The sequence below is a fragment of the Plectropomus leopardus genome, chromosome 24 (genome assembly GCF_026936395.1).
Source record: "Plectropomus leopardus strain MGB_pleo_1.0 chromosome 24, ASM2693639v1, whole genome shotgun sequence".
In the NCBI taxonomy this organism is placed as follows: Eukaryota; Metazoa; Chordata; class Actinopteri; order Perciformes; family Serranidae; genus Plectropomus; species Plectropomus leopardus.
Genome location: NC_142199.1, coordinates 6,214,625 through 6,286,713, shown reverse-complemented (window position 1 = coordinate 6,286,713; position 72,089 = coordinate 6,214,625). Strand labels below are relative to the sequence as shown.

The 72,089-nt window shown below is 38.5% G+C and overlaps 1 protein-coding gene across 1 annotated transcript; it reads left to right on the top strand.

Moving 5' to 3' along the window:
* The first annotated feature begins 32,243 nt into the window (after positions 1-32,243).
* LOC121938543 (uncharacterized) lies at positions 32,244-51,056 on the top strand. Its single transcript, XM_088074911.1, has 8 exons — positions 32,244-32,714; positions 41,242-41,339; positions 46,937-47,048; positions 48,917-48,969; positions 49,715-49,817; positions 49,936-50,043; positions 50,183-50,284; positions 50,621-51,056. The coding sequence occupies exons 5-8, from the start codon at positions 49,797-49,799 to the stop codon at positions 50,777-50,779; spliced, it is 390 nt and encodes a 129-aa protein (XP_087931037.1). The 5' UTR covers positions 32,244-32,714; positions 41,242-41,339; positions 46,937-47,048; positions 48,917-48,969; positions 49,715-49,796; the 3' UTR covers positions 50,780-51,056.
* Positions 51,057-72,089: the final 21,033 nt, after the last annotated feature.

The following is a 72,089-nucleotide window of genomic DNA, read 5'->3' as shown; positions in this document are numbered from 1 at the left end:
GTTGCCTAAACCTAAACACACCATAGAGGTGGCATATTGGAAAACAAATACACTTTAATGGACATTTTTACATCCAGTATTTTGACACATCTGTCCCCGAACACATGACCTTGTTGGTGCATTATCCATGCCCAGCAGGTGTTTTGTGATTATTGCTTCGTGATTTGTTAAGTTATAACGCCTCAACACTGGCAACAGGCATGGTTGGAGGCAATGGGGTTGTCAATCTTTACCATTCATGTAAACGTAATGTCTCAGGAGTGTCTTGAGGGAATCGTCAAATTTGGCACAAGTGTCCGCTTGGACTCAACCATGAAGTGATATGATTTTGGAGGTCAAAGGTCACTGTGACCTCACAAAACATGTTTTTGAACATAATTTAAAAATTCAGATGCTAATTTTGACCAAATATCACACAAATGTCTAATAGGATAAAATGATGACATGATAACATCCAAATGATTTTAGATTTAGATTAGATTAGATTTTAGAGATAATTTTAACTTCACTGTGACATCATAATGTTCTGCAAAAACAGTTTTCTGGCCATAATTTAACGCCATTACTTAGGAACGGGAGGGGAGACATTTGGACAGATACTGAATCAGAGACATTAATCTTGAAACTTGTCACATAGATCTGTGCTGCTGTTTTAAAGATGTGTGAAGCATCCACATTATAGAGCTTCTGTGTAGAAACATACATATTTGAAGCATTGTCTACCGTCATGACTACAACCTTGTGTTGTGTCCTGTTCCTCTCGTAGTCCACCACAAGCTCATTGGTTTTGCTGATATTGAGCTTCAGGTGATTGCTGTTGCACCCTGAGATCGAGCTTAATCTCAGTCCTCTGCACTCTGTAGAAACAGTCTCTAACTGAAGACGGCATGTGTCTCACTCAAAATCATTTACTGGAATCACACCTGTCACTAAGGGTTTCCCACTCATTCATTGATTTGTGGCAGCCCACCATGACTAAATCATCCACTGCCACAGCTAGGTATTTTGAAGCTGGACTGCTGTTAGAATATACAGTATATTTCGTTCAGTTATTTGTAGCACACTTGCAGCAATGACGACGCAAAACATGAGGCGCATTGAAAGGGAAACTTAACCGCTCATTCTGCTGGGTCTCAAGCTTGACTTTTACGTGCAACAATCTGCACACAGCTGAACAGCATGACATAATTACATGATAATGTTTTAAGAAACAAGAAATAAATAAGGAAACACTGCATGTCAATGTAGTGATAACTTCTGTGTATATGTGTGCCAAATTCATGAACTTCCTATGAGGACGTTATGTTGATCTTTCCCTGGGGATATGTTGTGTTTTTTTCTGGCATGAAGCTGAGCTTACCATTCCCTATCACAGAGGCTAATTTTAAATACATCCACTGTTGAAAAGATCATTTTTCTATCGTTAACAAAGTGATGTCTTAGTGAGGATGGAAGACTAAAAGAAAAATGTGTCTCTTCAATGGACTTGCTCTGATTAATCTGTAATCTTTGGCATGAAAAGTCAAATATAAAGATTTTATAATGATTTGGCATAAAATAGCAATTAAAAAATATTGATGCCAGCCCATAAGCCCAAATTGTATGTCATTGATATCAGCTGATATCTATTAATTTATTTAAATGATGAAATTAACCTCTAACACATTTCAGGAATTAGCCTTTGACTGAAATGTTACATTTGGTGGTTTAGTATATTGTGCTTCTTCAGTCCTCACATGAATAGTTAAACGAACCAAATGATGTACTGTGTGTGTGTGTGTGTGTGTGTGAGAGAGAGAGAGAGAGCGACAGAGGGAGACTGTCGCTCTGTAAAGGAGGATAAAAGGTCCAGCCAAAAAACCATGAGTGTTGCACACATCTCCACACACACACACACACACACACACTCAGTAATCCCCATGTTGGTAGCTGATGTTTATTGCCGTGTAATAGGATCAGGATGAGGCAGCGTCAATATCAGAGCAAACATCTCACACACACTCACACACAGACACACACACACACAATCACTGATCAAACATAGCCCAGGAAACATTGTGATCCAGGAGAGATGAGAGGACTAATCCTTTTAGCCTTCTAAGAAGACTCTCCTCCTCCTCCTCCTCTTCTCTCTTTCTCTTCCAGGCTCGCTTCCTCAATCATTCTTCTTCTTTGACTCCCTGCCTTTCTCTTTCTTTCTCTCTTTCGCTTGACAACATTGTTTTCGCTCTCTCCTTCTTCCACTTTACTGACAAGGACAAGGCAAAAGAGAGAGTCACCGAGCTAAATATACATCCCCTGTGAGTGTGTGTGTTTATCTATGTGTTAAGAGTAGATTGATCTGCTTGGTTTGCGGAGAGATTAGACCTGATAAATCCTCTTTTTTAAACCAACCTCCCTCTTCAGCCTCCTCCCACCTACATCCGTCTGTGTGTGTGCACTCCTTCAGGTTTGCACAATGATTCCCATCACATGTTAAAATTTTAGTTCAAGCTATTCAAGTGTTGAAGGGAAACCAATATTTGAAACCATAGCTGATATGTAGGGCTCGTTCATTGCCAGACGACGGGGTTGGGGATGTCTCCTGGTTGGTCTGTCCAACATTTCGAGTTAAGATATCTCTACCACTTGCCATGAAATTTAAGGAAATATTTGTGGATTTACTCAGAGTGCAGCCATGAATTTATACTGTATAAGTTTAAAAATGATACAGTATTATTAGTGCATATCACATTCACAGGTTCATGTAAATGCTCACTGCTGCATATAGTACATGCCTGTGAATATATGTGTGTGTGTGTGTGTGTGTGTGTGTGTGTGTGTGTGTGTGTGTGTGTCTTCAAACAGAGCTGTGAGTGTTTAATGAATTTACTTTGCTCTGATTGGAAATTAATTAAAACAGCCTCAAACAGACAGCCGCCCACAGGGAGCCACTGGCAACACACTGACAGACAGATTACTGCTCTGTGGAGGGAGGGGAGGAGGTACAGAGGGAGGGGGGAAGGAAGGGAGTTCACAACTATCTGATGCACTCCCTTCGACCCCACATGACATGGATTATAGCAACCATAGCCTCGATATTAGTGTAATTTTTGTCTTATCTGCAGTATCAGTTAAACAGCAGCAGTGTCGATCATGGACAGGTGAGCAGGTGGCTTTCCCCTCAGTGAGCTTTTGACAGACGTGTTTTTAACTGATGCCAGAAAATTCAGGTTTTGACTACAGTAAACAATGCGAGAAGAAGATTTGCATGATTACGATTCTTCGAGAAAGGTGAGGTAGTTTATGTAAAGTTACGTAGATTAGGTTTTGGCAATTAAAGTTATGTATGTTTAAGAAAAGAAACATGATTGGGAGTTGTCACATGATGTACACAACATACAGTTACATAATAAACGTACTTGAATTTATGTAGGCTTGGAAGGTTTTGGTAAATTTTTGAAGGTTAGATTTACACAAAGAAACATGCTTGTACGTTGTCCCGTTATACACTTAGCGTTAAGTTACATATTTTGCCTGAAATTGCTTAAGTTATGTAGGTTAGATTTGGGGAAAAAACAGGGTTGAGCATTGTCGTGTTACGTACATAATATAAGTTACGCAGGTTTAATTTATGAAAGTCAAGTCATGTAGGTTAGGGTTAGGAAAAGAAACATGGTATTTGACGTAAATTTACGTAGGTTAGATTTAGAAAAGAAAAGTTACAGTAATAATTATAGGAGTTCTGTAAGTTAGGTTTAGACAATTAAAGTTATGTTAGTTTGGTTTAGGAGCAGAACCATGGTGACAACCTACCTTTAAATAAATCGAACAAACTTCACTTGGTTTCACACAGGACATGAACACTGTTTTTTTCTGTAAGAAAGTCCTGTGTTTGTTTGATCCATCTAACTGCCTGTTTAGGCAGACTTTCACTCATTATACTACTTCCTTTTTTAGCGCATCGGTCATGTGATAGCAGCCTTACCTGAATTATGTACAAATTGAGGTACACTACTATTTGTAAGTAATACATGTATGAACAGTGTGTGAAAACAGCGTGCCTAGCTTTTAGCAATTATTGATTGCTAATAAAATAAACTTCATAGACCAAATTTAATGAAAAACAATATCAATAACTTTTTCTTTTGGCTTTGTATTTTAATATTATAAAAGCTTTTGTACGAGTATTTCATCTTACTGTCTTTTTATATGACTTTTAAAAATGGATTAAACAGCAAATAAATGAACATAGTTCCTTCAAGTAAAAAACATTTGTTGGTTTTCCTCAACAAACAGAAGTAATACTGGTAGTGGTATAAACTAGTTAATAGTTTGGGGAGTTGGTCATTTAAAGGATGACAGTATAAGAGGGTGTTAATACAGTTTATTAATCTGTAAACTCGAAAGAATTGAACAAAAGTATTTGATTTATGTGTGAGACAGCTGGAGACTGAGCACATGTCAGTGAACGATTCCCCCTCAGGGAATGTGTCAAACACAAAAGACATAGAGGAGTGAGACAAACAACAGGCACATCAATAATGACAAGTTACAGTATGGCGGTGAAAGACTTCATCAAGAGCGACCACATGTCAGCCTCTGAGTGATTTCCTACCTCCACTCAAACCAAACAGGCCTTTCAAAATCAAAATCTGGCTTTCTACTGCATATCATTGTTTAGAATTGTCATGTGAAAATTGAAAAGCGCAGAGTTTTTTAGAAAATAGGGAGCAGAGCCTTGATCTCATGTTCAGCCATGTGTTTTGGGTAACTGACTTTAAAAGGTTTCCACAAACCAAATATTCTCAGTGTTATCATTCAGTCCGTGCCATTGCTACTATTAACATGTTGCTCCAGTGATTTAGTGTCATAGTTTCTTTTTAAAGTTAAGGGACTTGTAGGAGACAGATTAAAATAACGGTGGTTAGAACTGATCCTGCAGAGGCCAAAATTTCTTGACTTCTGTGTTGCATTCATGTCATATCAGAGTTATTTTGATTATCAGTTGTGACTAGTAATGTTTTTATGCATACATGAGGGGGTATTTCAGGCTATTCAAAAAAGGCATATTTGGCAAAACTGCAGTGGAAACACTGTTTTGCTTTTATAGGTCACATCTTAGCCATTACCATGTACTCTGCACAGGTAGCCAGTTTTTAAATAGCTATACCTGTGGGTTTGTCAGAACTGGCTTCCTCGGGCATCATGCAGCAGGCGCTACAAGACGTGTTACTGCATCACATAACTCTTAAGAAATTGAGCAGATCATCTGGAAGTTTTGAATTCCTCTGTGAAATTGTGGACTATCACCTCCCAGAAATCCCTCATACGTGGCTACTTGCACATATAAGGGGCTTGCCTTTCCATTATCTTTCGCATAACACACCTATGTTGCCTTTGATTGGAAATAATGACGGTAAGTGCAGTGGCTGCAATAGAAATAAACCTACTAATGTTTTGAACATCCATCGCCGTGCTTTCTGGAATGTTATCCTGAGAGGAGAATTACATAACATCACTAAATGGAAACACAGTCATTTTGCAATTGTGTTTTATCAACACAAAAAAATATCACTTAAGTTTTCAGCAAATCTGTTATGGAAACCCTCACCCCTGACAATATTCACGGTATTCAGTACCAGCCTGTGTGCAATGATAATATATTTGACATTTTTTAAATATTTATTCTGCGCAATATCCTGCATTCAAGAACTAGTACACAGTGTGTGCATGTGAGAGCAGGCGTATGAGTTGCATGAGTAGTATTTATTGTCAGGGACTAATTGTTTGAAAGTCCTTCAATTTGATCAGCCCCTGTCTATATGAACCCTGTGTTTAACAAATAAACACACATTTTTAAAAGCATTTATGCTTTTATTTCTCTGTTAAAATGGCATTACATTTTGTGAAGAGCAATTTATGACTTGTTTGGGACTAGAAACTCAAAGAACTTGGGACTGGAGTACCAAGAATTGAGACTTGACTTTCTGAACAATTATTTAGTCCCACCTCTGGGAAATAGACCTTTAGGTGCTATTTCCAAGCGCAATAATGAATTTTTAATCTCAACTTTATAGCCAATATGGACAAGAAGTTTTGAAGGGCTCAGAAAAATGGAAATCTGATATCTATTATTTCATAAATGGACTAAATGGACTAAGGTTGGAAATTAGGTATGAAGTCCTCAGCAGCTGAGGTAAATTTACAGTTCGTCAGCTTCACATGTTGCTCTGCAGTAGATTTAGTATATTCCATTAAAAGGAGCACGACCCCAACTGTTGAAGCGTCTGAAGCTCTCTGCTCTGCCTCCGGTTCAGGAAGTGTTAACCGGTCCAGCTCCCTCAGGCAGACAATGATGTTAAAGACTAATTGACAAGCACTTTAAATAAGTCCTAATTAGAGCACGGCTGGTAATAATTGGGCAGGCGGTCTGAGCACTAATTAGCGTTAAAAAAAAAAAAGCCCACTGTGTGTGTGTGTGTTACCATGTGGATGAATGATCTCTACAGGGGGGCTCATGAAGCCCGTACTTTCAAGAAGCAGACAGAGCGAGAGAGAGCGAGTGGATGAGAGAGGTAGAGGGAGAGTGGAGCAGAAAGAAAAAGGGGAGATAAACCGCCACCCCTCTTCGCTCTTTTGTGATGGCGTATGGTTTGTGGGTGGCCCTCTATGCATGGCAGGGACGGGGTGGAGGGCAGGTGTGTGTGTGTGTGTGTGTGTGTGCGCGCGCTGAACTTACTCCTAACAAGACTAATTGATTCTGTAGCCTTTCTTTATCCTCCCTGTCTTCCCCTCTCACACACTGTTTTTTCTTCTTCTCTCTGCTTCTAATTGTTTGTGCTGAGAGGCGTCTAGAAAACAGCAGTAATAGATTTCCCACCTGCTGCAGAGACACATTAGTAACACACTCAAATGACTTGTTTTCCTCCCGCTCTCTCCCTGCTTTCGTCTCTTCATTGTTTACTGCGGGGCCTTTCAGCAGGCGACCCAGGTGTACTGATCCCCCCTCTGGTTCTCAGCAAGGCTACATATTAAAAATACAACCAAGGTGTCACTCTTCACAAGTTTTATTATTTCTATTTAATCATATTTCATTAGTGTCTCGCACGGTTTGAACAGGGTTTGTTGTCCACTCATGAATATGATTTAGCTTGATTGATTTGTTGAGTATTGTAGAATTAATTCAATCAATCAACACTACTTTGTTTATGAAAAGACATTTCGGTAAATTACTTTAAATTAGTGCTGGTGGAAGCTGCTGGTGGAGTATCATTCACATTTGAACCGATACCAGTGCCTTGGATTTGGCACCAGTACCTTTTTTCGGCACCAAGGTTTTTCTGTAGGCTTATAACAAAAATGTTAATTTTGAACAAACTGCAGTCAGCAAACTATTCTGCTCCTCTGCACTTTCTAACTCCATGTAGACCGTCGTTGTCTGTCCACTTGCTTATATGTGTGCATGTGCATTTTTCAGCTTGTCTTTCTTGCTCTACGTTTTGACACAACTGACAGAAGAAAGATTTATGTCAGAAAGATATACGTCGGCTGTGTTTGGTTACTCCTCATAACATGGCCTGCGGTACACACTGCTGCATTGCAAAAGTTCAGCTTTGTTTATCTCAGGGCATAACTGCAGCACCCTAGGCGCTTTCACGCCATGATATTGTTGCTCTCACTTTGGAGCACGTTGTCTGTGCATCTAAATCGACAACAACAAGTTTAAGGGCACAAAAATATGTATCATCTGTCCAGGCCCTAAATGCAACATGATCACAGTGTCAGTGCTAATATGCTGATGTTTAGCAGGTCATTCTCTTAGTTTTACATATTAGTATGACAAGATTTGCTAATTAGCACTGAAGACAAGGGTTTGGTTTTTGACCAAATACCTGGCAAACTTATATTAACATATATATTTTTTTAAGTTAGATCACAGTGGGTAGGTGGTGCACATCATCCAAGGTAGTCCCTCTTTAAGGTTGCAGAGTTATTCTACTGATTAAACCCTGAACTTAGTTAAAATAATGTCCCACAGGCCACAGCAGGATTCATCACTCAGACAGATTTATAATTGAAAATTGCTTAAAAATACTAATTAATGGCACAGTAGAGCCAATCTAAAATTGGCTGTGTGGTTTGAACATGCCAGCTGTACAGTTGCTGGTCTCTAATTGCTGGTTAATTAATTAAATATCCAGCGGATTAGAGGAATTATGGGCAATTGTCCCTTAATGACCCTTAACGAGGTCTTGATTAGTGTCTTCAGCCATATCCTGTGGCTAAAATGATCCTTCAATTAGTGATGGAAAGCTCAAGAAGAGAGAGGGTCGATGGATGAGAGGTCACATGATGGACAGCAGACATTTGCACTTACTTCAGCCAAATAAAGGAAAGACGAAAAAGTTCTGAGGAATATTTTAATAGTTATCGTAAGGCTGTGAGGTTTTTCTCAAAGGAAATCTAAGGGTTTGCTACTGCAGACATGTTCGAATTCAGTGCTGGGACACAGAAGGATAAAAAAGGGACACACCCACAAGATAAATAAATACGTTTGTTAACTCGCTCCCTTGGCCTTCTCCCGTACAACTAAAGGTGGCAATTTTATGCACATTTTCAGTGTTATGTAATGGTCACAGTTACGCCATAAAACCTTTTCATTTGAATTATGCAACAAAACCAGGTCATTAGTTGTAGGGAAAACATAATTCGGCTTTAAATTAGTACGTTTGTCACTAATGTAATGTCACATCAAATGCATCAGGTCACATAAGTCACGTCATCACAAGTGACATACATAACAAGTTTAGTATGTTAAAACTGTATTTTAATGTTATAAACTACTGTAACCATAAGGGTGTTTATTATTGAAAATTAACATTTTTTTCACTCCTCATTATTACTGGCGATAAATTTATTTTTTTTATTTTGATGTGGACCAAAATCTCCAATCTACATGCTTGTCAAGTTTCCTCGACTGCTGAATAGAGGAATATAATTTGGGCTAAATTTAAGTTAAATCAATGCATTTTCCACCACTAAAAATAGAATACATTTATATTTATATTGATACTTTCTCTCTGTGTCCCAGAAATACTGACCCATTTGGAGACTGTTCAGGAAAACAAGTTTTATATTTTTCTGTTGAGAATTGAAGGACTAATTTGGCTTCCATTCAGAATAATGGATTTTTATCCATACTCCCTTTGTGCAAGACATGTTTTTGTTACTCTGCATATACCACACATTGACGTGAAACCACTTGTTGCTGAGACTTTCTACTTGATTGTGTGATTTAGATGTTTCCTTGGAACATGGTGGACATTAAATGGGAGAGCAGCGCCGTTGGTGCAGTAGAGATTCAGAGTTTGAGTGCGTCCATGTATGTGCAGATTAAACTGGTTTGTGTGCAGGTTTCCATACTTCACATTTTTGACACAGTGACAGGAAGATTTCCCCTGGCCTCTGCAGCCTTGTCAGACAGATAAATGTTCTCTAGATCTCCCATCGTGCACACACGCTCCCACACACACACACTTACACAACATACACACCGGCTGTATGGAGATAGGAAGGTGGCTGACATTTGTGGAGCCTCGTGTGAGGACATGGCCTTTTCTCCTCATTTCTCTCGGCCAATCACCCAGACTGAAAAAGAAAAGAAAGATAAGGCCTTTTGTTTGGCCTGACAATGTCCCACTGATACTGCCATGGGAGACCATTCAGTATTTGAGACTGTGTGTGTGAGCATGCGAGTGTGTGTGTGTTGAGTCTATCCCACCACTTTAATACAGGGAACCCCTACAAGTCATTATTATTACAGGAGGACATTACCATCACAGATTCAGATGCACACACTAAACTGATGCACACAGGAATTTTTGATTGCAAAACAAAATTGTATTATACTTACAAACCTTTTAGTTGAGTTTGTTTGTCACCACCTATATCAATTTATTCAAAGCTGCCTTTTCCTGTAGATTACTTTGTAATTTGACCAGAGTAATTTTATTGTTCATCTCATGATTGTGGCAACGGAGGATTAAAGTTTGTCGCCAGAGCTTCAAATCCTGTCATAAATTTATGTATATAGTGTATTTGGTATTGAAAATGCAAATGAATGTAGTATAACGCAGCAGTTTACCTTTGCTTAAGTAACTTATGTGGGGTCATGTTTTTTTTGTTGTTACAATTTAATTAAATTTAATTCCAAGTGGCTCAAAAAAAGTCTTAAAAAGTTTCAAATCACACTGTCTTTAAGCTGTAGGATCCTTGATATTTAATAAACTATATTATAAAAAGGAGAGTGGACGGGTTAGGCTCTCAACATGTACCAGACCAGCACTTCACATCCGTTGGACACCCTGTTGGCTGATATCGTCCCATATCATATCAGATAGCTGGATATTACCTTGTTACCAGTAAATGGTGTTAAGATAGTGTCAGGTGGGAAGGGGGAATGCACTCATTTAAGATGATATCACTCCCGGAAAAAGGGGCAGCAGCCAAATGCAGGAGGATTGATAATTTTGTCAAATTGCCTGTAGCACTTTGAGGCCTCTCCGTCAGCTGCCGAACATCTTAAAGAAGATCCCGGTATAATATATGAAGCCATCTTCATAATGTATCAAAATTGAATGGCTGGAATGCCACTTAAGGTAGTGGTGGTGTAATTGGTACTCAAAAAATCTTAATAGTATCATATATCTTGAGCTGGGCTTTTAAAAGGATCTATTGTGAGATCTTGCCTTGATCTCTCTCTCTCTCACACACACTCACTCTCTCTCTCTCTCTCCCTCTCTCTCTCACACACACACACACACACACACACACACACACACACACACGGGATAATGCATTCAAGCCATCACTTCATCTCAGAATTCCCAAGCGTTTTGGGACACCACATGCCGTAATGATCCTCTGTAAATGGCTCGGTGGTTGGACTGCTAACTTGTGTAAATAGTGCAGGCAGAGACTAATGTACTGTCTTGTAATAGGGGGAAATTACTCGCCTATTACAGGTAGACCCTTGGAGAGGAGGAGGAAGGAGAGGAAGAGACAGGAATGAAAAAAAGGGAGAATGATGAGATTGATGAGGAAGATGAAAGGAAAGCTGGGAAGGAGCAGAAAATGAAAAGTTTCTTTTGTGTGTGAGGAAACTTTTGATGTCGACTAAATTTAATGGAAGCAGTTTAATGGTCTTGAAGGGAATATTCATGCAGAAAGTATTGCATAATACCGAACATGTCTTTTTGCTCCTTACAGTCCTGTCCTCAGGTTGTTTCAAAGCATATCTTAACCTGCGTTCTTTGGCCGATATGGCTAATAATGTTATCACGATGAAAATTTTCATATTCGTCGATATCAATAATTATCCACCAAAAAAAGCTCAAGTTCAAGTTCAAGAAATTTTAAAACAATGTTAATTAAGAAAATAGATAAAGAAATCAAAATTCTGGTCAGCGACATGTTTCTGGTTAAACTTTTTTAAGGACTTAGGACTGATGTAATTTTACAGTGTAGTATTAGTACTTCTACTTAAATAAAGTATCTCAATACTTTGCTTGGTGGAAAGGTGTAGCATTGTCTAGAGAAGAACCCATAAAATGTTGAAGTGAGGATAATTTTTTTTTTTTCCTTTCATTAATGTTGGGGGATAGGGCATTTAGCCTTGGTGGAGGTCTGCAGTTGCCCCCTTCTACTTGGATGTTGGGATGATAATATTCTGTCATGGACCATGTTGAAAATAAGTCTTTGACTTGATGTGCTTGTGGCTGCATGGGACATTGTTAAATAAATTAAAGTTAAGCAGGCTCCATGGGTAAATAAAATAAATTAAAAAGTATATGAATTTAAGTTCCCATAAAGGCCTCTCTCATGAATGTTAATTAAACAGTTGCAAAGGGCCATTCATAACGTTTTAGTTCATTTGAATTTCATTCTAAACAAAATATGAAGCTTCATAAATCTCCTTTTCAAATCTGGATTTTGTTTGCAGACAAAATCCAGGCCTTATGATACCAACATAATGTTTTGTCATGCTTGTTTAAGGAAATTAATTGAAAATCAGTGCAGAGCCAGTCATAATGCACGCTAATTTCCTTCAGCTATTGGTGAAGCGTAAATTGGCAAACATTCCCATAATGTGTTCATGTGAATAGACAGTTTAGATCGCTGTTTGTTAACAATATTTGTTTGCTTAGTTATTGTATTCATGGAGACAAATATGAAGCATGTCTTTTTATGCTGCTTCATTTCTTGTTAGTTGTTTGCTATTATGATAACAAGGATCCATTTGATGTCAGCAGGCCTTTTATCTTCAAATGAGCCATTTAAATGTCATTACTGTAGGGATGTGTGTGTTTGCGTGTGTGTGTGTGATCATTACATTTACAAGGCCCATTCATGTCTCGTCATTTTCCCTACAATGAAAAATTACCAGCATTCACTCTCTCTGATGCTGCAGCAGTAACAATATTCAGTTTTTAATAGTTATTGTTCAGTGACATAAATTTAAGCTTTTGTCCATTTGGCTGTCCTCTGTTGTTTACTGTTTATGCAATAGGCCATAGCATAATGACACAGGAAATTAGACTCATTATTCACTAATATGGTCCACATTACTTTTGTGGTTTTTAATGTTGAACATAATATGAGGTTTGGGAAGTCAATGTCAGTTATTAAAGATCAAACTTGACAGTAGCTTAACAACATAAAGTATCCTTTAGTCTGCCAGTTTCCATGCTAAAATATCCAGAAATAGTGTTTGGATTATTATGCATTGACACAAAAGGAGCATTTGCATGGAGCTAGTTTCAATCTCTGCACCATATATTATAGTCTTATTCTAAAAATTTTAATCTACAAAGCTACTAGTAGCTATGGCTGTTAAATACATGTTGCGTTAGTGTTATCATAGGTAGGTATACAGTACTGTGACTTCTCCCCAGGCTTGGAGTACTTACTTTATGTTATCTGGGAAGATGCACTGCCCTAAAAACTTAATTCAGAAAAACTAATGTCTCACCTTTGCAGTTCAAGGTGTTATTTACTTATTTTCAACCAGCTTTGCAGCATAACCTTGTAGGTAGTTTATGTAAATAAACTGTAGTAAACTTCCCTCCATTCTACAACCACCCAGATCTCGCCTGCGCATAAAAATAAAGACTGAAGGAGTTACAAATATGAAAAACAAGTAACCACCTAACATTTTCACTGGCCTTCATGCTGCTTTCTGCTGCTTACTAACCTGATTTTAGGTGCGTTCGTGAAATTGATAGTGATGAACAGCTAAAAAAAAAAAAAAAAAGAACTGGCGAAAAGGAGTCTATTGCCTATTTTTAAGGGGTTTTCCCAAATTAAAAAAAGGCAAATAAGTGCTAATTTGGGTGGAAGGAGTTATAAGATGGACAGAGATACTTTCAGTATTTCAGAACTGTACTGAGTATTTGCATAAATGTTACTTTCAGTTACTTTCCAGCACCGCTTAATCAGCTCTGATACCAATTCTCCAGATGAGCTCAGGGCCTCTAACAGCGGACTGCCTCTGATTGGATGATATCTGCTTTAAAGAAAAGCTGATGTTGGCTCCATGTCCTGTCTAACCTTCACAGAGAGAGCGCTGTCTCTGCCTCTTTGCTGGAGTGGCAGATAAGCTATAGGGCAGCCCTCCCAGTGCACTACTGGTAATTTCGGAAATCCTTACTGGCAGGTTGAGATGACACGGCCACTGTGTTTGTGGCAGTGCTCTGTAATTTGCTTGTTTTCCACTCCGCCATAGAGCTGACGCACTGCAGGAGCAGCCAAGCCAAGGAGCATTTCTCTCTCTCTCACCATCTCTCTCCCGTTCTCTTCCTCTTGCTCCCTCGCCCATTTGCTCGGGTACGCTCTCTCCTATTGTTGTCATTGTGTTATTCAGCTCAGCTCCGTGGCCTCCGAGTTAAAAAGAAAAACACAGGCTGCAACCACCACAGAAATCAGAGCCTAATCTCTCACAGCAATGAAATCCACTGCAGGAGTGACTGGCAGCTTTTAATGCAGGGATTTTTCCACTTTTCTGGAACTGGGTTTGAAATAGAAATGCTATATAGATATCTGTTAATACATAGAACATAGAGCCATCAGATTTTCACTGCAAATTATTGTGACCGAAAGATTCGTACAAAAAGAGCAGTTACACTTAATGGATTGTTAAAAGGTAACCAGATGGCGTTGGGGGAAGGAGACAATGCGAAAACGGAAAGGAAAAATGGTTTACGAGGAACTGAATTACAACAAAATATCATCATATGTGCATTATTACTATTATATGAGTTTCTAATTTTTAAATTTCATAGTTATTGTCAATACCAGTATATAACACCACGCCTAACAGAACATTTTCAAAATCCTGAGACTGCCAATCATCAACGTTGTGTGAAAGTTGTGATTATCCTTTTAATTGAAATTTGATTTTGTAAGTCACTGCAGTTCATCAGTGCAGCTGGTGATCCCCTGTTCTTTTAGTGCTTTTTGTGTAATTTCCATTGTCTAAAAATGCACATATGTGTTTTATAGCATATATATTTTTTGCATGAAAAATTGCAACAAAAAAATGAACATGGTTTGTTACAAGCTCATTCCTGCATCCTGGATTTTGGGATGTATTTTGAGATTTATTTATATATCTTTGCTGGTGTATTTGTGGATGTATTTTTGGATATACTTTGTGTATGGATTTGGTGATTTTGTTTTGTGTGCGTGCATCTATACACCTTATCTATACATCTGTATACCTTAAAAGCAAAAAGCGCTGCATTTCTTTGTCACTTTGATGTCATCTTTGTAAAAATGCTAATATAACACCCAAAGGAGAGATCATGGGTTTTACATCAGAAAAAAAATAATTGCCAGTAAAATTGCAAGTAAATTGAGTTTGGTTGAAGCTCAGTCCTTGATTTCTTCGATTGAATCGTGACTTTTTTGAGTTGGACACAGTGTATCATTTTCCTCTCTGCTGCCCTGCAGCATTGTGGGGATTCCCTCCTGACATCACCATCTTTATCTGCTTATCTGCTACTATTTAGTTTGAATTGTAATTGTTTCTTGAAAAAAAAAGCAGCGTTGGACACGTAGGTGTGTGCGCGCGCAGGAATGAGTGTCAAAAGAACTTTGACAAACAGCTCCCCTGTTTACCATGGCGACGCTGTGGCCTGTGTTCTCTCGTCTCTACGGTAACCGAGGCCCTGAGCTCTCTGATTGGCTCAGCCATTGAACTCGCAGCGAGAGACAAAAGAGAACGACCTGGCGCTGGTAATTTCTTATCACCAAATCCCATTAGGCACAGGGTTTTTCAGGGTTTTTTTTTTTTTCATTAACCCACACAAAAGTAAAGTGGAAATCATCATACCCAGTGAGCTCAGCCCCTACTGTGAGCCTGACGAGGCCCCCTAATAACATCACTCTGCTCCTGCGCCCGCTGGATTAATACAAGAGATACATACAGAAAGTGCATTATTAGAAACAGTCCAAAAATAATAAATAAAAAGCTTAGGCTGTCTTTTTAAAGAGCAATACTTCATTATCACATTAATCCTGATGCCTTTGTGAAAACCCATTATGAACAAATTAGACTATGCTGGACAAAGCTGATAGCCTCTATATAATGTAAGCGATACTTTTAATTAATAATTCATTTGTTTCTAATGGAGGATTGTAGTTTAACAGCAGCTGAATCAAACATAAAAGTTACAAAATAAAAACGTAAGGACGCCCAAACAGCTAGAACTAAATGATTAAAACAACTAAAATTAAAAGAAAAAAAGGAAAATACTCTTAATCTATTTACTTTTCTTTCTAGAGAGGTGAAACATGATGGAGGGATTTCCCCTTTCACTTCATGTACAATCCTGAAGGTGTTTGCTGTTAGGTCCCTAAAAGTAAATAACAGGCCTAATATTTATTGTAAAGATTTTGCAACTAACTGTCATAGGTACATATGGTATTCAAGTAGCACATGTACATTTTATTAAGTGTATTAAAACCAATCCAATTCCATAAAAAGGTCAAGTCATATGCTAAATTTGTTAGTTTATTTAATAATATGGTCCCCAGATTAAATGTGTGGGAACACTCCATTAAAGTTTACACTTCATGATCAGGTTAGTCTCAATATTAGGAAGGAGGCGAGGCACGTATTACACAGGAAGTTTCAGGTCCTCCTGCAGGAAATTTTGAGCGTCAAACACTTAATTTCCTACATCGTAGATATTTTTTTTTTCATTGCATCAGTTCATGGTGTAAATGTCTTTAATTTAATCATCATAATAATGAGACCTCTGCTACTTAAATGTTTTTTATGGGGGCAATTGCAAATGTTGTAACTTTTTAGTGGGACATGTTCATGGTGTGCTCTTTGAAATCTTAACCTATGGTACTCCTCTTTTTGCTGCTTTACCGAAGCTTAGGACTTAAACTCGGTCCGTCTCCGTTGGGGGCAGGACTGGGCAATATATTGATATTGTGATGTGAGTCTAGATATCCTATCCTAGTTTGTTGGGAAAGATCAAGCAGGGCAGCTAAACACACAGTACTACTGCAGACAAATGGTATTATATGCTGGGGCTGTATAGTTTCAAACACCCAGGTGCTCATTACGTCAACGCATGTTGTGCTAAGAAATGGATTTTACAGCCAATTCAGCCTACAGACCAAAAAAATGCAACGCTGAAACTCTCAGTGTTTGACACCGATCTTGTTCTTTTGCAACAATTATCCTAAAATCTCAAAATTAATGAGGTAATGGCTTTGTTGAAAGCATGTATCACCTCTACAGAGAGCAGGGCCTTAAGTACTGTTGCCATATCTCAAAGTGATCTTGTAAGAGGGAAATGCCAAGGGCACAAAGCACCTTGCAATCAGTTCACAGGCCAAAAATCCTGCAAAAACTTCAGTCAACAGTATGTTACATGTTATGTTATGGACCTTCTACAATGCTTCAGTTTAGTGCACAAAAATGTACAGAAAGGCATAGAACAGAAAAGTCAGCTGGGGGTTTCTGTTGACTTCTCGTGCTTTTTCTTCCCATATTTCCTGTTACAATGAAATTTTGACTTTGAAAAGAAAAGAAATTTCTTGAAAAGAAATTATGGTTTATAATGCTAATAACACTTTCTAAAAAACAAAGGGTATTCGGAGAGGTCTGAAAAAATACTGCATTAATACCAGTACACTAAATACCTACAGTCTTTTTGACATTTTGGCTTATCCAGTCATCATTTCCAGATCTGACACCTCTCAGAATACTGAATGGGCCGGATATAACTGTGGCCATAATCACTGCGGTTTTTGCACAAGTGTGTGTGACAGTAGGTGGTTGTTAGGTGTATCTGCTCGTGTGCGCATGTGATAACCGCCTCTATGAAGTCGGATTGACAGACAAAAGCCTAATCGCTCCTCAGCTCCAGCAGCCAAACAGCTCAGAGGAAGTATTGACCCAAAAGCACCATAATCCCCTTCACCTAACACGGGCAATTTCATGTAATACCTGTAATAACACGCATTTAGCTCAAAGTAGTCATCAAAAGAGCTCTGAGCATCTGATTTTGAGAGGTGAGCTGTTTGAATAAAAGGGACCTGAAGAGTATATCAATCTGTAATAACAACATCGTGGCCTGGACTCACTTTCTTTTCTCCTGATCGCCGCTCCTCTGAATCACTTTCGCTGCCGTTCGCTCACACTCTTTGTCTCTCTCTGTCTAAATGTGTCGCTCATGTTGCTTTACGCTTTTCAGCCTTTTGGAGTTGTTTTAAAGAAACATATGGAGTCTCACATGGTAGAGAAAAGCTGTGTCAAGTAGGGGTTTCATTTTCTTTTTGTGCATTTGTGAGTAAGTTTGCCGTTCCTTCCTGATGTTTGACATTGGATTTCTTTGTTAGGTACTGTTTGCGTACTTCTTGTCAATTTTTATGTTCTCTGCTGTAGGTAAAGGTGTTAAAGGTACTTTCATACATCATGTTAATACAGCAACAATATTGAGATTAGTCCAGACGGTGTCAAGAGTTATGGTTACTGAGATGGGACAAAGACAGGTTAGAGATTATTTAAAGCAGAGGTTCCCACCTGGTCCAGCAATGGGGTCCAGATTTCTTGGTAGTCATTAGTTTAAGGCCCACACCAAAAACAAGTTACCATGCACTCAGTTTTATTTCACAAATAATAAACGGCACATGGGCTTAGAACCATTTAACATATTGCAAGAATAAAGTTAATTTACCTAAAACTTAAAAAAAAAAAAAAAGTTCATTTTGTAAAATTCTAACAACCAAATAATTCTATGAGCAGGGAAAAAAAAGTTGCTGTACTGGAAATAAACAGGTTTATTTAAATTATTTTTAGAAGTCTGACACTAACATTTCACAAGAAAAAAAAGTGCATTTAGTTGGTTTTTTTTGTCTTCTTGCCTTATTGTCTTGCAACCAAGGGGTGCGCTGTCAGGACAAGTAAATCAAGAAAAAGTTTGCCCCCACCCACACCAAAAAAATGGGGGAAAAAGGGCCCCTGATAGCTACTCACATTGGCACATTTTGCAGTGACAACTATAAACTTCCTCATATCTTCCAAAAAATGACTACACAGCACACTGACACTGCCCCAAAGTGGGGACCTGTATTGTTAAGATGTTAAGACAGGGCCTCGATTGCCTTTGGGCCCCCAGAATCTAGGAATATCATTGATGACCCATAAATTGGTTTCCATTTAATGAAAAGTATTTAACATCTTTGAATAGGAGGAAAACTAATTAATTTTTGCAGATAAAATGAAATTTTAAAATTTGTTTTCTTTATGTAACATTTCTCTCTGCTGAGAAAGATGAAGTTGTTGCTTTTGAAAATATCTTGACAAACATCTACAGTTATTTGTATGCCTGACTGTTTTTGCAGTTTTTATTGTTTGTCTTGATTAAACACATTGTGAGGAGGCGGCAGGTCAAACTTTACAGAAATTACACAAAGGAAGCACAGAGGGTCAGAGTGGCTTTAAAAGCAAAAAGGTTTAACTTTTTACTTTTCAGATAAACAGGAAACACACACAAAAAAAAACCTTTTTCTAGCTGGCTTTTGCTAAAATATGAACTTTTTTTCTGCCAATTTTTCACCAAACCTCGTGGCTGAAATTCTTTCTTCTTGTCAGTGCTCGTATGTTTTGCTGCTGCACACAGAGTGTGTATAATGTGAGGCTTAGCGAGGACAAGTGGTGCACATGATGGAGCACATGGTATTTTTTTGTTTATGTTGGGCTACATACACACTCATGGCAGTAAAGATCAAGAAAAGAATCACTAGAATGTTTTTGGAAAATGAATCTTAAAAATACACAGAGGTCCGCTCAGGGTCAGTGGTTAGTTAAGAGATGGACTGTAGATTGAATCATTTGTCCCAGTGTTGAAGATGGATATTAACACATGCTGTAGAAAAAAACCTCAAAACTACAAACCTTCTGTAACTGAATTCTGTACGTAGTAATCAGTAAGCAGAATTGCTGCCGGTGAAATCAATAAAATTCTCCTCAATGGAAAATGTGACTTAAAATAAGGTGAAAGAAATTTGAAATTATGCTGCAACCAAAAACATAAGCTCACAAAAAACAATGTTTATGAAGTGATGGCATAATGTGAAATCACATTGAAGCATAATGAACAAAAAAACTACATTACTGACAACTTAAGTAACCTATATAATAATAAAAATGGTACCTTATAATGTCATTTTACAGCTATGACGTACACCACTAGTTACTTTTTTGTGGTTTGAAATACTCACAGCGAAAAATAGCAAATTCTGTTACAGCTGAAAAGTTGAATTCACAAGCGGTAAAACATACTTTTGATCTGTTTTGACAAACTCAGGGGTCTTGCTGCTACAGGCCTGGTCTGGTATGATAAGTGTCTTGTGGCTTGTAGTTGCAGTTGCTTGTAGTCTTACAGTTAAATTTCAGAAGAGCTCTCATGTTTGTCTTATGAATTCTGAGCAGTCAGAGTTCCTTTTTTTTTTTTCTTTTTTGAGCCATAGATGACGTATTGAATCTGTAACCTGATCTGAATGACTGCTGAAGAAGTGGTTTGTGTCATGCTGGAAACACACACACACACACACACACACACACACACACACACACACACACACACACACACACACACACACACACACACACACACACACATACACACACATACTGTACACACACATACTATTTTCATTATCCCAACCTCAGTCATGGCTGTCTGCATTGACACACACATTTTTTAGCCTGGTTTGGTATTCATGTGTCAGAGATTGATCAATCTCATCATTGTTTCACACTGAAACACACACTACGGTCACGCACTGTACCTGCATCTAGGTGTGTGTGTGTGTGTGTTTGTGTTTGTGTGTGTGTGTGTGCGACTCTATCACCAATTTGCATATCTGCATATTAGCGCTGGACCATCCCTTTAATTTCCTACAGCAGCTGATAAACATCGCCTTCTCTCGGCCTCTTAGTTGCTCTCACACAGCGCTCTAAGATGTGTGTGTGTGTGTGTGTGTGTGTTTGTTTGTTTGGTCGTTATTGTTGCTGTTGAGAATTGTCAGACAGGCTTTGACATCCTATATTGATTTACTTTTATCTTCAATAAGTGAAATGATCTGTGGGAGGTGTTCAGTCATTCTGAAACAGTGTACAGGCCATCACAGGGCACTAAAACTCTACACTGAGGCACAGGCGGATAACGGTTGTAATTGTAGTTACTTTAAATTGGCTAACTTTTACATGCACTTGCTTTGAAGCTGATAAAAATGGTCTTGATAGTGCTCGATCTCCAGTGTGATAATTATTGCCATGTCTTGATAATGTTATTTAAGCACTTTTTAGCCATAGGATGTCTACTGATCAGTTTGCAATGGAAATTTGATGGGGTTCGCATTAGTTACCTCTGATGTTTCCTCTACTGCCACCATCAGGATAAAATTCACATGAGTTTTACATGAGAAAATAGAGTATTCTACGTTGTGTCATTGCAATAACTTTTGTCTGTGAGCCATCTGCTCACTATTAAACGTTTTGGTGTCCCTGTAGGTTTCCACCCATCAGTGGTTTGACACAGAGTGGTGCAAAGCAACCTGCTCAAAAAGTTTTATCAAGGAAACTTGTAATGCTTTCCTTATTTTCTGTCATATAAATATAATGTTTCAATGTCAGATGTTTATATCAAATGTGGTCAAAGTTTTTACATATTGAGGTAAACGTATGTAAAAGTAATAACTGAGCAAGAATCAGACTTGAGACCAATCTAAACACTACGTTTCCAATGTTTTTGGTTTTTTTCTAATTTTTAGACAAGCTGACGTAAGATTTTGATGGATTTCATAGCCTTCTGCTTTGGGCACGATACTGCAAGTGCTTACATTACGAACACTGCTACATTATATCTGGTTGTGAAGATTTTGGTTTTTATTTTGGAAGCTTTTATTGGTGCTTTTTTTCAGGTAGAAAGTGTCCGTATACTGTTACTGTTATTCCTCAGCTCTGAGTGTACTGCTTACATGCAGCTACATGGGAAAGTCAGCAACATATGTGATTTTAGTTGAGGATGTTGTTAATTTCTACCTGATTTTGTATCATATTCCTGCTGAAACATGAGCAGTTATGAAGATTTTATTAGTAACAAAACTAGGATCTCAGACAAAGGGTGAATACAGGTGTTCCAGCACAGACAGTCTGAAGAAATTCAAGTGTTTTTTGAAGATTAAACCATGTGAACATCTTCTAGTAGAATACCAAAATGCAAATTTAAACCTGAAAATGAGAATAGTAGCCCCCCTTTAATTTCACTGGCGCTGAAAAAAAAGCATGTTAAACAGCACAATAACTTTAGAAAAAAAGGGTAAAGTGAGTCAACAAGTATAATACACCCTGTCCATCAATAACCAGTCAAGGATATGTTGTTAATAAAATGTGCAGCGTTGATTTTACCTCTGATTTGGTGATGAGATGATTATCTTGACTGAGAAACAGATGAACCTAATAATACATGGTGATATGAGTGTATTTGCAAAGTCTATAGCCTTTATATATTGATTAATGATTACTTTTTCAGGCTTGTGATTGAAAAGTGTGATTGGATTGATGACATATACTAAGAGTAAGTAAGAGATTAACTTTGAGTTTATTAGCTCAGTATTATTCTTTTGAAGGAACTGATATAGTCATTGTGATTTTTAGTTTTATCTGTAATCTGACAAAATGCAACACATTCATCTGTACATTTTAGCGATCCACACAGGAGATAAAGAGGGAGCAACATGATGTTTCCATAGGTGTTTGTGTTGTGTGCCACACATGGTCACACAGGTGTGTTTGACAGCTCCACAGTAATAATTGCTCCACCTTAATTAGCTGTGTGAGGTCTAGGCGTGTGGCCTTGCAGCAGCCTGTGTGTTTGCGCGTGAGTGTTAACTGAGTCGCACCACATCGTGAGGAGGCGAATGCTAATCTGCTATTTGCTATTATTCTGAGAGACCTTGGGTGAGACGAGAGGATGGAGGTAGAGATGGGGGCAGCAGGACAGCGGGGGAGAAGGAGAAGAAGCAGATAGGGAGGTTATGAATGAAGCCTTTGTGTGAGTTTGTGTGTGTGTGTGTGTGTGTGTGTGTGTGTGTGTGTGTGTTGGTAGTAGAAAAGAGAGATAATGCAAATTGGAGGTATGAGAGGAACGAGCGCTTGCATGTGAGAAAGAAGTGAGGCAGTGAGAGGCGTTGTGTGTCTGGCTCCCATTATGTACATCTGCACTTCACCAAGGTCGCTGAGACAGAGAAGTCTTCAGTTAAAGTTTCTCGAAGCAGGAATTTGTTTGTTCAAATTTTCATTTTGCCGAGGATTCAGGTGTAGAGGATATACAGTAGCTTTGCATGTTGTTTGCGTGTAACACATTTGATGGATGTGTTTTTTCTTTATTTACACGTAAACATACAGAACACATATATACTTACTGTACATCTGTATACATGTCGAGTATATATATGACAAACATAATCATATTTCTGTATCCCATGTTTTTGATAATCTCAAAAAGTCTGATTTATTTTTATTTTAACTTCTTTCTTTACATTTCTCAATAAGCTTCTCTTGAAGATAATAATATTTAAGAACTGATATAAAGGTTCTTAATGCCAGCTTTTTTGGAGAATTTACTATTTGCATTTTGCCAATGTTGATGTTCAAGTACATATTTCAGTCATCTTGAGAACCCCAAATATTGAAAGGGGGTAAAGATTAATGGATTGCTTTGCTCAGAACAAGCAATTTTTTTTTTACTGATGTTTAATTTATGACCCAATGTCACAAATAAAGTTTACTTCAGTCTTTTGGCACAGTTCATCGCAAGTTTCCCTACCAATCAGAGAAGTCCACAGATTTCAAAAGCTAGTTTATGACCGAAAGGTTGACGATTCCATCTTCAAAGTGGCAGGAAGTCATTACCATAACTGAGGTGCCCATGAGCAAGGCCCCTAATACATACTGCTCTAGTGGAGCTGCTCAGAGACCATCTGATTAGACTCAGTTTGTTCTTGGTAGTTTTCGTCAGAAGTGAAACCAGGCAACACTGCACATGATAACACTTTATGGTTTACATACGGGCATCATCCAAGACAATGGCAAAGCACAATTTGAAAGGAATAAAAAACAGCTTTAAAAAAGAAACAGTGACCTGCTGGATTCATTTTAAAGGATCTGTGAAGAGCATGATAACATCTGCACTGCTGGTATTTAGAGTACTGCCAACTGAGAGTGGATTTGTTATCTGATAACACTGAAGATTAAAATTTAACAACACTGTCTGATCTGACAAACTAAAAAGAAGTTTGTGCGGTTTATGCAACATTACAGTTAATAACAAGACATGTAACTCCATAGTTTCTGAATTATATTCAAAATATTATGTTGCTTAAAATGGCAACAAAATTATTAGTTTTTGACTGTCATTTTTCTGTCTTTGAAACCTCTGTGGTTAAGTAAAGACTAAATTCTCTGCATAAAGATAATAATCTGCATGGATGAGGCATATAAATACTTTGTGAAAGTTGAGATAGATTAATTTTTAGTCCTTGAATCACAGATGACAAAACATCTTTATCAGGCTTTTTTTTTTGACTAGGTCTGAGGAAAACTAAATTGAAAAAAAACTAAAGCTCTTTTCCTCTTTCTTTTACTTCTTTTGTAGCTGCTAAGAGACTCTTAAGCCCAAAAAGTTAAAGTAGTCCTCTGAACTGCTTTGTTGTTTACACTGACTTTACCTATGGAAATTGCTTAGTGTTTAACCATCTTTTATTTTTCCAGGATTAACACACATACCAGCTTAGGTAGAGACACTCTGAAAAAGACGAGACCTGTGCCGAATGATGACCGTCCTTCCTAAAGGTCAATGAAAGTGTGGAGGATTTTTCTATTTTTGTCTTGTTTGCTGCTTCTTCTTCACTGTATTTAAGGTTTCTGTCAATATTTGAGATAAATTTGATCAATGTAAATTAGGCCATAAGGGTTGATCTTACTAATTTTGGTTTTATTGACACTATAAAATGTTCAGATTTGAGGCGAGAAACTCAAACATGTAACTCCATCCTTTATACATAGCAGAGAGATAAATACTAGCGTTGCATGAATCCCGGTTTTTAGTGCAAATTTTGGAACATATTAAAGTTCTGGAGGTAATTTAACTTTGACATTAAAATGGTTAGATTTTTAGATATGACTTTTAAGGTTTTGTATCAGTGTAGTTAGCTCCACTGTGTCTGTGGCCATTTGTAGCTTGGACCCTACCAAATGGTGTTTTTTTCTCCTCATCTCTTTCAACCTTTCCAAGGCTGATACCCAGTGTGTAAGGGTGTGTGTGTGCGTGCGTGCGTGCGTGCGTGCGTGTAGGTGTAAGGAGCTTTCAATGACATAAACACTTGAGCTACAGATTCTGTGCAGAGGGAAATCTATAATGTTTAATACCAAGGTCAGAGTTATTGTTTCTGTCTCTCTCAGCCTGTACGCTCTGCCACAATAGGCCTATTTTTCTCCCCTCAGTGAAGAAAAGTTTCCAATCAAACCCTGCAGCTGAGTGTATGCATGCTGCATAGATGAGGTGAAGTGTCAACACCTCCATCTGCTCCTTAAATCGGCCGCTAATAATTAGAGACCCTTTGATGAGGACTTTTCTGAATGGAATCTCGATATAAGGCTGAATTTAGTTTTGTTTGATGAACAATGCAGGACTTCTGCTAAAGTGAGTTCAACCCAAGTACTTTGCGAACACACTCAGACAAGTAAGCTTTGAAGGACGAGGCTGGTTATTTTTTAAATTTTTCATACTGTCAGAGTATTCCAACAAAACACCCACTTGTTCCTCTGTGTCTCAGAGCTCTATTTTTGTCCAAAAACTATTAAAAACACATCAGTGAGTCACATTACTGCACTTAATGACATATTCTATCCTTACAATGTCACTTTAAGTTATTTGTAATCCCACAAACTCCATCCTGCTGCATTAAATTATCCCTGGAGCACCAAATGTGTATTGATTTGCAGCTGAAAACAGTGTGTCCAACTGTTTGAAGAGAATTTGAAAAATTAAAAAACAGTATTGAGCCTGTTTCCCTCTGGGAAAACAAAGCACAGTAACATCTGAATATATATTTAATGGTAAAGGTTAACATAGGAAGTGGTTTTAAGATGACCTTTGTGTAGGCGTTCTAATTTTAGCCCCTTTTCCAGCGCGATGCATCGACAGGCTGCCAAAAATATCATCCAACCTCATCCAAGCAGCACTCAAACTTCTTTCAAAATTAAGTATGCACTGAGTTTTAAAAAGAGACTGAATAATGAAGAGAAGACAATATTTTTCACTGGCCTCCTGCTGCTGTCTACTGTTTACTGACCTCTTTTCTGGACCGTTTGTTGAAGTTGAAGTTGACACACCAGAAAAGAAAATTGAAAAGGCAGTCTGTTATAATCCTGGCAATTAAAAGGAGTCTACTGCTTATTTTGAACAGTTAATTGCATGTTTAAAGATTCACATAAACACCCTAATTTGGTGGAAAAGAGGTATTTGTGACTAGTTTTTACGTCTTTAGTAGAAATGCTTTAGCATAAGTTCCAGGCTCAGTATCACAGACGTCTTAAAAAAATAGTTTCTGATATCCAACATGGCATGGTTGGTTTTGTCTTTCCATAGATAAGCTCTACTTTGGTGCTTAATATGCACTCTGGCACCTTATCTTCAATCAAGGCACAACCAGTTCTTCTCTTATTCTCATCAAAATAGCTTGAATTACAAAATGGTTGGTGGGCCATAAGTTGAATCTTTATTACTGTGATAGAAGGAGAGAAAGGAGGGAGGTTAAGGGTGACGGACAGAAAACAAACAGATGTGCAGGGCGATGAGAATTTATAAAGTTTTGGTGAATAACCTCCCAGTCACGGGTACCACGCAGTCAAATAAGAAGCGAGTGTACAGTAATTGTTCCATTTGGTGGAAACGTGGTTCATTTCAGATGTGTAATCAACATGCGGTGCTATAGTGTGTGATTTAATGCTCCTAAAAATACGCTTATGTTGTCTGTCAGACTGAAAGAATCGTAATGGACATCTTATCAGTGCAGAGTGACAGTATGTGCTGCTACATAGAACCATATATACGTATGTGTGTGTGGTTGTGTGTGTGTGTGTGTGTGTGCATGTGTGTGTCCATCCCAGTAGGAGCAGAGTGCTGACAGCACAATGATGAGATGATAATGTATGTTCTTCATGCTGAAGGCGGACAGAATGACGGACACGGCTGTTTCTGGCTGTTATCCTGATCATCTGTCCAGTCCGACTGACTGAGCAGTGACGCTCCGCAGTCTTTACCCAGTCAACCTAAATACCCATCTGACATCGCGGAAGGTGTGTGAAGGGAAGAAACTGAAAATCACATGATGTCAGATTCAGATCTCAAAAACATGCTCGACACCTTAGGAATGAAAAGTCTTGCTCTTGACACAGATTATTTTTAGATACTAAATAGCTTTACAACAGAGTTTTAGGGCCACATTGAGGAAAAAATAAAGTCGGAATATTATGAGAACAAAAGCTGTAATTTTTTTGGAAAAAAAGTCTATATGTTATGTAACTTTACGTAATTTTACAAGAAAGGGATATTATATTACAGAAATAAACATATTACCAGCAAACTATAAAACAAGAGCGAGAGCACAGGCTATGTGTGGCATGTCCCCGGTGTCATGCCACACATAGTCAAACCAGTCACAGTCACTTCTTTTTGGACAGTTGTTTATCATTCTTGTGTTAAACTTTGGATAAACGTCAGTCAGTCATTTTGTGTAACCGCTTGTCCTCGTAAGGGTCGTGGGGCCAATCCCAGCTGTCCACCCTGGACAGTTCGCCAGACCACCGCAGGGCCGACACATATAGACAGACAACCATACACGCTCACAGTCACACCTAAGGGCAATTAGTCCTCTCTCCGGAGACCTCGGAGAGAACCCACGCAGACATGGGGAGAACATGCAAACTCCGCACAGACTAACCACAAAGCCACCGTGCCGCCCTGGATAAATGTTTTTATTTAAAAGAAGTGGCGTACACACATGCATCACGTTTAGAATTATTGCTCGGATCATTTTGGAAAACTTTAGGCTAATATTTAACGCTAACTTACATCAAATAAATCAAAAACTGATGTTCTCCTTAGCATTTCCCCCACCTTACTCCTCCTGTCGTCCTCCTGTCACGCTTCTGATCGCTCCATCGCTGTCATGTCACTGCTTTTATCTCATCACCCTCAGCAACAGCTCTCCGTCTTATTGTCCTGCCGCTGCTATCTGCCTCTTTGTCTCTCTGATGAGGGTCAGCAGGTCAGCCGCAGGGCTTGTCATTAGCTGGGAGTGCGCACGTACATGTGCATACGCGTGAAGTGTGTGCAGAAGATAATAAGGTCCTTTAATGACCACTGAGAGGAAATTGGAGCTGAGAGGGAAAGTAGCAGAGCATTTAAGGGAGAAATACAGAAATGTAAAATGTATTCTAACTTTCTTTTAAAAATTAATAGCATTACAAATGTGTTCAAATTATGTATAATGATCTGACAAACGTATATCTTGATACTGTAGATTTAAACATGGCAACATGTTAAACACGAAACAAACAACAGAAGTTTTGATATAATGAAGAATTTGAAAGTAATGTTGCATTCACACACTCCTTGGATGGTTCAACTCTAAATTTGGTTTGTTCATGAGATTTAAGTCCTAATGTGGAAAAAACATAGAAGCCAAAAAGAGGTGCTGTTTTAATTGCTCAGAGCGTTTAAAAATTGCATTGATAACAGTCTAAAGCTTTGTATTACAAAGTAATTTTGTCCTAAACGTGTTGCTGCACCACTACATCCCCTAAAAGTACTAAAATAATACTTTACCTGACTAATGCTAATAAATAACTTTTCTAACTAATGTAGGTCACTACACACAGACAGATACTAACAGTTAAAGCCTGATGTCATATTAAAAATTACACGTGAGAAAAAATTTACTTGCAACATGTGAATTAAAAAAAATTAAAGTTCATAACCTTAGACCTAACATTTACGGCGTTTGCATGTGTCTGCGTGGGTTCTCTCCGGGGTCTCCGGCTTCCTCCCACCGTCCAAAGACGTGCAGCTCAGGTTGATTGGTGACTCTAAATTGCCCTTAGGTGTGACTGTGAGACTGTGAGTGTGTATGGTTGTCTGTCTATATGTGTCGGCCCTGCGATGGTCTGGCGAACTGTCCAGGGTGTACCCCGCCTTCCACCCGATGACAGCTGGGATTGACTTCAGCCCCCGCGACCCTTACGAGGACAAGCGGTTACAGAAAATGACTGACTGACTGACCCTGTTTTCTACATTTATGAAGCCAACTCTGGTACCAAACTTTTCTGCAACTTTCCGAGATGTTGATCCGCTCTGAAGAGGCGTTGACATTAAATTTTACCAGTCGGAAACAAATTTTTCTGATTATTCCGTCACCTCATGAATGCAGTGTATAACTATGTTTTATTATTCATTTAGTAACTTCGTCAGGCTGCGGTTCTGTAAACATAAATCATTGCTTAGAGATACTTTGGCTCTCTTTATTCAAATGCTTCAGTGTGAAAGTAAAAGCCGTCAAGTCAACCAACACAAACTAAATGAATCCAAAAACTTCAGAATAGAGACTTTTTTCAAAGGTGAGACAGCAGACCTGTCTCACCTTTGAGTTTTCACAATCTGTGCAACCCTAATTTGAATGCAATATGCAACAGTTGATTTCCTAGAAGAGTACCACAATACAACAATAAAAATTTAGAAAAAAAGAGTGTAAATAAGTAGTGAAGGACGTACACTCCTTAGATTTATAATGCCATGTAAATAGAGATATTTATGGTGAGGTTTTTCCCTGACACATGGAGTCACACTGCCAGGTTTTTCCGTCTTTCTGTTGCCTTCTATGCTGACCAGTTTCTCTCTCTCCCTCTCTCTGTCTCTGGTGCTTTATCTGTGTCAGCCCAACAATAGGCACCAACAGCAAACTGCTGATGCTGTTGTGCTCGTAGTAAACAAACAAGAATCCAGAGCCATCCACCAGCCTCCCATTTTATCTCTTCCCCCTCTTTTCTCTGGGTGAATTTAGTACATTTCTCTCTACAGTGAGCCTGCAGAAATAAAAACATATTTACAGATATGAATTTAACCAAAACAGATGAAGCTTTATTGAAATGAAACTAATGTTAAAGCACACCGAGAGAGAGAGAGTGCGTGTGTGTGTGGTTTCTTTTTTGCTGGCCCATCCCTCCAATTTATTTTGTACTGAAAGACTCGCTGGGTATTGACCATGTGACTCTTCAGTGTGTGTGTGTGTGTGCGTGTGTGTAGCTTATTGTGCTGTCTGGTAATGGGAGCCGCTTGGCGTGTGCTGCTACCATCGCCAGGCGTGTTTGTTTAGGTGCTGGTTTTCTGCATGTGTGTATTTACATACATGTGTACACGCGTGTGTTTGGATGCCACTATTTGTTCAGCTTCTCCTGCTTTCTCAAGGTTGCCTCATCGCAGCCAGGAAACAAGCATAATGTGTGTGTGTGTGTGTGTGTGTGTGTGTTTGCCTGGGGGAATAGAATCTAGAGTAAACACACATGTCCGTCTCTCTCCCAGGTGGAGTTGGATGGGTGAATGAATGGGCCGACAGTGGTATTGACAAGCTAACCACTGCTCATGTGAAAATGTGTGTGTGTGTGTGTGTGTGTGTGTGTGTGTGTGTGTTGCTCTAAAAGACAGATGCAAGGGAGAGAGATTTGCGTCGCTGCTTGCACACACTTGTTCCGTATTTCACCAGCAACAGTTGTAAGTATTAACTAATTGGAGAGCCACTTATTAACCATCATAGATTTATTTTTGGTTGAAACTGCCAATTACTAATTACAGTGATTATTAATAATTACATAAAGCAAGTGACATTTCAGGTGCGTTATTAAAGTGTTTGCTTCAGTGTTTATCAGTAAACGAGTTTCGCAATATAGAAATTTCGGTTACTGGTCCCCTGATGTTGATAGGTTTTTTTAATGTGGTGAGTCCCCAGTACCCACAGGTTGTTATTTGAGTGGTCCCATGGAAATGTGTATTTTATTTTAACAAATTGTTGTGTTGTCCCCTGAAAAGTTAAACACCATTGGATCATCATCAACATTATCAATCAGAGGCAGTCACATTATCATAATGAAGTATTATTAGGGGAAAAGAAGCACAGCACACCTCCTGGACGGTAAAGCACCTTCGACATGACTGCACACAGTATTGGCTGTAACAGTTTAGTAAACTGGCTCTCAACCACATTTTGTCGGTGTGATAGTCCAACTACAAGAAATTTAATTAAGTACGACTTCAGTCAGACTAACATATTTACATGCATTTTAAAAGTCCAGTTTTAAGGTCTTTGCTTTGTTCCATCCCAAACTGTTGCACGTCTAGAAATAAATATGACCTTACCTTGTGCCAATCATGTTTGCACACTGATTCTGAAACTTTCGACCATCATTGAAGTTTTCGGAATAGGTTCGATCTTCTGCGTTTTTTGCATCCGCCCAAAGCCAAGAGAGAGTTGTTTAACAGAGTATCAGTGAAGAAAATGTCCCTGCTGGACACATGTGCATCAAGACTAAGGAACGGGCGCAACAATAGCATACTCTCAACAGGTCAGATAGTAATATTGAGGTGGATGATGATGAAGTGCAGAGGGACGTGATCGAGGATGAGGTTCTCAGACAGACAGACAGTGTGGAGACAGAGAGGGAGGACAGTTCAGTCTCTTCATGCAGCTGTGGTGCCAAATGCAAAACAGGGACAGTCAGAGAGGTACCTTCAGCGGAGAGAAGAAAGGGGGAAAACTGTTGTGTTGCAAGTTTTTGCGAAAAATAGAAAAATGAAAATGCATCAAACTCAGTGTGCATGGTGTCTGTGCACGTTTTTTTCCCCCAGATGATGGAATGAAAAAACACATCTGACAAGAGGGCCTTTAGTTGGACCACCACAATAATACATCTATTTCTAAAATCATGTAAACGTACTGGGTCATTATTCACAAGGAATGCAAAAGTGTTAGTAGAGACAACCTGTCAAAGTCTAACAGGGTAAACAGGGACACGAGAGAGAGAGAGAGAGATGATGCACCGAGCTGCTGTGATAACGTCTCTCTCTTTCATTCTCTCAAAAGAGATGGATAAAGGGCCTTTTCTCTGTCCCACATGCCAGGCAACTCCCAGCGGCCTCTTTGTTGACACAGCCGCCACAATGGGAACTAAAGGCCTCCCAATGCCTCCCATTATGAGCCTAACCCAGGGCCCAGTGGCTGCGCTGCAGGGTTATCCAGTGCAGGCCAGCCAGCATTGGCCAAAGCCCCCTTGAATATCAGCCTGGATATATAAGACTACCCCCCCTGCCCCCTGCCGCATTGTTCAGCGTTATTCTGCTCCCACAATGGGACATCACACTTTGGAAGTAATTTTCAAAAAGGGGAAGCCAATCAAAAATAATGGCACTTATTGTTTCTCTTTTGACACACATTGCTGAGCGGCCTGCCCCTCCCTCGGCTGTCGCTTTCTCTGCCTGTGTAGTCCTAAACCCCGGGGTTCACTCACGTCTATTATACGGGCAAATTAAATAAAACCCAGTATGGGTCGGACAGGAGTGGAGAGCCACGCTTGCTGTCGGCGGTGGTGCTGGAGAGAGTCAGGGAGAAACAGCATGGAGGCAGAGACTGAGGAGTGGAGAGGGACGCAGGTGGAGGAAATGACATGGCTGCTGAGGGTAGGGACGGCAAGTCATCAGGAAGAGTTTCAGTTTCTAATCTTGAGATCTAGAGGAATTAAACTAAAGATGTGATGCTATGGGACCAGCTCTTGTCACAGCAAGGCCAAAAAAGTGAGCATTATGATTGTAAAGTAGTGGTAAATATATGCATTTAGGTGCAGTAAGTACTTTTTAAGAGCAAGGGGAACATCACTTGGAGATCGAACGCTTGGCATGGGTTTCTTTCTCCTCCTGCAATGCTCTAACAAGAGGAAATAAAGTGTAGAAATGACACCCCGGATGGACTAATTGGTGGATAGATGGATATATCTGCTGCTTTCTCCCATGGATAGATGCCTGGTGAAAAGAGGGAAGGTACGTTGCTACTTACCAAAGAGGGGAGGGCCCACTGAGGCGTGAAAGTGTGTGTTAGGTGGCTGAGGTTCATTGGTTAATGATCAGCTGCATTTATAGTTAATGTCGCTGTTTTTGCAGGTCTTCATGTGAAAAATTCATGTTTAACATAAAGCTGAAAATGTCATGTCACTGACAATGAAAAACGTGAATCAGTGATCTTTCAAGCGTGACGCAGAACTTCCACTTCATGCACGTCATTTGAATGTTGGTGGGAAAAAAATAGCATAATTGCATCCACTTATAGCAGTGGGGTCCTGCACAGAGCAACTGTACAACTCTGCAGTGAAGGAAATGTGCCAGGAAGTCCGACTGTTTGATGGTAGACCGCAGTGTTTTTATCTGCAAGAGTTGAAATTGACAAAAAATTGGCCAGGTTTAGTTGCATGAAATTTTTTCTTTTGTATGCTCTCTGTCTGACTGGGTCCACAAGAGTGCACGATTAGTGTTTTTATTCTGGTTTACATTGAAAGATTTAATACTCCGTCATGACCTAAATTGTAGTCGACAACTGAATTCTTGTCTTAAAAATATTTTCAGATTGAGTGAAATCTTATCAAATTGGGGTCTGTGACCTAATGTGCTTCAATATAGGGTCATTTGGCACAAAAAAGGTTGAAAACGACTGATCTTAATATTGTTCCAGAAAAATTTTGTCACCAACATGATTAAAACACATTTAGGTTTTCTGGTCGTTTTTGTTGCACAACAAGGCTGCACACACCGCAAAAAGTTTTCGCCCTCTTCTGTCTGGAAGATCAGAGAATTGCTTTGTGTAGTCTTTAGCAGTACTCCACTGCAAGAAACAAGGAAGTGAGTTTAGTGACGTTATATGTGTAACTGCTGTGATGGCAAACTACCCGGGAACCAGTGTTTGGTCAAATTTGCAGGTAAGCTGTGATGATTGGACAAAATTGCAAGGTTGTGCAAAGTTAACCAGCTTGCTGTTTGCTCTTGGTCAAGTATAAATCATTCAGTGAGGAGCGCAAAAACACAAAAATAATTGGAAATTTGGGTACAGTAGGTAGGAAGACAATAACAGTGCAGCTGCAGGAAGAAAGTGAGGATGAAGAGGAGAAGAAGGTGACGTGTGGGACAGGAATTGAAAGAAAGGAAGAAGAAAAGGTTGTTGAGGGAGGGGAGGAAAGGGCAGGAGGAGCTGAGTTGCTCTTTGGGGTCTTTGAAAGCAGCAGGTCCTGGCTGGTAGCTTGACCCCATTCAGGATGAGCGAGAGACACAGAGGAGAACAGTGAGGGAGAGAGAGAGAGAGAGAGACAGAGACTCCTCAGCCTGCACTTAAAGGCCCTCCCCAGGAAGTCCTCATTCTTCCTCGAGCCTGACGCCCCCCACCAACAGCAGAGAGCAGAGAGGAAAAAGCCCTCATTTAGGATGAGTGGAGGAGGGAGAGGACTGCCATCCTCCTCTGAGGGGGGTCCTCGTATCAAAACTTCCCCTCAGCGGGACGGAGAGAAATGTCAGTGAGAAGGAAAGGTTTAGTGTCTTTTATCATCTGATCTGGATATTGATTCGTGTGTGCAAAGCTTGTAATCAACCCGTTTGACCTTTTCTGCATTTAGCGATGTTGAATTCAAAAAGGAGCGATCTATTGTTTGTGACTGATCGAGGTGATCTAATGTCCACCACGTACTGTACACGTCAGTGGGAGTCATTTTGGCAGTGGTGGAATGTAACTGAGTACACTTACTTACTTACTGCACTTAAGTATTTCCATTTCCTGGTACTTTTTTCTTCTGATGCATCACATTTCAGAGGGAAATTTGTACTTTATAACTACTTTTTATGTATTTATTTACCATCTTTGGTTACCAGCAACTAGATTACCATTTTATATCCAAGGTATATCATGTTGGCATTGACCACAGGGGACACTTCCTAGTGTGCGACCCAGCAGTCTACCGATCATTTTATTTGTTTTAAACTGTAGTTTGGTAAAGTTATTGTCTTTTGTGTGTGAGCAATTGTCAGTTCTTCAGAGATGGGTTACATACCAAGCAGGGAAAGTGTGAAGCTAAGATCCTTATTTTGGAAAGAGTATATAAGCACCTTGAGAAACCCAATTCCCATGCACGAATCAGTGTTAAATAAGATGCAGCCTCATATTTTAATTGAGCGACTTGCTTCTCATTTTAATTTACCTGATCAGATTTTATTACTGCTTCTAAATTTCTTATCAGATCAAATTCAGCAGGTTTTGGTGAATGGTCACGCATCCAACATCATCACCTCAAGCACAGGTTCCCCTCAGGGCTGTGTCCTTTCCCCTCTGCTTTTCATAATGTACACAGACAGCTGCAGGTCTTTCCACAATGATGACACTGCCCTACTGTCACCTCATCAGGGGACAGAATCTGGTCTTGGCTTGGTGTCTTATCATCATTTGTGGAGACACACAAGTACTAAGGTGCACTGTTTGACTCCAACCTTAAGTTTAATAAAAACACAGAGTTAATTTCTAATTGGGGTCAACAAAGAATCCACTTGATGCAGAAGCTTAACTCTTTTAATGTGTCTGCAAATAATTAAGGGAACTTTTATCATTCTTTTATAGAAATAGCACATTTAATAATAGAACATTTTTTGCACTTAACAGTATGAATGTAGCAATTTTGTTTACTCAGTGTATCTTAGACGTATTGTAGGAGCCGAGCTGGACACTCCAAGATTAAAACAAAAATACACAATTTTGCCTAAACATATGCCATATGCATGAACAGAGCCAACATTATCAAAAAATTAAGCGTTAAAAGTGTGTAAAATGCGACAAACAGTTCCCGAGGGTTCAGTTTATCTGAAGTTAATGTGAGACTTTAGCAGACAAATCAAGCTGGTTTTGCCCACAGTTACTGTTTGTATTTGTGTTGCTATCCCTCCACTACAGCTCCGCAGGCAAACACTGTCCACATGAAAACCTGACTGTAGTTTTATGACAGACCTGATACAATTTTGAGCTTATCCTTTAAAGTGTCAGCACCACGGCCGAAAATCTGCCCCGCAGAATCATTTTTTAGATGTGTCAGTTAAAATCAGCCATGATGGTGCTGATGGTGGCGTTGGGGGTTGAATGGGATTAGTTGTTCTTGACCACTCACACCAACTACACACACACACACACACACACACACACACACACACACACACACACACACACACACACACACACACACAGAGGTGTCAGCCCAGCATGTTGAACCTCTAGTTGACAGTCAGCTGTTTTTTCTCTGCTGTTGTACAAAACTGGCAGAATTGTAGTTGTACGTGCATTTGTGTAAATACTCTGAGCCAGGCAAACATGACTAAATAGTTATGAAATCATTTTAAATTATAATTAAGTTGAAAATAAACTTTCACTTGCATGTTGACATGATGATTTTTATTTCTGTTTACTTCTGTTGGCAGTGACAGACATCTGTCTGTGTCTGTGAGCCTCAGTTGGCCTTTTTTTGTTGATTTTGTAAGAAAATTGCTCAGTGTTTTGCAACGAATCAACAGAATTAAACAGATCCCCTAAGGAGGGAACATGTAATTTGAGGTATTGCTGGGTGGTATGACCTAAAATTTGTATCACTGTATTTTTAAAGTCTCTGTTTTAATACCTTCAGCAAATGTTTAATCAAAACTGAAATATTCAACATCAAATTCAGCAAGTTCACAGCAACTTTTTTTTTTAAAATAAGTCCCATGCTAACACTTTCTTTGCATTTTTCAATCAATTAATTGTATTGACAATCATTAAAAAAAGATGCCGATATAGATAATCAGTAAAATATCAAATATTAGCCCCAATAATTGGCCAGGCCAATAATCTGTTGACCTCTACCACCCAGCACTAATTTAAGGTAAAAGCTTATGCGGTTGGTTGTTAACTTGCACTTAACAGTTAATATTTATGAAAACCTCTTAATGTATAAAGTAACTATAGCTGTTTGATTGATGCGGTTGAGAAGAAAAAAAGCTTGTTTATCTTGTGGTGAAGTGTGTGTACCTGTTTTGCGTGAGTGCGCTTGTATGAGCCAGACAGGTTGGACTGATGCTGATCGTGTGTGTGTGTGTGTGTGTGCGTGTGTTTGCATTGGCTGGGACTGACTACTCCCTCAGAGGGACTATCATTGCTGGTAATCCTCTTCATGGTCGACTAATCTGTTTTCGTCGGGGTCACTCCATCCCAGTGCTCCCTCCCTCCCTCCTTCCGTCCCCTCTCCTCCTCACCTCCCTTTCTTTTTATTTTCACCACTCCTCGGTGGGGTGCTTCCCTCTCTCTTTACCTCTTCATGCAAAGGTCACTTCATTCTTTCCTCCTTCTCACCATGTCTCCCTCCAACTCTCCTCTCCCTCCCTCTCAGGCTGCCCTTCTGCCTTTAATAACACTAATCTTATTACACAGAGAATCAAAGCTTTCATGTTTACCTCCCATCCATCTGAAAATCAAAATAATAATGAGAGATTAGAGATTGTCCCTCCCTCTCCTGCATTCCCACTCACATTAGCTCTCCATTTACACTTTATGGAGGCCAAAAACAACTTATTTTTGGGAAATATTGCCTAAATCCAGACCTCTGTATCAACCAAATCCACTGAGTTGACTGATAACATAAACAGCTGCTGTATTTTGAATTAGTTAGAGTGACTAAGTCTCAAACAGAGACAAAGCTGCAGTTTTTCGTTTTATGGACAGTTATGTGCCTTTACTATTTCTTTCTTCTTTATTTCTGTGAGGCGTACGTGGCTACAGCACTTGGTGTCAGAGCAATTCACTGGAGCTCTGTGGGAAACCGCGAATAGTGTAATTGTATTTAGGGCTGCACAATAATATTAGCACATAGGGTGAGCCATATATCAAACTTACTCAAGATATTGCGGCTTGTTACACGTGCGATATATAAAATGACTTTATCGTATACATCAAGTATAGATTGTCTTATTCTTTTTATAAGCCACCAGCGTTTTGGCTCTCTCGTTGTCTCTGTTTGTTTGTTGCCCGCTTGCAGTGTGTGAATCCTTACAGTTAAAGTTAAATATCTGTTTAACTGTCTGCTAACGCTAACATCCAACTGTTCTTTAAATCCACAACAAAAACATCAACACATCCAGCCCAAGACATGCCAGGTAAAATAAAAGCGCCATTAGTCGGCTTTGACTTATTTAATTTTAACTATACTTTAAAATATTTCATTATAAAAGTGCTTAATAATACAGTAGTGTATTTAACTTTATTTATTAAAGAAAAAAAATATTGTTTTTCTTTTTTTTTTTTTTTTAGTTTTCAGCACGTTATTTCTTGTTTTCAGGTAATTTTCTTGTAATTTCTTACTTATTTTTTTGATGATTTTTTGGCCATGCAGTATGCTCACTGCCTTCTCCCCATGTATTTGAAAGAACTAAAATCAATTAGCTCAGTTTCAGAGGGTTGATTCCACTACAGGAGAGACATGATTTTTTCTGCAATTAGGCGTAAAAACATATGTACTTATATCAGTTTGAGCATCAGCAGTCAGCTAAAATGATTCTGAAAAAATTCTCCCTTTGGATATCAGCAAAAATCGAACATTGTGCATCACTAGAAGGAAACTTGTACTCCTGGTCAGTCTTAATTTTTATGAATAAAAAAATAACCTGAATGAGTCACCGTTGATTTTACTTGAATATATAGGTTTAATACAAACACAAATCTGATGTCAGTGAAGATCTAAGGACAACATGTATACATGGACAGAGACATAGAAAAAACTTAACAGAACAATGAGTCACCTCATAAAGTGTATTTCACATGTCATACAGATGTGTCTAAGATTAAAATCTAGACTGATCTTAAAATATCTGAACCTTTAGAGACCCTGGAGTCTCTCTACATGCCTGCATGCAGACAGATGGTCTCCAAAAATACATAAACATGACAATAGATGAATCATACATGCATACAATTACTGTTATTAAAAGTGACATTCACAGACTTTTATATTAGATAATTATTCCACGATGTAGGCAGACCATGTCCAGACTGCAGCTTTGTACTCTTGGAAAAAATGAGCAAATTCTCCAATATGTTGAAGAAATATTTTAGAAGTGATTATGAATATGGCTAAATTAACGCTTCTCATCAACAGTCTGATGTATCAGCTCCCTCCAGCTTTTCCTCTCCTCTCCTATCCTATCCATATATCCAATCATCCCCTCATCCTCTTTAACCCTTCAGCTCACCTCCAACTCTTACCACGAACAAAACCACAATCAGATTTCTTCATTTCTGCCCGCCTCCAACACACACACACACACACACACACACGCATAAACAGATGAACTCAAACACACGGTCTAATCATATTTCTTCTTATCTTGAAGCAATCAGTGATAGTGTTGGCTGCTCGTGAGCACCTTGACAATACTGGCAGAGAGGGAGGCTGCACATTCTCTAATTAAATTAAATATATGTGCTGATGCGTGTGTGTGTGTGTGTGTGGTGGGGTGACGAGGGAGGGGGAGGTACTAATAAAATGTAGCCACTGCATCAACAAAGCTTTCCTCCTACAACGTAGCAGAGGGATGGATGATGGGAAACAAATGTTTAATGCAGATAGTGCAGCTGAAAGTATTAAAGGTCAAAGGTCAGCGCCGCTGCATATCAACATGTCTTCAGTCTTTTTTTTTCTCGGTTATCTGTTTTAGCATAGCATCTTTTAGACATCTCTCGCCTGAGTGTTTGTCCTTTGTTTTTTCCACAAAATTTTGTTGAGGAATTTTTCGGACAGTGGCAATAAAGTTTGTCACATGGACAGGAAATTGTGTCGATGATAAGTGTCTGCCGCCCTCCGTTGGTGAATGAAATCGCTCTGTTTGGTCATTTAGCTCAGCGAATGAGAAAAGAAATGGAAGGGAAAAATGTAAACACAGGTCTAAAGTTCTGAGGGACTGAGGTCGAAACAATCCTGTTATATGAGATGAGATTGTTTGTCGTCGTTGTTAAAGTACTCAGGGAGAGAAGCTTTTGGAAAAGACTGGAGGGCTTTTTTATATTATGAGCTCAATGCTGGACTTCCTATTTTTGGTAAACATGGAATACATGTACATCGAAGTTCTGTTCATAACAGGAAATAACAGCTCAGGATTTGTATTGTTGGGTTAGTTTTGCTGTTCAATCTGCAGTACATATGTTTTATCTGTATGAAAAATGATAGAATTAATGGTCTTGAAGCTCTGTTGTAGACGCAGACTTCTCTGCCTGAAGCCTGGCAGACAGGCAAAACCCATTAGCAAGGCTCTGTTAGCGATCGTCTTGTAAACCGAGACCCCGGGCATTCATTAGGCATCAATCAAAGGACGAGCTGTGATGATTAAATGATGAGTGCAAATGCTTAACGGTGTTCGGTACACCAGGCCACTTTACTCTGACACTTGAAAGTGGGGGAAAATGGATGGAAGAAAGATGATGTTAGTCTCCGTGTAGATGGCTGCAACTGGTTAATTTATTCATGGAAGTTATTAAAGAAAGTGAATTTCAACCTTGAAGTCAAAGCTTGATGATGCCTCCAAATGCTGTTGGATCAAAGGGAAATCATTTGCATTGGCTCCCAGTAATCATCGTTAAATTACACTCAATTTAGGAATTCACAGACTTTGTTCTTATTTCAAAGCTCAGAGAGTTTCAGCAGGAATCATGTTTGGGATTCGTAATGTACCAAAAAAAGCAGCGTGAGGTTTTAAATTGACATTGGCACTTAGTCGAGAGGCAACTGGTGGACCACCCATGGGGCTTTATTTCGGAAAGAATATATATAGAAGTTGATGTCAGGAGACAATTTTTTGATACCATTTGAACTGTGCCATGAATCACATGATTGTCAATTTAAAAGATAATTTTGCAAGTCAAGAAAGTTTTAGATTGTCATAAAACTGAAGTATAACGCTGAGTTTACACTATGAGCAACAGTTGGGCCACCTAAATTATGGCCGAGTTGCTGTTAAAGTGTTGCTCAAACACTCATTAGTGTAGTTTTGTCGTCACAAGTTTATGTATCTTATTCAAATCACCTCAACTTAAGTTTGTATTTGGTCAAAAGAATATTTATGCTTTAGATTAATATGTTAGCCCCATTTTAACATCACATTTTGCCACACTGTTGCATCTGAAAAGCATATCCTAATTTTATTTGTGCTGTATTTTCCTGAATGCATTGCAATGCACATGGAGCTAGCAGAGCATCAACAAACTACTTTAAATAACTCACAGCTAGAAACAAAAACATGTGATTTGTTGACGCTTTATTGCATCATTATGGCGCTGAAAAAAGTTGAGGCCAGCTCATATTCTGTTTGTAGCGCATCAAGAGTCAGGTGTCAGATTGTATCTTCACGTCACCGGCTTTTCTTTGTAGTCTGTTGCTGTGTTGCTTGTGGTTGTAACACAGCGTAAGACTGAAAATACATAATTAGAAAGAGTATACAAGTTAACGACATAACCTCTTTCTCTTCTCAGGCTTTCCAGTTGATGGCATGCTGTTGTTCCTAAACACGAATAGTCTTAGGAATGTCCCGGGCTGATAGAAAGACCAGAAGCTGCTGGATCATCATTAGGTAGGATGATGTTTTATTTGTATATTGAACATATTGAAGTTACTTAGCTAACCAGCTACCTTGTGTTGGTTATGTATATTGTGCGAAACATCATATGTAGATGACTTCGCGGTTTCACACAAAACTAAAGTCTGTTTAGTGTGACAAAAAAAATTGAAAATTAAAAAAGTAGTAGTTAGTATATCATAAAAAAACTAAAGTCACAGAAAAGTGTGTCATAAAAAAGTCTTTTCAAAAAATATAGCGTGTCTTGACACGCTATGTCATTAAAGGGTTAGTCATACTATAGCCTTGCTTTTTTTGGTAATTTTTCCGACATTCAAAATTAGGGAGGTTTTGGCCGTTTTTGCAAAATTCTGTGCCATGGCGTGTCTTGACACTCTATTTTGTGGTTTTTTGAGGTGTCTATGACTGATTTTGGAACATGTCATATTTTTGGATTTTTGCCATACTATAGCCTTGCCTTTTCGGTCATTTTTTCAACATGCATTATTATGGTGTTTTTGGCCGTTTTTGCAAAATTCTGTGCTATGGCATGTCTTAGCACGCTGTTTTATGTTGTTTAAAATTGTTTTCAACTGTTTTTGGAACATGTCATTTTTTGACATTTTTGCCTTACTATAGCCTTGCTTTCTTGGTCATTTTTTCGACATGTTGTAATCTGGTGTTTTTGGCCGTTTTTGCAAAATTCTGTGCTATGGCGTGTCTTAGCATGCTGTTTTATGTGGTTTAAAATTGTTATCAACTGTTTATGGGACATGTCATGTTTTGACATTTTTGTCATACTATAGCCTTGCTCTTCTGGTCATTTTCTTGACATGCATCATTATGGTGTTTTTGGCTGTTTTTGCAAAATTCTATGCTATGGCGTGTCTTGAAATGCTATTTTATGCTGTTTTGAGGCGTTTCCAGCAGTTTTTCGGACATGTCATATTTTGACATTTTTGCCATACTATAGCCTTGCTTTTTTTGTCATTTCTTCGACATGTTATATTAAGGTGTTTTTTGCCGTTTTTGCAAAATCCAATGCTATGGCGTGTCTCAGCATGCTATTTTATGCTGTTTTGAGGTGTTTTCAGCTGGATTTGGAACATGTCATTTTTTGACATTTTTGCCATACTATAGCCTTGCTCTTTTTGTAATTTTTTCTACATGTTGTAATATGGTGTTTTTGGCCGTTTTTGCGAAATTCTATGCCATGGCGTGTCTTAGCACACTGTTTTATGTGGTTAAAAATTGTTATCAACTGTTTATGGGACATGTCATTTATTGACATTTTTGCCATACTATAGCCTTGCTCTTTTGGTCATTTTTTTCGACATGTTATATTTAGGTGTTTTTTTTGCTGTTTTTGCAAAATCCAATGCTATGGCGTGTCTCAGCATGCTATTTTATGCTGTTTTGAGGTGTTTTCAGCTGGATTTGGAACATGTCATTTTTTGACATTTTTGCCATACTATAGCCTTGCTTTTCTGGTCATTTTTTCTACATGTTGTAATATGGTGTTTTTGGCTGTTTTTGCAAAATTCTATGCCATGGCGTGACTTAGCACACTGTTTTATGTGGTTTCAAATGGTTTTCAGCTGTTTTTGGGACATGCCATTTTTTGGCATTTTTGCTTACTATAGCCTTGCTGTTTTGGTCATTTTTTTGACACGTTGTAATCTGGTGTTTTTGGCCATTTGTGCAAAATTCTATGCTTTGGTGTGTCTTAGCACGCTGTTTGATGTTGTTTAAAATTGATTTCAGCTGTTTTTGGGACATGCCATTTTTTGACATTTTTGCCATACTATAGTCTTGCTTTCTTGGTCATTTTTTTGACATGTTGTAATCTGGTGTTTTTGGCCGTTTTTGCAAAATTCTGTGCTATGGCGTGTCTTAGCATGCTGTTTTATGTGGTTTAAAATTGTTATCAACTGTTTATGGGACATGTCATTTTTTGACATTTTTGTCATACTATAGCCTTGCTCTTCTGGTCATTTTCTTGACATGCATCATTATGGTGTTTTTGGCTGTTTTTGCAAAATTCTATGCTATGGCGTGTCTTGAAATGCTATTTTATGCTGTTTTGAGGCGTTTCCAGCAGTTTTTCGGACATGTCATATTTTGACATTTTTGCCATACTATAGCCTTGCTTTTTTTGTCATTTCTTCGACATGTTATATTAAGGTGTTTTTTGCCGTTTTTGCAAAACCCAATGCTATGGCGTGTCTTAGCATGCTATTTTATTCTGTTTTGAGGTGTTTTCAGGTGGATTTGGAACATGTCATTTTTTGACATTTTTGCCTTACTATAGCCTTGCTTTTCTGGTCATTTTTTTGACATGTTGTAATCTGGTGTTTTTGGCCGTTTTTGCGAAATTCTATGCCATGGCGTGTCTTAGCACGCTGTTTTATGTGGTTTAAAATGTTTTTCAGCTGTTTTTGGGACATGCCATTTTTTGGCATTTTTGCTTACTATAGCCTTGCTCTTTTGGTCATTTTTTTGACATGTTGTAATCTGGTGTTTTTGGCCATTTGTGCAAAATTCTATGCTTTGGTGTGTCTTAGCACGCTGTTTTATGTTGTTTAAAATTGATTTCAGCTGTTTTTGGGACATGCCATTTTTTGACATTTTTGCCATACTATAGTCTTGCTTTCTTGGTAATTTTTTTGACATGTTATATTAAGGTGTATTTTTGCCGTTTTTGTGACATTCAATGCTATGGCGTGTCTCAGCATGCTATTTTATTCTGTTTTGAGGTGTTTCCAGCAGTTTTTCGGACATGTCATATTTTGACATTTTTGCCATACTATAGCCTTGCTTTTTTTGTCATTTCTTCGACATGTTATATTAAGGTGTTTTTTGCCGTTTTTGCAAAACCCAATGCTATGGCGTGTCTTAGCATGCTATTTTATTCTGTTTTAAGGTGTTTTCAGCTGGATTTGGAACATGCCATTTTTTGACGTTTTTGCCATAGTATAGCCTTGCTCTTTTTGTCATTTTTTCTACATGTTGTAATCTGGTGTTTTTGGCCGTTTTTGCGAAATTCTATGCCATGGCGTGTCTTAGCACGCTGTTTTATGTGGTTTAAAATGTTTTTCAGCTGTTTTTGGGACATGCCATTTTTTGGCATTTTTGCTTACTATAGCCTTGCTGTTTTGGTCATTTTTTTGACATGTTGTAATCTGGTGTTTTTGGCCATTTGTGCAAAATTCTATGCTATGGCGTGTCTTAGCACGCTGTTTTATGTGGTTTAAAATTGATTTCAGCTGTTTTTGGGACATGCCATTTTTTGACATTTTTGCCATACTATAGTCTTGCTTTCTTGGTCATTTTTTTGACATGTTATATTAAGGTGTATTTTTGCCGTTTTTGTGACATTCAATGCTATGGCGTGTCTCAGCATGCTATTTTATTCTGTTTTGAGGTGTTTCCAGCAGGTTTTAGGACATGTCATATTTTGAGATTTTTGCCATACTATAGCCTTGCCTTTTTGGTCTTTTTTCTGACATTCAGAATTAGGGTGGTTTTCGCTGTTTTTTCCAAAATGCTGTGCCATGGCGTGTCTTGACACTCTATTTTGTGGTTTTTTGAGGTGTCTATGACTGATTTTGGAACATGTCATATTTTTGGATTTTTGCCATACTATAGCCTTGCCTTTTCGGTCATTTTTTCAACATGCATTATTATGGTGTTTTTGGCCGTTTTTGCAAAATTCTATGCTATGGCGTGTCTTAGCACGCTGTTTTATGTTGTTTAAAATTGTTTTCAACTGTTTTTGGAACATGTCATTTTTTGACATTTTTGCCATACTATAGCCTTGCTGTTTTGGTCATTTTTTCAACATGTTGTAATCTGGTGTTTTTGGCCATTTTTGCAAAATTCTGTGCTATGGTGTGTCTTAGCACGCTGTTTTATGTGGTTTGAAATGGTTTTCAACAGTTTTTGGGACATGTCATTTTTTGACATTTTTGCCATACTATAGCCTTGCTTTCTTGGTCATTTTTTCCACATGTTGTAATCTGGTGTTTTTGGCTGTTTTTGTGACATTCAATGCTATGGCGTGTCTCAGCATGCAATTTTATTCTGTTTTGAGGTGTTTCCAGCAGGTTTTAGGACATGTCATATTTTGAGATTTTTGCCATACTATAGCCTTGCCTTTTTGGTCTTTTTTCTGACATTCAGAATTAGGGTGGTTTTCGCTGTTTTTCCAAAATGCTGTGCCATGGCGTGTCTTGACACTCTATTTTGTGGTTTTTTGAGGTGTCTATGACTGATTTTGGAACATGTCATATTTTGACATTTTTGCCATACTATAGCCTTGCTGTTTTGGTCATTTTTTCAACATGTTGTAATCTGGTGTTTTTGGCCATTTTTCAAAATTCTGTGCTATGGTGTGTCTTAGCACGCTGTTTTATGTGGTTTGAAATGGTTTTCAACAGTTTTTGGAACATGTCATTTTTTGACATTTTTGCCATACTATAGCCTTGCTTTTTTGGTCATTTTCTTGACATGATCATTATGGTGTTTTTGGCTGTTTTTGCAAAATTCTATGCTATGGCGTGTCTTGAAATGCTATTTTATGCTGTTTTGAGGCGTTTCCAGCAGTTTTTGGGACATGTCTTATTTTGACATTTTTGCCATACTATAGCCTTGCTTTTTTTGTCATTTCTTCGACATGTTATATTAAGGTGTTTTTTGCCATTTTTGCAAAATCCAATGCTATGGCGTGTCTTAGCATGCTATTTTATTCTGTTTTGAGGTGTTTTCAGCTGGATTTGGAACATGCCATTTTTTAAACGTTTTTGCCATACTATAGCCTTGCTCTTTTTGTCATTTTTTCGACATGTTGTAATATGGTGTTTTTCGCTGTTTTTGCGAATGTTTTTTTTTTAATGATTTTTTAATTTTTTTTTTTTGTTCAATGACAATCACACTCATACTGCTCCGAACACAAAATGTGCTTTTCAAAACAAGGGTGTTAAAATATTGTACATAAATATGAAATTATATTTTCATTGGGTTTGTTTTTCAACCAACATCAGTCCTAAGCATAATAATAAAAATATTTGTTATTTTTCAGTACTTTTAATCAATACATTTTTGTCATGTTTTAATTGTGATGCCACTATGTTTTTTAGATGAAAAAGAAAATCAAAAAAAGAATTATTTTCAATATACTACATGCATAGTACATTTTTTTAAAAAAATATGCTTATCACAGCCTGGGATATGACAATGATGCGCAGCAACACTGATTGCAACAGTGCACCTGCTGGAAACAGTATGCATTTTCTCCATATTAAAAAAATATAGTTTTTAAAAAAAGACATAATAAGATGAAAAATAGTAAAAATGACAAATTCCAAGGCAAAAGTCCATAATAACCCCCATATATAGTACAATGCATGTTTTCATGCTTTGCTGGCTGTGGGGTCAAACATTTCATTTTGAATAGGTTTCAATGGTGACGGTAATACAGATTTCACAATCTATAAAGTTGATGTCAGTATAGATTGAATAATGTTAAAAACAGGCAAAACAGACTGTAGATATCTTATAACTCGTGGTATTTCTCTGACCCCGTCTGTTGTTTTTGTTGGTTTGTTCCTTAGTTCGACCTATCCAGCGAAATAGATGGCGAGCCTTCCCACCTGGATCTACAGAGAGAGAGAGACCAAGACACCCCGTGGTCACTGGACAGATTCTGCTGCACTCTACAGCGCGGTAGGCTGAAAACCTGCACAAACCATCACACTATGATACAATACACCCAACCCACCCCCACCCCACGCTTCTTCGAGCACCACACACATATTTACTTTTCCTCCCTGGAACATCCCCCATATTTGCCTATTTTTGACATCCTGGGAATGTTTTTTCATCACACTTTGGACAGTTTTCAACACACTGACCTCAACACTCCCCGGATCAGTACGTGGTCAGTGTGAAGCATGTCCTTCTGAAGTGAATGGTTTTTGTAGTCTAAATTGATGTTATGTATTAATTTATTTATTGGGAACTGTGAATTGGATGAGGATAACTTAAATGTAAGGTTATACACGGACACGTTACAAGGTTGCTCTCGAGATAGAAATATTATTGGCCAAGGTGATATTAAATTACCTCTTGTTGATGTTATTTTTATAATACCAAACTGTTTGCGTTGTATAACTATTTTACTATTGAGATACATGCTTCTGTGAAATATGCAGGGAGGCGTATCCTATAAAGCTTGTGTTCAGGTTTTCACAGTGCCCTTAGTCTGTGAGGTGTTCTTAAGGTTTGTATTTGGAATCTAAAATGTTATATATATATATATATATATATATATATATATATATATATATATATATATATATATATATATATATATATAATTTTGTTATCTTCCAGGAACTTAAACAGTGGGCCTCTATCTGAACATTTCATTAAGTTTTCTAGCACTCCATAACACCCTGAAACCTGAGTAAATTGGTTTGATTTATTAAAAAAATCTAGGGAGAAGGCAATGAGCAACTTCAAAAGACATGGCCCAAAAATTACCTAAAAATAAATAATAAATAGATAAATACATCCAATACATTTTCTGGACATTTTACCTATTTTGGGGATGATTTTCCAATTATCCTTTTTTAAGGTTATTTTTCATGCCACTGTTTACTTATTTCTTGTAATTTTCTGGGTCATTTCTTGCTAAGCTGGTCATTGCTTTTGTTCCCTGTGTTTTTCAAAGAAATGTAACCGAGCTGCCGCCCCAAATTGCAAACGTTTTACACTGAGCAAGCCTTTTATGTTGCTAACGGGAGGTCGGGACCCTCAGGTTGGATTTGTGTGTCCAGTGTCAGTACAGTGACAAAACAACTTGTGTCGGCAGAGTCAAATAAATAATTGAATATGAAAACAAATCATAAACAGTTCCCTTTTTAGTGTTAACTTATAAATGGCGCGTGGAGAACAATTTTATAACATCAATATGAGATCTAAAGGAGTGCCATGTTATCGAATATCATCATGGTCGTAATTTGGTTGATTTGGATGTTGCGTTTTGACATTTCGGTAATATTTCAAATGATTGCGGAGTTTAGTTCCTTTAAATTTGACTCCAAAAACACCAAAGAAATTCATCATGCTGGTCTGAGACACGTAAGAGGAATATTTGGGAGGGCAATCAGCTTTTCGCAGGCGTTATTTCCCAAGACGTGTTGCTGCCTGAGGAAGCATTCAGCACCTTAAAGCCCTCTATTATCAAAGTGACTGCAACACCTGAGCTGAAACGGAGACCAAAGTTCATACGAAACACATTGAAACGCTTCACCACAGTGAGCGTTAATTATCAAGACAATTGACAGACGGTCACAGGCAACGAAACGCTTAATCCTGCATCTATCTGGCTTTAGAGCTGATATGTCTCTGTTACTTTTCAGAGTTGTATTTTTGTCTCCTTCTGATGTGTGCGCTTTATGGCTGTGGGTCCTGTGTCCACGGTTGTTGAAGGGCTATCGGGAGTTAACTCTAAGCCGTCCTCATGGCTAAAAAACTACTGTTAAGTCATTAGCAGGTTGTAAAATGACTGAATGTATTTGTATTCACAGATGGCCGCTCCAACAAGACGCTAAAGAAGTGATCATCAATCAACGACGAGGAGGTAAAGGACACATTTTGTGTGTTATATATTGATATATATTGTGTGATATATATTGACATACCAACTATGACTTGTATTGTTTTGTTTTAAATACTATACTATTTTTTGACATACATTTTATGAGTTACACTGACTGGCTATTAACGAGTGTTTTTGGCACACTGTACTCTGAATTACTTGACATACGGCGGTATGACTTTTAAAGAATTCTTTGATATACCAAACCTCTCCGGCGATCCACACGTAATCCTATCTTCATGGTTGTTAGGGATGTGTAGTAGACTTAAATTCTACTTCCAGCTGAAAAAATAACGTGAACCGCAAACAAACGTGTGTTTATAGAGTGTTGTTAAAGACATCTTCCGATGCACCTGGAAACATCATCGGTAATGTAACGTGGGGTTATTGGGTGTTTGGGGTCTGTCAACATCAGACCGTGGCTTGTGTTCAGGTGGCTTTCTCAGTTGCTTCGGCGGTGTTCTGGATAGCTCTGATTGTTGCTACTCCTGCGATGTGCAGTGAACTCAGGGCTTTGTGGAGAGGGAGCCCTGAAAGTCCTCTGCAGCCCGACGGACAATGAAGTAGAAGCCAATTTAATTGTCTTTGTTTATTTCAGATTGTCAAATGACACAGTAGTCATCGGTTTCACGGCCCACGTTGCCAAGCGTCCGCTCTGCGCTACCTACTGCTTTGTGCGTTGTATGTGCTTGCGTTTGTGACCGGCCTGTTGTTTGTCCACCCTCAGGAACCCTGAGAAGGGGTGCGTCGTGGCGGTGCCGGATTCCAATCTTCAAAGTGTGTGTCATTGTCCACAAAGCGTATCCACCATGGCACGTGTCCACGGACAGGTAAGCGTCTCATTTTGAAACAGGGCTTCAAAATTCAATTGTTGAAAGTAAGATTGGATGTTGTGGTCTTGGAGCGCTTGTTGTGTTCCGATCTGGTGACGTTTTGGCGGTTTGCTAGGTGTGGCGGGCAGAGTTTGGAGGTTTTGGACGTTGCGGGGTGACTCTGGGTCCTTCCCCTCCTCTGTGTAAAGGAAGGATGAACTTCAGCGGTTGTGTTTTAGTCAAGGTGAGCTTCCATCATGTTCCTCTTTCTACGATCTTCACATTTCTGTGTTAAATTGCAGTTTTGGACGGCATACTATTGTACGATGCAAGCGTCTTGTGTTCTGTCGTGTAATTTGCCGTTTGTTTCTTTTCACAACCAGATCAAAATGCGGGTGAGCAGACTTGTCCGCAGTCCAGAAAGAAAAGGAGCGGAAGACAAACACGGAAGGCTGCTTTCCCGTCGTCCTCACGCTCGCCTTCAGGTAATTTTCAATATCTTCACTGGGTGGACTGGTTATGTGTGGTTGTGGTGGTTAAGTGCCCAACTGGCTGGGGAGTGAAATTGCTTTCCAGCCAGTTGGGCACTTAAAGGACAATAAAGAAGAAGCCAATGTTATTGTCTTTGTTTATTTCAGACTGTCAAACGACACAGTACGAAACAATCAGAGCATTGGTTGTTGACTTGTTTTGACATGAAATGCTGACAGTTGTCATCGCTTTCACGGCCAACGTTGCCAAGTGTCGAGTACGGCTACCTACTGCTTCATGTGTTGTACGCGCTTGCTTTTGTGACCTTCCTGTTGTTTGTTCACCCTCAGGAACCCCATCAAGGGGTTGGTCAGTGTGCGGGTCATTGTCCAGAAAGCGTATCCACCATGGCCCGTCTCCACGGACAGGTAAGTGTCTTTTCTGTGCACACGGAACCTTTTCATTTTGTAAGAGGGTTTGAAAGTGGAATAGTTCCAAGTAAGATTTGAAGTTGACTTGATGTCGGAGGGCTCGTTCCGTAACCGAACCTGTCAGAGCTAATTGACGTGGGACGTCAGCTGTCTCGAACATTGCAGTTGTAAGCGTCCTGTGGACAGCAAGCTGTAATAGTCACAAGGCTGACGTATAGATTTGCATTAAAGCGCCCGCTTCACAAGTCAGACGTCATGTGTTTGAACCTTAGTGGGGAATTTGCACGACAGTTTGGTTTGGGTCCATTGCCTATGTCTCCCATGTCTAATGGTTAGGTAGTCCAACGTATATATATGTGTGTATGTATGTATGTATATGTGTGTATATATATATATATATATATATATATATATATATATATATATATATATATATATATATATATATATATATATATATATATATATATATATGTATATATATATATATATATATGTATGTATGTATGTATGTATGTATATATATATATGTATGTATGTATGTATATATATGTATGTATGTATGTATGTATATATATATATATATATATATATATATATATATATGTATAAGTGTTTTGTATGTTATGAAGTGTGTTTTGCCAAGAACAAATAAAAGTTCTTCCAAAACAATGTTTTTTATGTAGTTATTTATTTGCTGAGTGGACGATGTTTCCTCCTGGGGTTGTGGTAGAAGAAGGTGTTAGCAGCTGATGTGGCACTTGGTATAGCATGTACAGGGCCTTTATTGTATATGTGTACTCTACTAACAGTATATACTTATATACTTGTACATACAAGCAAAATAGTTACTTTGGTTTTTTTGTTTGATTATTAGATAGGATTTATCTGTTATTTAATTTATTTTTTTTTTCAGTTATTTTTTTTTCTTTTCTTTCCTCGCTTGAATTTATTTTATTTATTTTATTTATTTTATTTTTTTTCTTTTTTTTATTTTTTGTATTTTTTATTTTTATTTACTTTTACTTTGATACTTATTTACTTACTTACGCACTTACACTATGCACTATGCACTATGCACCTCGCGCCACGCGTTATGCGCTCCGCGCTTTGCTCTGTTCTCACAGCACCCCAGCCGTGAGCAAGACTCGAACCCTCAATCACCCGGACACAGAGCAAGCGCCTTAACCCTCGGAGCTATGTCACCATACCTGAGTTAGCTGCGACGTTCTATATCTCTCTGGACCTGGGACGCAATAGTTGCTGACTCTAACTCCGCACCTCTGAATTGTAAAGCACAGACACAGATAAACATCCACAAACCTAATACCTTAAATACCTCTTTTTATTCTTCACAACATTGAAAACACAGTGTCACAGTTTAGCAAACAATTCCCTCAATTAAGCCATAAAGACATGATATAGTGTGACGACATCATCAAACTTACTGCATCGTACATCGCACAAAAACTTTGACTACATTGCGTCTTTAAGTCGCAGTATAGCGTTGTTGTAGCATACGCTGCGGAAATAATAACAACAAATAGACAACAAACCCATGAAATAGCATGTTGACAATTTCACTGAAAACTACCATACACAGTATGGCAAAAAAAAGTCAAAATATGACAGGTCCAGAAAACAGCTGAAAACAACTTTAAACCACATAAAACAGCATGCTAAGACACACCATAGCACACTATTTTGCAAAAACGGCCAAAAACACCACATTACAACATGTCCAAAAAATTAACTAAACATCAACACTACTACAATTCTACAATTTCATTTAGCAGACGCTTTTATCCAAACTGACATACAACACAAGCAAAAATTTACACTTAAGGAAAAAACCCTTAGTAAATGCAAAAAGTGCTTCAGGTGAGATTGGTCACAGGTATTGCCATCTAGTGGCAGAGGAAATGCCACACAGACCCCCTTTTGTTTTTTAACCAAAGTAATAACCTGTAGCAATCTCAGCATCTGAGATTCAACAATTTCAGTATCACTACTTACAATGACAGTCAACATACAACATCACATAATTTTGTCAGTGCTAGATAATCATTAGGTGCTGGGTTTTGGACCTTCTGACTTAATTTACCCCAAAGGTCAAAGCGGAGAACAGTCAGGTTAAGTGCCTACGTGTTCTCGGAACAAATGAGTCTTCAATTGTCTCTTAAAAGTAGAAAGGGACTCTGCAGAACGCACAAAGTTTAGAAGTTTGTTCAACCGTTTGGGAACAACAGAAGAGAAGAGTCTGGCTAGAGATTTAGAGCCGTGCTGGGCTGGAAGCACCGGGCGTCTTTCGCATGCAGAGCGTAGTGGGTGAGCAGGAGAGTACACCTGCATCAGGGATTCCAGGTAGGCTGTAGCAGTTCTTGTGATTGTTCTGTAAGCCAAGAGAAGTGCTTTGAATTTGATTCTGGCTGCCACTGGAAGCCAGTGAAGACAAATTAGCAGCGGGGTGACGTGTGCTCTTTTGGGCTGGTTGAAGACCAGACCTGCTGCTGCGTTCTGGATCATCTGAAGAGGTTTGAATGAGCATACAGGGAGGCCTGCCAGAAGAGAGTTGCAGAAGTCAATGCGTGAGATCACAAGAGCCTGAACCAGAAGCTGTGTGGCCTGTTGGGTCAGGAAGGGTCTGATCTTCCTGATGTTGTAGAGGGCGTAACGACAAGACCGAGAAACTGAGGCCACGTGAACCTTAAAGGTCAGCTGGTCGTCGATCGTGACACCCAGGTTTCTGGCTGAGTTTGTGGGCACGAGTAGGCTCCAGTCATGTTGGACACTGATCCGAGGCTGAACAGATGGACAAGCTGGAAAGACCGTGAGTTCGGTCTTAGACAGATTTAGCTGAAGGTGGCGTTCCTTCATCCGTGTGGAGATATCGGCCAGACGTGCTGATATCCGACCTGAAACCGTTCTGTAGTCAGGTGGAAAGGAGAAGAAGAACTCAGTGTCATCAGCATAGCAGTGGTAGGAGAAACCGTGGGAGCGGATCGCTGCACCGACCCCTGAGGAACCCCTGTTGATAGGCCATGTGACCTAGACACCTCTCCTTGCCATGACACTCTGAAGGATCTGCCTGTGAGGTAGGACTTCAACCACCATAGGACAGAACCTGACATGCCCAGCTCAGAGTGTGGAGAGGAGGATTTGATGGTTCACCGTGTCAAAGGCAGCAGACAGGTCCAGCAGCAGTAGGACAGAGGATTGACCAGCCGCTCGAGCCAGTCTCACTGACTCAGTGACTGACAGGAGTGCAGTCTCAGTGGAACGGTCACACCTGAAGCCAGACTGAAAGGAGTCGAGTAGGTTGTTGTTCCGCAAGTGTTCAGAGACCTGGTTAAATACTGCGCGCTCCGCTATTTTCGACACAAATGGTAGAAGTGACACTGGCCTGTACTTTTCAACCTGGGCGGGGTTGAGATTACGCTTTTTGAGCAGTGGGGTGACATGTCGCTTGCTTAAAAGTCACACGAAAAGTGCCAGTTTTTAGGGAGGAATTGACAATGTGTGTGACTGCAGGTTTGATAGTGGGCAGGATGCTCTGCAGGTGGGTATTGGATCGAGAGGACATGTTGTAGGTTTTGAGCTCAGAACAAGTCTGGAGACGTCATCCTCAGTCATAGGAGTGAAAGAGCAGAGTGAAGCAGCAGTAGTGGATTTGACCCGACTGGGCCGGTCAGGCTCAGAGAACTGATTGCTGATTGCGGCCACCTTTTCAGTGAAAAACGAGGACAACATGTCTGGAGTCAGTGTAGGGGAAGGCTGAGCAGCTGGAGGAAAAAGCAAGGACTTAAACGCCATAAACAGTTTTCTGGGCTCAGTAGCAGCACAGAACTTGTTCTGACAGAAGGCTATCTTAGCGGACTGCAAGGAAGACGTAAAGGAAGCAAGTTTCTGTTTGTATTAGGACAAATCAGTGGGTTCTTGGGATTTACGCCACTTTCTTTCTGCTGCCCTGAGTCCAGTTCTTTGTTCTCTCAGGACTTCAGAGAGCCACAGACTTGCTTGTTTTTTCTTGGCTGGTTTGGACACCGGGGGACAGGGTTTGTCCAGAGAGGATGCCAGAGAGGAACAGAGTGTTTCTGTAACCTCATTAACAGAAAGTGAGGAGAAGTATAAGTGGTCAGGCATGGCAGAGCTCACCTCATCAGACAGCCGTGCTGCAGTGAGGGACTTATGATTTCTGCAGACGGAAATTTTCTGAGTGGGTGTCTGCAATTTCAGAAAAGTAGCTGCAAATTTTACCAAGAAATGGTCTAACAGGTATAGTAGGGTAACTGTCACATCTGCTATGGAGCAGTTACGAGTCAGCACCAAGTCAAGGACATAACCAGCTTTGTGGGTGGGAGGAGAAGGAGCTAGTACAAGTGCAAAGGAGCAGAGTAGTGCCAGAAGGTTGTTTGCTAGAATACTGTCAATGTCAATGTCAATGTTCATGTCTCCCTTGACAATCAGTGGTGTGCCATCATCAGGGATGTCAGAGAGTAACATGTCCATTTCAGAGACAAAGCCATCCAGATTACCCCCTGGTGGGCAGTACACAACCAGAATATATGCTTTGATGGGAGCAGTAACATTAAGAGCGTGATATTGAAATGTTGCGTTGCTGCTCAACAGGCGCAGTGTGGAAAAAGACCAGTTGTCAGGAATAGTATGGCAAAAATGTCAATACATGACATGTCCCAAAAACAGTTGAAAACAATTTTAAACCTCATAAAACAGCGCGCTAAGACACGCCATGGCATAGAATTTTCCACAAACAGCCAAAAACACCAGATTACAACATGTCGAAAAAATGACCAAAACAGCAAGGCTATAGTATGGCAAAAATGTCAAAACATGACATGTCCCAAAAACAGTTGAAAACAATTATAAACCACATAAAACAGCGTGCTAAGACACGCCATAGCACAGAATTTTGCAAAAACGGCCAAAAACACCAGATTACAACATGTCGAAAAAGTGACCAAAACAGCAAGGCTATAGTATGGCAAAAATGTCAAAAAATGACATGTCCCAAAAACAGTTGAAAACAATTTTAAACCTCATAAAACAGCGTGCTAAGACACGCCATAGCATAGAATTTTGCAAAAACGACCAAAAACACCAGATTACAACATGTCGAAAAAATGACCAAAACAGCAAGGCTATAGTATGGCAAAAATGTCAAAAAATGGCATGTCCCAAAAACAGCTGAAAACAATTTTAAACCACATAAAACAGCGTGCTAAGACACGCCATAGCACAGAATTTTGCAAAAACGGCCAAAAACACTAGATTACAACATGTCGAAAAAATGACCAAAACAGCAAGGCTATAGTATGGCAAAAATGTCAAAAAATGACATGTTCCAAAAACAGCTGAAAACAATTTTAAACCTCATAAAACAGCGCGCTAAGACACGCCATAGCATAGATTTTTCCACAAACGGCCAAAAACACCAGATTACAACATGTCGAAAAAACGACCAAAACAGCAAGGCTATAGTATGGCAAAAATGTCAAAAAATGGCATGTCCCAAAAACAGCTGAAAACAATTTTAAACCACATAAAACAGCGTGCTAAGACACGCCATAGCACAGAATTTTGCAAAAACGGCCAAAAACACCAGATTACAACATGTCGAAAAAATGACCAAAACAGCAAGGCTATAGTATGGCAAAAATGTCAAAACATGACATGTCCCAAAAACAGTTGAAAACAATTATAAACCACATAAAACAGCGTGCTAAGACACGCCATAGCATAGAATTTTGCAAAATCTACCAAAAACACCAGATTACAACATGTCGAAAAAATGACCAAAACAGCAAGGCTATAGTATGGCAAAAATGTCAAAAAATGGCATGTCCCAAAAACAGCTGAAAACCATTTTAAACCTCATAAAACAGCGTGCTAAGACTCGCCATAGCGTGAGGAAACTACGATCTTTCAACGTGTGCAGCAAGATGTTAGAGATCTTCTACCAGTCTGTTGTCTCCAGTGCCATCTTCTTCGCTGCTGTTTGTTGGGGAAGCAGCATCAGAGCCAGTGACACCAACAGACTTAATAAAATCATGAAGAAAGCTGGCTCTGTGGTGGGTTTCAGGCTGGAGACCGTGGAGACGGTGGTGGAGAGGAGGACAATTAAAAAACTGCTCGCCATCATGAACAATGCTGAGCACCCCCTCCACCGCACACTGGACCGACAGCGGAGCACCTTCTCCAACAGACTGATTCAGCTTCGCTGTCGAAAGGACAGATACAGGAAATCTTTCCTGCCACAAGCCATCCACCTGTACAATAACTCACCTCTGTCTGCGCTTTAAACTCCGGTCTTAGCTCCATGTCACTCTGCACTACTGACTTTATTTCTATTTATATTTATTCAGATACTGTTCCGCACCTTACACATGTATATATGTAGATATGTACAGTCTCTTAGTTTTTTTAGGGGTTTTTTTTTAAGCATATTCCTTTATATACTATTAATAATGTGTGCTCTTTATTCTCTGTTCTTACTGTATGGCGCTGCTACATCCCAATTTCTCAGTTTTCAGATCAATAAAGTATATCTATCTATCTATCTATCTATCTATCTATCTGTCTATTTTGAATGTCGAAAAAATGACCAAACAAGCAAGGCTATAGTAAGGCAAAAATGTCAAAAGATGACATGTTCCAAAAACAGTTGAAAACAATTTTAAACCTCATAAAACAGCGTGCTAAGACACGCCATAGCATAGAATTTTCCACAAACGGCCAAAAACACCAGATTACAACATGTCGGAAAAACGACCAAAACAGCAAGGCTATAGTATGGCAAAAATGTCAAAAAATGACATGTCCCAAAAACAGTTGAAAACAATTTTAAACCACATAAAACAGCGCGCTAAGACACGCCATAGCATAGAATTTTGCAAAAACGACCAAAAACACCAGATTACAACATGTCGAAAAAATGACCAAAACAGCAAGGCTATAGTATGGCAAAAATGTCAAAAAATGACATGTCCCAAAAACAGTTGAAAACAATTTTAAACCTCATAAAACAGCGCGCTAAGACACGCCATAGCACAGAATTTTGCAAAAACGGCCAAAAACACTAGATTACAACATGTCGAAAAAATGACCAAACCAGCAAGGCTATAGTATGGCAAAAATGTCAAAAAATGACTTTTTCCAAAAAACAGTTGAAAACAATTTTAAACCTCATAAAACAGCACGCTAAGACACGCCATGGCACAGAATTTTGCAAAAACCACCAAAAACACCAGATTACAACATGTCGAAAAAATGACCAAAACAGCAAGGCTATAGTATGGCAAAAATGTCAAAAAATGGCATGTCCCAAAAACAGCTGAAAACAATTTTAAACCACATAAAACAGCGTGCTAAGACACGCCAAAGCACAGAATTTTGCAAAAACGGCCAAAAACACCAGATTACAACATGTCGAAAAAGTGACCAAAACAGCAAGGGCAAAAATGGCAAAAATGTCAAAAAATGGCATGTCCCAAAAACAGCTGAAAACCATTTTAAACCACATAAAACAGCGTGCTAAGACACGCCATGGCACAGAATTTTGCAAAAACGACCAAAAACACTAGAATACAACATGTCGAAAATATGACCAAAACAGCAAGGCTATAGTATGGCAAAAATGTCAAAAAATTGCATGTTCCAAAAACAGTTGAAAACAATTTTAAACCACATAAAACAGCGTGGTAAGACACGCCATAGCATAGAATTTTGCAAAAACGGCCAAAAACACTAGATTACAACATGTCGAAAAAATGACCAAAACAGCAAGGCTATAGTATGGCAAAAATGTCAAAACATGACATGTCCCAAAAACAGCTGAAAACAATTTTAAACCACATAAAACAGCGTGCTAAGACACGCCATAGCATAGAATTTTGCAAAAACGACCAAAAACACCAGATTACAACATGTCGAAAAAATGACCAAAACAGCAAGGCTATAGTATGGCAAAAATGTCAAAAAATGACATGTTCCAAAAACAGTTGAAAACAATTTTAAACCTCATAAAACAGCGTGCTAAGACACGCCATAGCATAGATTTTTCCACAAACGGCCAAAAACACCAGATTACAACATGTCGAAAAAATGACCAAAACAGCAAGGCTATAGTATGGCAAAAATGTCAAAAAATGGCATGTCCCAAAAAAAGCTGAAAACCATTTTAAACCACACAAAACAGCATGCTAAGACACGCCATGGCACAGAATTTTGCAAAAACGACCAAAAACACTAGATTACAACATGTCGAAAAAATGACCAAAAAGCAAGGCTATAGTATGGCAAAAATGTCAAAAAATGACATGTCCCAAAAACAGTTGAAAACAATTTTAAACCTCATAAAACAGCGTGCTAAGACACGCCATAGCATAGAATTTTCCACAAACGGCCAAAAACACCAGATTACAACATGTCGAAAAAATGACCAAAACAGCAAGGCTATAGTATGGCAAAAATGTCAAAAAATGGCATGTCCCAAAAACAGCTGAAAACAATTTTAAACCACATAAAACAGCGTGCTAAGACACGCCATAGCACAGAATTTTGCAAAAATGGCCAAAAACACCAGATTACAACATGTCGAAAAAATGACCAAAACAGCAAGGCTATAGTATGGCAAAAATGTCAAAACATGACATCTCCCAAAAACAGCTGAAAACAATTTTAAACCACATAAAACAGCGTGCTAAGACACGCCATAGCATAGAATTTTGCCAAAACGGCCAAAAACACTAGATTACAACATGTCGAAAAAATGACTAAAACAGCAAGGCTATAGTATGGCAAAAATGTCAAAAAATGACTTTTTCCAAAAAACAGTTGAAAACAATTTCAAACCTCATAAAACAGCGTGCTAAGACACGCCATGGCACAGAATTTTGCAAAATCTACCAAAAACACCAGATTACAACATGTCGAAAAAATGACCAAAACAGCAAGGCTATAGTATGGCAAAAATGTCAAAACATGACATGTCCCAAAAGCAGCTGAAAACAATTTTAAACCACATAAAACAGCGTGCTAAGACACGCCATAGCATAGAATTTTGCAAAATCTACCAAAAACACCAGATTACAACATGTCGAAAAAATGACCAAAACAGCAAGGCTATAGTATGGCAAAAATGTCAAAAAATGGCATGTCCCAAAAACAGCTGAAAACCATTTTAAACCTCATAAAACAGCGTGCTAAGACTCGCCATAGCGTGAGGAAACTACGATCTTTCAACGTGTGCAGCAAGATGTTAGAGATCTTCTACCAGTCTGTTGTCTCCAGTGCCATCTTCTTCGCTGCTGTTTGTTGGGGTAGCAGCATCAGAGCCAGTGACACCAACAGACTTAATAAAATCATGAAGAAAGCTGGCTCTGTGGTGGGTTTCAGGCTGGAGACCGTGGAGACGGTGGTGGAGAGGAGGACAATTAAAAAACTGCTCGCCATCATGAACAATGCTGAGCACCCCCTCCACCGCACACTGGACCGACAGCGGAGCACCTTCTCCAACAGACTGATTCAGCTTCGCTGTCGAAAGGACAGATACAGGAAATCTTTCCTGCCACAAGCCATCCACCTGTACAATAACTCACCTCTGTCTGCGCTTTAAACTCCGGTCTTAGCTCCATGTCACTCTGCACTACTGACTTTATTTCTATTTATATTTATTCAGATACTGTTCCGCACTTTACACATGTATATATGTAGATATGTACAGTCTCTTAGTTTTTTTAGGGGGTTTTTTAAGCATATTCATATACTATTAATAATGTGTGCTCTTTATTCTCTGTTCTTACTGTATGCTGCTACATCCCAATTTCTCAGTTTTCAGATCAATAAAGTATATCTATCTATCTATCTATCTATCTATCTATCTGTCTATTTTGAATGTCGAAAAAATGACCAAACAAGCAAGGCTATAGTAAGGCAAAAATGTCAAAAGATGACATGTTCCAAAAACAGTTGAAAACAATTTTAAACCACATAAAACAGCGTGCTAAGACACGCCATAGCATAGAATTTTGCAAAAACGGCCAAAAACACCAGATTACAACATGTCGAAAAAATGACCAAAACAGCAAGGCTATAGTATGGCAAAAATGTCAAAACATGACATGTCCCAAAAACAGCTGAAAACAATTTTAAACCACATAAAACAGCGTACTAAGACACGCCATAGCATAGAATTTTCCACAAACGGCCAAAAACACCAGATTACAACATGTCGAAAAAATGACCAAAACAGCAAGGCTATAGTATGGCAAAAATGTCAAAAAATGGCATGTCCCAAAAACAGCTGAAAACAATTTTAAACCACATAAAACAGCGTGCTAAGACACGCCATAGCACAGAATTTTGCAAAAACGACCAAAAACACCAGATTACAACATGTCGAAAAAATGACCAAAACAGCAAGGCTATAGTATGGCAAAAATGTCAAAAAATGACATGTCCCAAAAACAGTTGAAAACAATTTTAAACCACATAAAACAGCGTGCTAAGACATGCCATAGCATAGAATTTTCCACAAACGGCCAAAAACACCAGATTACAACATGTCGAAAAAATGACCAAAACAGCAAGGCTATAGTATGGCAAAAATGTCAAAACATGACATGTCCCAAAAACAGTTGAAAACAATTATAAACCACATAAAACAGCGTGCTAAGACACGCCATAGCACAGAATTTTGCAAAAACGGCCAAAAACACCAGATTACAACATGTCGAAAAAATGACCACAACAAGCAAGGCTATAGTAAGGCAAAAATGTCAAAAAATGACATGTTCCAAAAACAGTTGAAAACAATTTGAAACATCATAAAACAGTGTGCTAAGACACGCCATAGCATAGAATTTTGCAAAAACGGCCAAAAACACCAGATTACAACATGTCGAAAAAGTGACCAAAACAGCAAGGCTATAGTATGGCAAAAATGTCAAAAAATGACATGTCCCAAAAACAGCTGAAAACCATTTTAAACCACATAAAACAGCGTGCTAAGACACGCCATAGCATAGAATTTTGCAAAAACGGCCAAAAACACCAGATTACAACATGTCGAAAAAATGACCAAAACAGCAAGGCTATAGTATGGCAAAAATGTCAAAACATGACATGTCCCAAAAACAGTTGAAAACAATTATAAACCACATAAAACAGCGTGCTAAGACACGCCATAGCATAGAATTTTGCAAAAATGACCAAAAACACCACATTACAACATGTCGAAAAAATGACCAAAAAGCAAGGCTATAGTATGGCAAAAATGTCAAAAAATGACATGTTCCAAAAACAGTTGAAAACAATTATAAACCACATAAAACAGCGTGCTAAGACACGCCATAGCACAGAATTTTGCAAAAACGGCCAAAAACACCAGATTACAACATGTCGAAAAAGTGACCAAAACAGCAAGGCTATAGTATGGCAAAAATGTCAAAAAATGGCATGTTCCAAAAACAGTTGAAAACAATTTTAAACCTCATAAAACAGCGTGCTAAAACATGCCATAGCATAGAATTTTGCAAAAACGGCCAAAAACACCAGATTACAACATGTCGAAAAAATGACCACAACAAGCAAGGCTATAGTAAGGCAAAAATGTCAAAACATGACATGTCCCAAAAACAGCTGAAAACCATTTTAAACCACATAAAACAGCGTGCTAAGACACGCCATAGCACAGAATTTTGCAAAAACCACCAAAAACACCAGATTACAACATGTCAAAAAAATGACCGAAACAAGCAAGGCTATAGTATGGCAAAAATGTCAAAAGATGACATGTTCCAAAAACAGTTGAAAACAATTTGAAACGTCATAAAACAGCGTGCTAAGACACGCCATAGCATAGAATTTTGCAAAAACGGCCAAAAACACCAGATTACAACATGTCGAAAAAATGACCAAAACAGCAAGGCTATAGTATGGCAAAAATGTCAAAAAATGGCATGTCCCAAAAACAGCTGAAAACCATTTTAAACCTCATAAAACAGCGTGCTAAGACACGCCATAGCATAGAATTTTCCACAAACGGCCAAAAACACCAGATTACAACATGTCGAAAAAATGACCAAAACAGCAAGGCTATAGTATGGCAAAAATGTCAAAACATGACATGTCCCAAAAACAGTTGAAAACAATTATAAACCACATAAAACAGCGTGCTAAGACATGCCATAGCATAGAATTTTGCAAAAACGGCCAAAAACACCAGATTACAACATGTCGAAAAAATGACCACAACAAGCAAGGCTATAGTAAGGCAAAAATGTCAAAACATGACATGTCCCAAAAACAGCTGAAAACCATTTTAAACCACATAAAACAGCGTGCTAAGACATGCCATAGCACAGAATTTTGCAAAAACCACCAAAAACACCAGATTACAACATGTCGAAAAAATGACCAAAACAGCAAGGCTATAGTATGGCAAAAATGTCAAAAAATGACATGTTCCAAAAACAGTTGAAAACAATTTTAAACCTCATAAAACAGCGTGCTAAGACATGCCATAGCATAGAATTTTGCAAAAACGGCCAAAAACACCAGATTACAACATGTCAAAAAAATGACCGAAACAAGCAAGGCTATAGTATGGCAAAAATGTCAAAACATGACATGTCCCAAAAACAGCTGAAAACAATTTTAAACCACATAAAACAGCGTGCTAAGACACGCCATAGCATAGAATTTTCCACAAACGGCCAAAAACACCAGATTACAACATGTCAAAAAAATGACCAAACAAGCAAGGCTATAGTATGGCAAAAATGTCAAAAGATGACATGTTCCAAAAACAGTTGAAAACAATTATAAACCACATAAAACAGCGTGCTAAGACACGCCATAGCACAGAATTTTGCAAAAACGGCCAAAAACACCAGATTACAACATGTCGAAAAAATGACCAAAACAGCAAGGCTATAGTATGGCAAAAATGTCAAAAAATGACATGTTCCAAAAACAGTTGAAAACAATTTTAAACCTCATAAAACAGCGTGCTAAGACATGCCATAGCATAGAATTTTGCAAAAACGGCCAAAAACACCAGATTACAACATGTCGAAAAAATGACCAAAACAGCAAGGCTATAGTATGGCAAAAATGTCAAAAAATGACATGTCCCAAAAACAGTTGAAAACAATTATAAACCACATAAAACAGCGTGCTGAGACACGCCATAGCACAGAATTTTGCAAAAATGGCCAAAAACACCAGATTACAACATGTCGAAAAAATGACCAAAAAGCAAGGCTATAGTATGGCAAAAATGTCAAAAAATGGCATGTTCCAAAAACAGCTGAAAACAATTTTAAACCTCATGAAACAGCGTGCTAAGACATGCCATAGCATAGAATTTTGCAAAAACGGCCAAAAACACCAGATTACAACATGTCGAAAAAATGACCACAACAAGCAAGGCTATAGTAAGGCAAAAATGTCAAAACATGACATGTCCCAAAAACAGCTGAAAACCATTTTAAACCACATAAAACAGCGTGCTAAGACATGCCATAGCACAGAATTTTGCAAAAACCACCAAAAACACCAGATTACAACATGTCGAAAAAATGACCAAAACAGCAAGGCTATAGTATGGCAAAAATGTCAAAAAATGACATGTTCCAAAAACAGTTGAAAACAATTTTAAACCTCATAAAACAGCGTGCTAAGACATGCCATAGCATAGAATTTTGCAAAAACGGCCAAAAACACCAGATTACAACATGTCAAAAAAATGACCGAAACAAGCAAGGCTATAGTATGGCAAAAATGTCAAAACATGACATGTCCCAAAAACAGTTGAAAACAATTTTAAACCTCATAAAACAGCGTGCTAAGACATGCCATAGCATAGAATTTTGCAAAAACGGCCAAAAACACCAGATTACAACATGTCAAAAAAATGACCGAAACAAGCAAGGCTATAGTATGGCAAAAATGTCAAAAGATGACATGTTCCAAAAACAGTTGAAAACAATTTTAAACCACATAAAACAGCGTGCATAAGACACGCCATAGCATAGAATTTTGCAAAAGCGACCAAAAACACCAGATTACAACATGTCGAAAAATGACCAAAACAAGCAAGGCTATAGTATGGCAAAATGTCAAAAGATGACATGTTCCAAAAACAGTTGAAAACAATTATAAACCACATAAAACAGCGTGCTAAGACACGCCATAGCACAGAATTTTGCAAAAACGGCCAAAAACACCAGATTACAACATGTCGAAAAAGTGACCAAAACAGCAAGGCTATAGTATGGCAAAAATGTCAAAACATGACATGTCCCAAAAACAGTTGAAAACAATTTTAAACCACATAAAACAGCGTGCTAAGACACGCCATAGCACAGAATTTTGCAAAAACGGCCAAAAACACCAGATTACAACATGTCGAAAAAATGACCAAAACAGCAAGGCTATAGTATGGCAAAAATGTCAAAAAATGACATGTCCCAAAAACAGCTGAAAACCATTTTAAACCACATAAAACAGCGTGCTAAGACACGCCATAGCACAGAATTTTGCAAAAACCACCAAAAACACCAGATTACAACATGTCGAAAAAATGACCAAAACAGCAAGGCTATAGTATGGCAAAAATGTCAAAAAATGGCATGTTCCAAAAACAGTTGAAAACAATTTTAAACCTCATAAAAAAGCGTGCTAAGACACGCCATAGCATAGAATTTTGCAAAAATGGCCAAAAACACCAGATTACAACATGTCGAAAAAATGACCAAAAAGCAAGGCTATAGTATGGCAAAAATGTCAAAAAATGGCATGTTCCAAAAACAGTTGAAAACAATTTTACTTGAGTTTATTTTATTTATTTTTTATATTTTTTCATTTTTTATTGATACCGTGATACTTTGATACCTATTTACTTACTTACTTACACACCCTTGCCCTTTTCGCTTGGCGCCACGCTGCTACACGCTCCGCGCTTTGCTCTGTTCTCACAGCTCCCCTGCCATGAGCAAGACTCGAACCCTCCATCATCCGGACACAGAGCAAGCGCTTTAACCCTTGGAGCTATGTCACCATGCCTCAGTTAGCTGCGACGTTCTATATCTCTCCGGACCTCGGACGCAATAGTTGCTGACTCGAACTCAGCACCTCTGAATTGTAAAGCACAGACACAGAAAAACATCCACAAACCTAATACCTTAAATACCTCTTTTTATTCTTCACAACATTGAAAACACAGTGTCACAGTTTAGCAAACAATTCCCTCAATTAAGCCATAAAGACATGATATAGTGTGACGACATCATCAAAGTTACTGCATCGTACATCACACAAAAACTTTGACTACGTTGTGTCTTTAAGTCGCAGTATAGTATACTCTAACAAAACACGCAAACGTCTTACAACATAATATGCCATGACGACATCATAATAAGGAAATAAGCCATCAACGTAGTCAAGGTGAAGCATGCTGTTTAAAGCTCTACTGTGCTGCATCGTAAAACAAAGCCTGACAACAGTGTGCTGTACAGCGTACCATGAACTGGACAAAGCATAATTATGCCGCAAAGGAAGTCGTTCTACGGTGTCTTACGTACAAGTCGTAGTAGAGTACATTGATGGCCGTTAAATACTGTCACAATACAGTCTTTCATAAACCGTCACAGTACACACAATACCACGTATCGCAGTATACTGCGTCACTACGAGTCGTGGTATGGTATGCCGTAAAAAAACACTGAAAACTTCATTGTGTAGTGTGCTCGCACATCGCTCAAGTTTGCCCTGAGTCTCGCTATTACGCTGTGCCATAATACGTCGCAACAACAAATATGCCGTGGAAAAGCTCGTAATAAAACTTGTAGTTAACTAAATCAAAAAGTTAAATGCCCTCCGAAATCCATTTAACGCTGTCTTACAAAACCACGTAAAAAGCCACGGTATCGCAAAACATCGGTCACATTACGTTCAGTCAGACGTCGTAAAACGCGTCACAGAAGAAGTCATAATAAAGCGTGCTATTCAAACTTCAAGTATGCTGTGTCATAAAACAGCACATCAGAGTACAGAGTACAGAGTGCCACACCATTAACAAAATCAAAAACTTGGATGCCATTACACATCCAAATAACAACTAGCCACTATCACAAATCATACACAATGTGAGAGTACATTACAGTGAGTCAAGCATCATATACAGTCACAGTACAGTAAGTCTAAAAGGTATATTTCACTCATAAAAAAATGAATCATTAAAAAATATACCATGAAAATTCATAGCACGCTACGCCATAAAACATCATAACAAAGAAATATGCCTAGAAATTGTTGTTGGGAAGTATGCCGTAAAGAGTCGCGGTACGGTGTGCAATAAATCATAAAATAGTCATACGCCATTCGCAATAGTCAATAGATAGTATGCTATAAAACATGACAACAAACGAAATATGCCATAAAAAAAATCACAGTATTGTGTGCTATAAAATATCATAAAAAAAGAAATATGTATGTATATATGCCATCAAAGAGAAAAGTATGCCATAAAAAGCTCCAGAACATTGTCATAAATCATATTTTCACAGTAGAGCGTGCCATAAATACACAAAGTTCTATGCCGTGAAAATGTCACCGTTTAGTATGCCATTAAGAGTCGCGGTACGGTGTGCCCTAAATCACAAAAAACTCATACGCCAGTCACAATAGGCATTAAATGCCATAAAACATCATAAAAAAAGAAATATGCCAGCAAAATAGTCAGAGAGGTATTGATTGATTGATTGATTGATTGAAGTTTATTTTGAACATAAAAAAGTAAAAGAAAAAGAAAAGAATGCAACAACAGATGATAAAAACTGATCCATGTTCAAAAAGGAGCGGGAAGAAGTCGAAACTTATCTAATCCCACCCCTCCTATACAATGATTTACATATCTATCATATCTACCCTGCCTCCCAAAACTGCTACTACTAACGGTAACATTGATCATCATAATCATAATAAGAATATAAATAATCACAAAAAAACAACAATAATAACAATGATTGTACAAATGTACACCTACTGTATATACATCTGCATCAATAAAAACAGACAATGAAAAAATTATTTAACATTAACAAAACAAAAGGACCAGCTAATAATGTACATAAATAAATAGTATGCCATACAAAAAAAAGTTATATGCCATGAAAAATGTCATGATAAAGTGGGTCATGACAATGCCATAGTGTGGAGCTTTATCAAAATCATAGCAAAGTATGTCATAAAAGAGTCACAGTATGCCATCAATATAGTCACGGAGGTATGCCATAAAAAGTCACAGTGTTGTGTGCCATAAAACATCATAAAAGTATGCCATAAAAAGCTCAAGTACGCTGTCATAAATCATATTATCACAGTATAGTATGCCATAAATACAGACAAAAAGTTCTACGCCGTGAAAATGTCACCGTTTAGTGGGTCGTGAAGATGTCGTGGTCAAGTATGCCATTAAGAGTTGCAGTATGGTGTGCCATAAATCATAAAAAAAGTCATACGCCATTCACAATAGTCATTAAAAAGTATGCCATAAAGCATCATAAAAAATATGCCAGCAAAATACTCAGAGAGGTATGCCATCAAAAAATTCATACACCATTCACAATAGTCAATAAATAGTATGCCATCAAAATTCATAGCACAGTATGCCATAAAGCATCATCGAAAAGAAATATGTCATCAATATAGTCAGAGAGGTATGCCATAAAAAGTCACAGCAAGGTATGTCATTAAACATCATAAAAAAAGAAATATGCCATCAAAGAGAAAAGTATGCCATAAGAAGCTCGAGTAAGTTGTCATAAATCATATTTTCACAGTAGAGCATGCCACAAATACACACAGAAAGTTCTATGCCGTGAAAATGTCGTGAAGATGTTGTTGGGAAGTATGCCACGAAGAGTCGTGTTACGGTGTGCCGTAAATCATAAAAAAGTCATACGCCACTCACATTAGTCATTGAATAATATGCCATGAAAATTCATGGCGCGGTATACCACAAAACATGATAACAAAGAAATATGCCATCAACATAATCAGAGAGGTATGCCATAAAAAGCTTCAGTACGTTGTCAAAGACAGTGCTACAATGCTACAAAGCTTTATCAAAATCATAGTGAAGTATGTCAGAAAGAGTCGTGGTACGGTGTGCCATAAATCATAAAAGTCATAGACCATACACAGGACTCAATGAATAGTATGCCATGAAAATTCATAGCACAGTGTACCATAAAAGATCATAATAAATCAATATGCCATCAATATTGTCAGGGAGGTATGCCATAACAATTCACAGTATGGTGTGCCACAAAACATCATAAAAAAATGACATCAAACAGAAAAGTATGCCATGAAAAACTCTGGTTCATTGTCATGAATCATATTTTCACAGTACAGCTGCCATATATACACACAGAAAGTTCTATGCCGTGAAAATGTCGCCATTTAGTGAGTCACGAAAATGTTGTTGGGAAGTATGCCATGAAGAGTCGTGTTACGGTGTGCCGTAAATCATAAAAAAGTCATACGCCACTCACATTAGTCATTGAATAGTATGCCATGAAAATTCATGGCGCGGTATGCCACAAAACATGATAACAAAGAAATATGCCATCAATATAGTCAGAAAGGTATGCCATAAAAAGTCACACTGTGGTGTGCCATAATAAATTATACAAATCAAATATGCCATCAAAAAAGTCAGAGAAGTATGCCATAAAAAGCTCCGGTACGTTGTCAAAAATTGGCGTTTCACAGTATAGTGCCATAAACAAAAAAAATAAAATAAATAAATAAAGTTATATGCCATGAAAAATGTCATGATGAAGTTGGTCATGACAATGCTACAATGCTATAGTGTAAAGCTTTATCAAAATCATAGTGAAGTATGTCATAAAGAGTCACGCGATGCGGTGTGCCATCGATCATAAAAGTCATAGACCATACACAGTACTCAATAAATAGTATGCCATGAAAATTCATAGCACAGTGTGAATCAATATACTCAGGGAGGTATGCCATAAAAAGTGACTGTATGGTGTGCCACAAAACATCATAAAAAAAGAAATATGTATGTATATATGCCATCAAAGAGAAAAGTATGCCATAAAAAGCTCGAGTACATCGTCATAAATCATAATTTCACCGTAGAGCATGCCATTAATACACAGAAAGTTCTACGCCGTGAAAATGTCACCGTTTAGTGGGTCGTGAAGATGATGTTGTGAAGTATGCCATAAAGAGTTTCAGTATGGTGTGCCATAAATCAGAAAAAAGTCATACGCCATTCACAATAGTCATTAAATGCCATAAAACATCATAAAAAGAAATATGCCAGCAAAATAGTCACAGAGGTATGCCATAAAAAGCTCCAGTACGTTGTCATAAATATATGGCAATATATACACACAGAAAGTTCTACGCCGTGAAAATGTCAGGGTTGAGTGGGTCGTGAAGATGTTGTTGCGAACTATGCCTTAAAGACTTGCGGTACGGTGTGCCATAAATCATAAAAAAGTCATACGGCATTCACAATAGTCATTGAATAGTATGCCATGAAAAATCATGACACGGTAAGCCACAAAACATCACAAAAAAGAAATAAACCTTTGATATATATTCACATAAAGCATGCCGTGGAAACTCTGCTATATTGTGTCAGAAAAGATCAATAGTATGATATAGTATGCCATTAACTAATCAGAAAAAGCAGTATTCCAGAAAATTATATTGGTGTGATATAAAACAACACAAAAAGCCACAAAGTGTTACTAAACATCATAAAGTCACCGTGTCATGTGTCATTAAACAAAGTCATAGAAAAGTACGTCGTCACCAAGTCTCAGAATGATGTGCCATTTCAGAGTTATACAAAGCCATGCTGTAGTGTATCCTGAATCCTTATAAAGTCAAAGCATATTGTATCATAAACCATAAAAATGTCCCAGTAGGGTATGCACAGTGTTGTTTGATAAAAAGTAGTCAGCGAGGTATGTCCCAAAAAGTCATAGTACAGTGTGCCGAGTAAAGAAATTTGCCATGAGAAGTCGTAGCAAAGCATGCCAGAAAATAGTCAGAAATTGTACAGTATGCTATAATAACATGACACTCATAAAACATCACAACAAATGTCACAGCGTAGTGTGACAGGAAAGAGTCAGTAAAGTATGCCGTAAAAAGTCGTAGTGCGGTGTGCCGTAACAAATCATAAAAAGAAATATGCCATAGCAAAGTATGCCAAAAAAGGTTCAAGTATGTTGTGTCATGAAACATTATGAAGCCACAGTATAGTATGCCATAAAAAAATCATATTTTAGAATGTGATAGAACAAGACAAGAGCCATAGTGTGCCTTAATTATCATCGAAAAAGTCGTAGTACTTTTTGCCATAAAACATAATAAAAAGGGTCACGGTATAGTGTGTCATAAAGCAGAATATGCCTTAAATTAGGCATAGTATAGTGGTGTCAAAGAAAGTCACAGTATAGAGTGTCACATTTCTTACAAAAAGTACACTGTGCCAAAATGCATGATGAAAAACAATTATGCCGCCAAAATAGTCACAGTAAAGCGTGTCGTGAAAGTTCTAGTACGTCACGTCGTAGAGCAAAGTCACGGTAGTGCCATAAAACAGGATAGAAAATCATATTAGAAAAAGGACACGATATAATGTGTCATGGAAAGTCAGAGCAGGCTTTAAAGATAGTCATAAAATGGTATGCCATTATAAAGAGGTGGTACAGTGACGTAAAACATTGTAAAAAAAAAGGTGTGTCAAAGGTGTGTCCTGAAACCCCCCCAGAATAAAGTGCCATCACAAACTCATGGTAGAGGATGCCAGAAACAATGTCAGAATATACTGTGTCTTGAAAAAGTCGTATTACTATGCCATGAAACTGTAAGTAAAGGACAGTAAGTTAAACCAGACATGACAGGTGACAAAATAAAACAGCACACGAGTAACAGTAAATGAGGAAAAGCCTCAAAAATAAAGTCCACAATAGCACACAAAACCCAACGTTGTGACGGCTAGGGCTGTGACAGCATTGATTTTTGTATCATTGCGGTGACAGAAGAATAAATAACTGTGCTTTGCATCAGTGCACCGCTCATCGGGCAAAGTCAGCATGTCCTTCAGGAGGGCGTCTTCAACGTCTCCGGGGGAAGCCAGCCAACGAGTCCCCTTCGGAAAAGTGCTGTGTTGCAGCTCTGCTGTATTCATCCTCTAAAACTTTGGTCGTTCGTCTCTTCAGGCCGCACGGCAGTTCTTCGGTCGGGAGGAAAAGAACCTCGAGCGACGAACCGGTTTCTCCGAATCAACCGCATCAACCGATCCACCGACGAT

Excerpts from the sequence above, each read along its gene's own strand:
- LOC121938543 (XM_088074911.1), top strand. The coding sequence starts at position 49,797 with ATGGCACGTGTCCACGGACAG. Across the intron at positions 49,818-49,935 it reads TGGCACGTGTCCACGGACAG|GTGTGGCGGGCAGAGTTTGG; the intron begins GTAAGCGTCTCA and ends GCGGTTTGCTAG. Across the intron at positions 50,285-50,620 it reads GTCCTCACGCTCGCCTTCAG|GAACCCCATCAAGGGGTTGG; the intron begins GTAATTTTCAAT and ends GTTCACCCTCAG.